This window comes from Coptis chinensis, chromosome 3, assembly GCF_015680905.1.
Source record: "Coptis chinensis isolate HL-2020 chromosome 3, ASM1568090v1, whole genome shotgun sequence".
NCBI lineage: Eukaryota > Viridiplantae > Streptophyta > Magnoliopsida > Ranunculales > Ranunculaceae > Coptis > Coptis chinensis.
The window spans coordinates 101,167,240-101,228,597 of record NC_141458.1 but is presented as its reverse complement, the minus strand read 5'-3'; the positions used below and the strand labels follow the sequence as shown (position 1 = coordinate 101,228,597).

Genomic DNA, 61,358 nt, shown 5'->3' with positions numbered 1-61,358 from the left:
TGCCATGAATGACCTGGGTATTCATTGAATGTGCCATGAATGACCAGATTACAGTGGACTGCCCTAAAGAGGAACTAAGGTATTCGCCTTGCGGGTTAGTTGTATTCCTTGAGTGTACGGGAATGTAGGATTGGGTATTCCTTGAATGTGCAGGAATAACCCAGGGCATTCATTGAATGTGCCATGAATGGCCCGTTAGTGATATGATAGGTATTCCTTGAATGTGGCGGGAATGACCTAAGGTATTCATTGAATGTGCCATGAATGACCTGAGTTTTTGTGCCCAAAGAGGCTGTGAAATATGTGTATGAAAGCCCAGAGATGGCTATGATATTGTGGTATTTGGTGGGAGAGAGGCACACAGAAATGTGTGATTTGGCAAATGTGTGGAGTGCAAATCGTGGAGTAGGTACTAAAGGGTGGGTGTATAAGAAAAGTAATTGATTAAGTGATAAGAGAAATTTATTTGATTATGCGAGTGTGTTTGGGCTTACTTTTGAATACATAGAGGATATCTACATCTGTTATATACAAAGTCTAACTTTCTTTTGCAGGAGGGTAGGACTTAATAATATTTTGTGTATGGACGCGGTCCTACTCTTATACAGCGGCAGATATCGGTAAGTGTAATTCAATTATTTAGATATAAAAAGGAGTTACTAGAATGAGTAGTAAGATGGGAGTTAATAAAATGGAAGTTTTGCTTGGGAAGAAACTATGCCGTTTGAGATGACGGAACTACTTGTCTTCCAAGCTGAGAATGATTAGGTTATGATAGATTTAAAGTGTTAGTGAGATAAGTAAGGTTTTGAAATGTTTATATGTAGTTAGTCTACTTATACCAGCAAATTCCATTTTTGCTGACCCATGTTTGCTTTATTTTGGCAACGTGGGTGTGTTCTTGGGAACATAGGTGGAAGGCAGTGGAACCGCGGCGTGTGATTGGGATTCGTGCCTGAAGCGGTCCGTTAGTTTTCTTTTAGGTTTGATTTTCTTGGTTGGAAGAATGTAATAACGTAGTTTACTTTTTCATGGCATGAGGACATGGTAGTGATGAATTTTATTTGGAGAGTTTGTTTGATGTTTTATTTGGAAGGATGTTATCTTAATAAAGAGATTGCGGATAATTGTTGGGATTATTGTTATTTAAGTTGTTTCTTTTATGACATGGCTATTAGGGTTTGTATGTGTAGTATTCTCCGTCATAGTCTGGGTTTTTAAACAAGTGAATCTAGTGATGTTTGAGATAATTATATTTCAAATATTCACTTTGTTATTGTTTAGAATTTTGGGCTGTGACAACTGCAGAGCTCGCCGGACCACCACTCACCTCCTAACAGTTCGGTTTCGCTCCCTACCAAAAACCCAATCTAACTATACCAACAAATCGCGATTCCCCCACTCTTCCAAATCGCGATATTGACGGCCATTAACGTTTCTTCAAGCTTCAATCGCCCCTCTCCAGCACCCGCTCAAACATTAAATACCAACCTCAATCACCCAAACCAAACATCAATTCAATACCCAACACTTCACCACAACAACCAAACATCATCAATCATAACCACAACCGTAAGGATTCCAGTTCAAACTAATATACATGACGACTCTGGCTTGCGCCACCATTAACAAGCATAATGCTTCGACAGTTCCATCACACAGAGTTTCAACAGTTTCAATATGCAGCATGGTTCGAGAATAAACAAAACAAAACAGAATATAAAACTTGTATTCTCGACAGAAATCTAGTATAGTGCAGTATAGGTTGTAAGTCACCAAAAAATCCAATAGTTCAGTAAAAGGTAAAATATATACTCACCGATATAGAACTTATTTGCTCCTCCTGTTATCAGCAAGATCTCCAGCAAGAAACTTCTCTCTTTCCTCTCTGTGAAACTCTTTTTTCTGTAAAATTCTCTGTTTTTACAAACCCTCTTTTTCTTCTCTGTTTTTAAAACACCCCTGAAATAGGGAAGAGGGTTTATCCTATAAACCCAAGTCTCCTATTTCCAATAACACTTATCCTATTTTATTTTATTTATTAAATCTAATGTTAATACTAATTATATATACTGAAAATAACAAATAAGAAAAACAGGGTGTTATATATATCTTTCACCAAAACTTAAGAACACAACATGCAAAGATACAAAGTAAATGCAAATTGAGGAGAATGCCATATATGTAAACATGTTATGATCCTAGGTGGACTATTCTTGAAACAAAAGATGTTCATAATGCTAATATGCATTTGGAGAAAACTATAAATCACTTACAATATCTTTCATGAGTGATTTTTGTTTATGGTAGAACATAAGAAGTTTTATAAGTCTAGAGCATGCACTCACTCATTTGTAGTATGGGTGCGCAAGAAAAAAAAAGGATTCAGTCTACCATAAACAATTTTTTTTCTTCGATAATTCAAAACATCAACAATTGAAAGGGTGATTCAAATAACCAATCAAATAAAATAGGTACGTAGTTGATTTCAAGCAAGTTTTATTGTGTTGGGATCATAGGAATTAGGAAAGTAGTAGAATTCAGTTCAAAGAAGAAAAATAACAAAAAAAAAAATTAATTCTCTACGTGAACTATAAACTAGCAGTTTTTGCGTTAAGACGAGAAGGGGTTTTTTCTAGATCATTGCACTCTCTCATTTGTATTATGGGTGCGCGAGAAAAAAACATCAACATTTTTTTTTTACCGAAAATTATATTCATTAACAATTGAAACGGTCAATGCATGGGATATTCAAATGACCAATCAAATAGGTAGTTTATTTCAAGCAAGTCATATAGGCAAATAGCAGGAATCGAACATCATATCATTCAAACGTAAGGGAGGTTATTATTGCATTCTATGACAACTCAAATATCATAAAGGGGGTTTACAACAGGAACTATTAAGAATTACATGACTCTCTTAGAGCATTGAGTGTTATAAATGTTATTGAACACGTATATGAGTTCATTTAAGAGTATATTGTGTTTGAATTGGGGTTTGGCATACAAAGAGAGATGACATATCAAGCTGCAAACCATTGCAAATCACAAGAATAAGCATAATGTTTTTTGTTTGGCACACAACTACATACCTAATGATGGAAACAACATTAAAGTTTTTTAAGCACTTGCAGTTACGTATAAGATTAAATATAAAGAATACGAAGAAATATAGGCTTTTCCTAATACGGTTTTTTGTTACAAAAATATTGATCAAACGTTCCAGTTTTAATAGGCAATATATTTAAAAGATCCGGAGCGTATACCTGGGTCCAAAAACTAGTTTCATACTAAAGTCGAAAATAGGTACAATTACATGTATGTGATTTGGGACTTTGGATCTATTAAGTATTAACGAAATACGTAAAGCGGATTTGGATTTTAGCACAGTAAATTGTGAGTTAAGTGTCATTGTTTTTGCAGGGGTTGCACGGGGCAGGTCCTGAAACAGAGGTGCTAATGAGTTTGTAAGTTTTAATAGGTTTTCCAACGTCTTGCTTTTAAGGGCTAACGCGAATATTTTTTTAGCCTACCCAACGCCACCACTACCCCCACCCCATTTCTTCTCTCTCTGGAACTCAACAAGAAGTGAACAAGAAGCAGAGAGAGAGAAAAAAACAAAAAGCAAGTCTCAGTAACTCAGTGTCTCTCTTCTTAGATCTGCTTCTAAGTGTTAACTTTTTTTTCTTCTTCTCTAAGCTGCATTTTCTTCTCAGGTATGAATGGTTTTGTAGGTTGTTTTATTCTCATCTTACACTTCTCGTTTGTTTTTCTCTCTCTGTTTTTTTTGTCGGTGTTTTAGAATGAAAATGCAAACATAGATTATTGAAGAAGAGATTTCTTATTTGTTTTCATTTTATCTTATTGTAAATGAAAAGTTTCTAGAGTAATGCACAAGAATACGTGAAGTGTTGTTTGTGTTCATGTGAACAAGTACCATTACTTCTGACATTTTTGTCCTCACAGGATCAGACTTTTTTTTTTTACTGCCTCCAGTCTCTCACTGTTCTTAATAGTGCATTTTCTTGGAAAAAAAAAATTGCCTGTCTAATTTTGTTTTGTTTTTGTTCTTGTTCTCCCCAACAATTAAGGGGGATTGATAAGTGAATATTTGGAGGGGATTTATCCTTAACTTCCTTGCACTAATTGAAAATTTTAAAGCTTACAATGACTTTACTTTTGTGCAGATGATTTGAAGGTCATTTCTGATAATAGATCCAATTTGAGTGACTTAATATTCTCTGACAAGATCTTTGAATTTATTTTTACAATTGACATTTTTGCATCACCAATGTTTTACATGCTTGCACACTTTCCTGAAATAGGTTGGGAATCTGGTTGTTGGAAAATTCATAACGCATTTGTTAGCGACTTTGGGATTTCCGGACGCAAGAAAATTTATCTCGTCCGAAACAAGTGTCTTGACAAGAAGTTTAGATTAACGAATTATTCCTACGGTGAATTTTCTTAGGAGTTTAGTTCATACAGATAGAAAACTTTGGGTTCGTTCTTAGGAAGGGGAGTCGGGTGCTCTATGAGGCAGAAAGGGTAATGGTACCAAACATCGCAATCCTGAGACACAATGGTGTGCCAGAATCCAATATATCAAAGTCCACATTGGCGTACCCTCAAGCTATGTCTCATAAATCTGACCGTTTTAACTATTTGGTATTAGAACTCAAGAAAATGGGTTTTAGTCCCTCAAGTAAATCGTTCAGAGAAGCGGAAGATGCTTTCTTGAAGAAATATGTGATCAAGCATCATGACAAGATACCTGAATTGTGTGAGGCATACCAAAGAGAGATGAGTACTCAAGGTGTCGTCGATATTGGGTCCACGGATGGATGTAAGACGGGGACACTGTAGAATGTTTGCTTCATCCTTATAGAATAATTAACTTCTTGTGAAATATGGTACTTTTTTGCATAAACATGTTTCTCTGCCTGTATTATATATGTTTTCTACTAGCCGACGTGCACGATCATTACTCGTGTTTACATGCAACATTTAGAGTTATATTTAGTGTTTTCTCTAGAATAATTTAGATGTGTCTGACGGCTGTGTTAAGCTTTGTGGAACTTGGGTTTGGCCGTATTGGTTCTATAGTTTTTGCAATTTAGAGGATCTTCCCTCCTTTGCAACTTAAAACAATATGAAATTGCCCAGACTAATTGGTTTAATTCAAAGCTGTGTTTGTTCTATTCATATCTTAGATCAGAAATGGAATCTGTTGGACTTCTCAAAGTTAAAAAGTTTTAACTTTTCGCTAAATTGAGCTAATCAGACTAAGCAAAGCCATATGTTGAAATAGAAGTTGAAATTTGAAGGTCATACTAACGTTTAGCATCACGTTAATATCCTCAAAGCCATTGTCACCAAGTTCGGAAAAAAACGCGTTTAAAACCCGAGATATTGGCAATGCGTCTGGTTCCAGTTTAAAACCCAGGTTTTTCAAAAAAACCGGTTTTAAACGTTTTAAACTTAAAAAACGTTTAAAAACCGAGATTTTGAAAATCTCCCGTTTAAACCTTTTATTTATTTTATTTATTTTTTCTAAAAGAAAACACGAAAAAAAAAAAAAAAAAAGGGTTTTGGAGTTTACCTTTTTGAAGAGTGGGCGTTAGATTGACTTATTGAGACAGTTTTATTTTGTTTTAGACTATTAATAATTAATTATAAATTTTAAAGTTATTAACTTATTTGTATAACTTGATTATGCCATTATGGTTGGTAATTAGTAGTATCTTATTTAGAGTCGTGTTTTGGTACTGAATCTAAAACTTCTATTATTTGGATGAGTAATGATAATTTGATACTTTCATGTATTTGAATTTTCTTTCATTTGTATTATTTTTATTTTTATTTTATGTGTCAATTCTTTTTTCCACTCTTATAAAAAAATCAAATTCTTTATCCATTATATTATTTATCATCGGTTTTTACCGTTTCATTTATGTATTGTACGTATTATACGTTTTAAACCTGTTTTACCGTTTTAAACCCGTTTTTTATGCCCCACGTTTTTTTTTTTTTTTTTTTTTTTTTCCCGAGACGTTCCGTTTAAAACACGAACTAAGTTTTTTTCAAATAGACACTACAAGAAAGTAGACTTTTAGCCATGGCCCAAATCCGTGGGCAAAGAGCTTTAGCCACGGCTATTAACTGACGCAAGTCCGTGGGGTTTTGACTTGTCGGTAAAAGTTTAGCTACAGCCCAAGACCGTGGGTAGATGCGACGGTCCATGTGACAGCTCAAGCCGAGAAAGCCGTAGCAATTGCCATAGCTTGTGACCGTGACATAAGCCGTAGCAAGTTCCACTGAGGATGGCCGTTGGATAAGCCGTAGCATTCAGATTTTGTGAGGGAGGAAAGCCGTGGCATAGGCCGTGGCAAAAGTAAATTTGCTACGCACAATTTTGTACTTTAGCTACAGATAGTGGCCATAGCTAAAATGTTTCAGATTTTAAAATAAAAATAAAAATATATATAATTATTGTTTTATCCTTAACATTCAAACAGTAGACTTCACATTATTCGGAATCCACTCCACAAAGTAAAACAAGTTCTTGTTCTGCACATTAATCATTTGTTCATCGACTTAACTTCCTTAGTACTCATTTTCCCACGGAACGTCGCAGATACATTCAAGTACCTCCCATGTCGTGGATCAGCAGCACACATCATGTTCTTCACATCCCACATTTGTTGAGTAAGCTCCGGCATAGTCAAAGCCCTATATTGTTGAGAACCACGTGAAGTAAGTGGAACAAAACCCACCATAAAAAAAGTGAAGATGCGGAAACGGGTTTAGATTAACAACAATCTTCCTTAAATCAAAGTTCAACTGTCCCGGGAACCTCAAACAACACGTCACACCAGACATAGTAGAAGATATCAAATGATTCAAATCTCCAACTGTAAATAAACAAATCGAACCAAGAATAAATTTCTAACCTTTAAAACTACTAAATAAACAAAACACAACATGTTTAAAAAAATGCTTACAACTAGGAGTAGTGAGTTAAAGAGCCTCATTATCAAGAACCATACACTCATCAACATTCTCAACCAACTGATGAGCAGACAACGTCGCAATATAAGGTTCAGTGACAGTATCAGACACTTTCGGAAAAGGAAATACCGAAAAAGTAAGCTTCATTCTATCATGATACTCTTCTCTAATTTTCGATATCAATAATGTCCCCATCCCAGATCTAGTCCCTCCTCCCAATGAGATAGTATGGAACCCCATGCACCTAAAAATGTGAAGTGAAATTGTCACAGCCCGAATTTCTAAACAATTAAAAAAAATGAATATTTGAAATATAAATATCTCAAACATCACTCGGTTCAATTGTCTAAAAACCCAGGCTATGACGGGGGATACAACACATGTCAAAACCTAAAACCCACATCATAAAAGAATCTTAACAACAAAAATAATCTCCAAAAATTCTCTTTATTACTTTATAAAAAGTCTATCTTCCGTCCCAATAAAACATCAAACCACTTTAAGAATAATAGGTCTTCAACATCGTATTTTCATGTCATATGAAAAGAAAACTACGTTATTACATATTTCCAAAAGATCAGACCTAATAAAAATAAACTCCCGGATTGCTCCAGATCAAATCCAAATCAAACGCCGCGGTTCCACTGCCTTCCACCTATGTTCCCAAGAACACACCCACATTGCCAAAACAAAACAAACATGGGTCAGCAAAATGGAATTTGCTGGTATGAGTAGACTAACCACATAAAACCATTATCATACTTTAATTATTCAAACAATCACTTTATATTATCCCATAACTTAATCATTCACAGCTTGGAAGACAGGTAGTTCCGTCATTTTAACCGGCATAATTTCATCCCAAGCAAGACTTCCATTATATAACTCATTATAATAACTCGTTTTAATATCTAAACCATTGAATTAAAACTTACCGATATCCACTGCTGTATAAGGGTAGGACCGCGTCCCTACACAAAATGTTATTAAGTCCTACCCTTCTGCAAAAGAAAGTTATAACTTCTATATAACATATGTATATATTATATTAGGTATTCAAAAGTAAGCCCAAACACACTCGCATAATCAAATTAATACCACTAACCCGCAAGGCGAATACCTTAGTTCCTCTCTAGGGCAGTCCAAACAATCTGGTCATTCATGGCACATTCAATGAATACCCGGGTCATTCATGACACATTCAATGAATACCCATATATAACGCTAACGGGCCATTTATGGTACATTCAATAAATGCCCACCTAACATATGACATAATCAATCATAAAACTCAAATCCAAAACTTGAGGCGTGGAGAGTTCTAAAAGAGTGCGGTAAATTTGTTTACGCATTATTAAACTTTATTGCATATATTATTTTAGAGAACGGAGGAGTATCTTGATTCATGTATTTTTGATTTACGCGTTATTAATTTCATGGATGTATAAGTGTCATAACGTTGTATATAAAACTGAAATATCACATAGTATTTAATACACATACCCACGTATATATAAAAGTCTTAGCCTAAAGCCAAGCATGCTAATAGCCCTAGACCTATCCTAATAGACTGAATCATAATCCGAGTTGAAAGTCAAAATGGGTCAACTGGTCAAAGTCAACTCTGGTCAACAGTCAACTCTAGTCAACAGTCAACTCTAGTCAAAACCCCAAAGACTAAGGCCCAAAGGGCTTAGTCTTTCACAGGCCCAATCTAACATAACTTTAGCCCAAACTGAAATGTCAAAATTCAAAACACTTAAGCCCAAAACTAAGTTCGCCTTCAAGCACAAGCCCAGCCCAAACCAAAGAAAATTAGAAACTGGCCCAACACTCTACTTAATCTGGCCCAAAACAACTTTTAAACTAAAAGAGCCCCAAACAAAACACCCTAAGGCCCAAAGAACCAAACTAAGGTCCAAGGCCCAACAGAACAAACTTTTCGGCCCAAGGCCCAACTGACCAAACAGTGTCATCTTCTTCACCCCACCAGCCACCACCGGCTTGAATTCCGGCCACCACTCGTCCACCCATCAAACCGATTTTACTCCCCATAACAAACCCAACAACATTAATGAAAACAAAAAGCCCAAATCATTCAATCTAAACATCACCAAAACTAGATCTGGAAGAAATTTCGGCCTCCATTAATGGCTTCTCCAAGCTCCACTCGACAGCACACACACACAACCAATAACTACTCATCAAACTCCCAACCCACAACCAAAATAGTTCAAACAAATGTAATAGGATTTCGTTCATGTTCAGGCGATTCTCGTCGCCATTAACGCACCTTCTTCGAGCTAGAAATGGCTCCTCCACAACCGATTCTACACCCACATCATTCCCATATACCCCGACAGTTCGACCACCCATCTCTAAACTCCCGACAATCCACCAAAGCAAAACAACAAAAAAAAAAAACGAATACTGGGGTTTTCGCTGCCACCATTGACGCTTCCTGTCGAAGCTCCCAACAGTTCTATCAGATGGATCGACACCCCCACCCGGATCACAAAGAAATATAATCCTAAAAGTTCAAATAACAAAACTGGACGATTTCTTGCTGTTGGACTCGCGTCGCCGCCATTGACGACTTCCGAGTTCCAACAGTTCCAATACCGATTTCAGAGATTCAACAGTTCAAATCAAATCTAAACATATCGACAGAACTAAAAATTATAAAAAAACTGGTTGGAAACACTCGACAGTAAAATATGTAAATATTAAACAGACGAAAATCATAGTTTTAGTAGTGGTGAGAGATAAACTCTACTCACCTGTAGCGCTCTCCGATTATCATACCAGGAAAAACCTTCCTTTCCTTCCTTCAGTAAAACTCCAATTTTTTTTCTAAAACCCTCGCTGTGTTTTTTTCCCAAAAACTCTACGTGAGAAAACTCCCCGAAAAACAAGGACAACACTTATCCATTTACCTGCGGGCTTTTATCCGTATCTGATAGTTATCTATATTCAGTTTAACCTATTATTATTATTATTATTATTATTAGGAAAATAAAATAATAAAACATGGGGTGTTATAGAAATGGTAAAGATTAGATACCAGACATCATGCTGCAATTGTAGTAACTATAATCCCCACCATCTAGACATAGTGTGGGACTCGGGAGAAAGTATGGTGGAACATACTGGAAGAAAATTTTATGGATGGGAGGAATGTTATACATATTACCGTAAAAAAAACCTTCTAAAAACAGCTTCAAATAGAGCTTAAATTCTCCCGTGTGTTCTTTCCTAGATAAAGGAGATCGGTGGTGTCATTTGAGCCGAGATGTTAAGGAGGTTCTACAACGTACCATGATGTTAACCGAATAAAAATAAATAAGTATAGAGCTACCATAATTTTTTTCTATTTTCTTATTGGTAGATCCACAATACTACCAGATAAGGAAATTGAAATACAGGTGAAAGAGAAAGTGAGAATGAATTAACAGAGCAGGAATTGGACATACCAATCGATCACAGGCATCGTGCAAAGTCTTAGTCTTGGTTGCAACAACCTGATGTGAAGCTGCAGTTGATTGAAGAAATGAAGCGTTTCATCCACCTGCACACAAAAAAAAACAATAGGGCCAGTGAGCATATAGATAAACATAAATGTTTGGATATATTAATTACCTGATGAAGTTGACGCAAATTTGCCCGACCTGCTAAAAGCAGTAGCAAAATCAGTGTAAATCTATTTAAACTTTACAGAGAAACTAACGTGTACTGCACATGACATCACGATCACCTCCAGACCCATCTGTTTACTCAATCTGCAAACAAGAATCCCTAAATCAATCATTAAGCATAACCTACAACCTACAACCTACAACCTACAACCCATACGTAAACGCTGATTTCAGATCAAGAAAGAGGCATTGTAATTGCATGGAAATAAGAAGAAAGGTATAGGTTTCTGACCAAAAGTAAGGTGTGGGGTTTCAGGAGCGAATTTCAGCTAATGCTAATACAAATGGGCTTGCTTTCTTTTAAAAAAAATACATATAGCAGTATCAATCAACTGAGAGATCAATTGCCTACAGGATATAACAAAAGCTCGGTAAATTACTCAGGTCAAAGAAGATAAACAAGCAGCACATAAACATCACTGAAACTACACTTATAACAATTCCTAATACTTAAGCAACTCTATGACCAAAAAGCATTAAAATTCTGCAACAACTCTATGACCTACAAACGTAATTGTTGAAACAAACATAATTAAGTTCATGAAATTTTATTTTGGTTTGTAATTAAGACATACTCAACAAATTAAAATATAACAATGTTGGCTTTCTTTCAAACAAGCACATAGCTTTCTTTCAATCAACTCATGTGCATCTTCCAAAATCAGTCCACTTAAGTAGTTAGAATAGATTCCTAAAATTAGTTAACGTATCGAGGAAGTTAAGAACAATCAACACAAGGCATCCTTCTCTCGGACATTTTTCTTAGAAATGTACATATGGTATTCAAGCCTAATGGTTTGCTTCTATGTCCCTGAACCATATAGAGTAGCTAGCATTCAAACACTTGCTTCTAGTATTAAACTATTTGTACTTCATTCTCATCTGTCTTGACCAACTTCAAATATCCACTCAACAAATATTTCACCCTTCTCACAATATTTTATGACAATAAATTAACTTTTCCTTAACTTAGTATGAGCAACCCAACCAACTAAAAATTTCACCTTTTACTGATCTCAAGCTTTAATCAAGTCCTTAAGATCAACCCTCCTACCATGTGTGAACCCATCAACTCATCAATGAAACCTCCCTTCAAAGTCTCCTTTTCAATTGTTATTTTAGGCTTTAATTTAATGGGGAGCAAGACAAGGAAATTTAATGGGAAGCAACTTAAAGAATTTCAAACAATATGCTAAACTGAAACAAATTGTGGCCGTATAAACAATAGTTATGACCTAGCATATGAAATTCAACACATCACACATCCATACCTCAAAATCTTTCAACTTTATAATGGGGTAATAAATACTGTCTTACTCAAAACTCAAAAAGCAACATATAAGACCAAAGGAAAAAAAAAGAGGTTATGCTAGTACCTTAGCAGCACCAGTACTGTTGGGAATGATGTTAAATGATGCAGCCCTTCCACCTTTCTAGTCTTTGATTGATGGGCCATCAACAATCTTCTGTGTGGCTGCACAATAGAAGAAATTAATTAAAAAAATGATTTAAAGATTTTTCCCTCAATGTAAGAAAAATCAACTGAAAATGAAAAAAAAAAAACCTAACCAGTAATAGAGTGAACAGTGGTCATAAGGCCCTCAACAATGCCAAACTTGTCATTGATGACCTGTTCAACATGACGAACAATGAGAAAAACAACCTCTACACAAAAGATATAAAGTAGATCAACCAATCCAATTGATGCAAAACATATCAATTTGAAAACTTTGGAAAGGGGAGCAAGACAACTGGTAGTGCAGCTAGCATTTGAGACAATGTCGATGTCAGATTTGTATTCGTTCTCATTGACACCCATAACAAACATATGAGCATCTTTGCTTGGGGCAGAAATGATAACCTATTTTTCACCACCCAGATCACCAAGACATCCAAAACAAAGACAATATATATATATATATATATACTCAACCACAAATGAAGGTATGAAAGTTATATTCTCAACTCCTTATCTTAAAATGAACCAGTAAAATGCCAATCATTTCTAACCTTCAAGTTGGCAGCTGCCTTGTCCTTGTCTGTGAACACACCAGTCGACTCAACAACGAATTCAGCTCCAGTCTCCCCCCAAATGATCTCCTCATGGTTTCTTTATTTAAACCAGAACAAATTTAGAAGGCAAAAAGGTAAATCAGAACGATAGTTATAATAGCAAAGTAGCAAACCTAATAAATTTTGCTGGTCAAATCAAAATGCATTTTGAAAGGTTTTGTTCTGTCTTAGAAAATGATCCCTCACAAAAACTTATAAATACACCAGATCATTGTCGCTTGCTTTCGGTGACGCTTCTTTAATTCTTCTATTATCTCAGCGACAGACTTATCTGGGCTGAATGATGAAACTATCTGAGGCAATAACAACTTCAGTTGGGACTCGGATTCAGGCGTGATGTTGTGGTCTCCGAGTATTGTCTCGACATCATTGTGCGGGTCATCAGAACTATTTCGATAATGGATATACAAACCAAAATCACATTCAAGAGGCTGGCAATAATTTTACTGAAGAGGAAAAGACTCCCAAATGTTTAAATTGTGAAGTAAACTTTCACATGTATCAATTGACAGAACATGCAACTAATATCAGGACCTAGAAGGCAATCCATTAAAACTCCCCCAACATGACCAAACTAATGCAACTGAGTAAACTCGTTGGAACATAAAAACTTTTATTTAGCAAAGATTTGCATAATCCCATGGGAAGGGAGAGGACGAAAATCCGATATTTTCATGTTCAATTTCACACACACATTAAGAATCAATCAAGCATCATGGAAGAAAATAATTGACATGCACATCAACTATACTTTGCAAAAGACACAAATAATGAATAGTTTAGGTATACAGGGCTCATACGTAACTACAAAACTTAGTTTTTTTACCAATTAAAGTATAACTTACAAAAACAAATATCATGTCATGAACTGAAAGCTGATTCAATACATACAAGGTAAGAGATTGAAGGGTTTCCCTCAGCGAAACTAGCTTCCCAGATGGCACATGATGGTCCCGAGACCATTATAAAGGGCATCAACAGGTGAAGAAATCCTTTTCCCAGTCATTCCAAGATAGGCACTTGAAGCAAAATTAGTAATTTAAGCCAAATAATAGCATAAACAGATAAAAGCAGGAATTGATGTAGAAACAAATGTAGATTTATTCAAAGTAAACTATACAAAAGAGTGGCACTCTTTGATGGAGCAAAATATTAAACCACAAAAAAAAAAGGACATTTAGATAATATGGTAATCTTAATGTGTAGGAATCCAAGTATATCTAATCTTTCTCTTGAACCTAAGGGGATCATTCAAGCGCTAGAAGAACAATCAAGGAATGGAAACAACATGAGATGAATTCCTAGAGACAGACCGATGAAGAGAATCAGTTAACTAGCACCAAACTAAAGAATAGGCTCAATGACAATACTGACAATTTAAGTTTTTACTAAGATGTTTTCACTGGTCATGCTAAAGATCATAAAAGGACTACAGAAGATCCTAGTCTTTATATCATGTTCAGAAGTGCCGTTCTCAGCGCCTCCATAGAGGGCATGGTTGCTCAAATTTGCAGTTATCTCTTTCAAACTAAATGCACACGACTCCCAATACTGAAGTGTCTGAAAGTAAGAGAATAGGCCAAAACCACAGTAGTCTAGACATACCTTGGAAACTATATCGGAAAGGTGTGCATACTCATCCGATCTCAGCTGATCAATCTTCTCAGAGGGCTGGAACTTTGGGTACATAGTAAGATACTTATTGAACGACTCAAGGAGGTCATGAATGGAAGCTTCAGAATAAAAAAATACGGTCTGCAGCAAGTGCGGTAGCTTGAAGAAACTCCTTTTGGGCGTAAAGTCGTGCAAGCGATCTTGACTTCCCCAAACTCCCATCCTCATTGCAAACAAATTCAAAATCAATGTTAGTGGATTTAACCAAAGACCCATTTTCAGATGCTTCTTCAAGTGCCTCTCTTAGCTTGTTGACTTGCAATTTACGGAGAATATGTAACAACGAAAAAAAACACCCTTTACTCAATTTCCATCCAAAACAAAAAAAAAGGAGAAACTTTTAATAAAATAAACCCTTGTAAACATTACCTTTAATGTATGGTGAGAGAGATTGTGAGAGAAGCGGTAGTGATGAACTGTTAGAGAGGTGGTGGTGGGGGACGAACTGATAGGGAAGAAGATGAGAGAGATGGTGGTAGAGGCGGTGGAAGCTAGAGGTGAGATTAGTTTCTAACTATTTCTGAATATTTTGAGTGTTTGTGGGTTGGAAATTTTGGAGCAATTTTGGATCTACGCCAGCGCAGTATAATCGTGGGAGAGAATAGATAGTGTCAAGATCTGATCCAACGGTCCAAACCGTGGGAACACCTACGCGTTCTGACCGTGGAGAAAGATTGCAAAATACTGTCAAGCCAAGCTACAACAACTATTACAATACGAACAGAGAGCAACTGTGGCTAATTATTTGATAGCGTTGGTCCGTGGCAAACGTTCCGGGTTGTCTGTGGCAAAAGCCCCATTTTCTTGTAGTGACACTGTTTTAAACCCGTACCGTACTTGGTGACAATGCTCAAAACCAAGCGCTCAGCTCCCAACTCCGATCCTTCAGTGAGGGCATTTATCAGACGTAGCAAGTGCCAACAGATTCCTGGTTGTTGGAATGGTGGGATACCTACTCAGGAGGGGAAGAGGTGGGATTAGAAAGAGGTAGAGGCGGTGTCTTTCAAAGTTCTACTACAATATGAAGGGGTAAGTGGCTGGGAAGATTGTTGTGCCAAATCTCTTTAGGTTTCAACAACTACTGCACACTGATTGGTACAGTGCGGCGAAATGGTAGGGGTGAGTTTCTTCAGCTGCTTGTTCTTCCTAAAAGCGAACAAAACTCTCTGCTTTCCGGCTGGTACTAATAGAGAGGGATGGGCAACTATCGGATCTAAGCTTTTGAACTTGCTTGAGTCTGAATTCTCGGCTCGAGCGTTAACCGAAAACCGTAGTCATGGAGTGACTCGACCCAATCCTGAAGTTGGTCCTGGAGATACTTCTGTAGTTCTGTGTATGGTCAGGGCAGTTTAACATAATGCTCTTGGGTAGCTGGGAAGCCTAGAATCATAGTGAGGTCCAATAATACCGTCTTGAACTCTTTGTGGTGGTCCTTGGCTGTTGTGTGTTCCCCAAAAGGAGGATTACCAAACTCGGGGTGGGTGGAATGGAATGTGGGTCTCAGTTTTTGGTCATATTGATTTGAGATTAGTGGAGGGGGGTCATACACTCATGCTCTTTCAATAAGAGAAAGAGGCGGACAAGATTACGTTTAGGCGGTGGAATCCTGAGATCGGAGGCATTTCCCAAGAAACTTTGAAGTCCAAAGAGGTCTGTTTGAGTTTCATTGGTGTTCCCTTGCATCTCAGAACTAAAGAGATTTCCCTATCCCTAACCCAACCGTGTGGTAGTTGTGGAAATTGATGAAAACACTGAATAGTTGTGTTAAGTGTTAAGAAGGTTAAGGCAAAAGCCAAGGTAGATGACCTGGGTGTTGTCCCCTGATCGATCAACTTGGAGGAGAGAGGGTATGTTTTCCCAGTGTGGGTGGAGGTGGAACTAGACGGAGAAGAAGCGGAGGAGAATCTTAGCTGACCGGAGATGGTGGGTAATTAAGATGACGAGGTTCCAACTTCCGAGTAATGTGGGAGATGATGAGCTGCACCAAGAACAATATGACAGTTGTCAATCCAATAGTCCACATGTCAATCTTTTGGATGACACATCAAACTTTAGTCGACCGCTTGGCTTTGGAAATTTTGAGGTGGGACTGTGGGAGGCAGAATTTGAATTTTGAATCTCTTCTAGTTGGTGGAGGGGTTGTCGATGATGTAGCTGACACATCTGACCTTAGCAGACTTCCTGGTTTTGGAAGTTGTGAGATAGGTGCAATAGCCAATAGAATTATGAATGTTGAACCTCATCTAGATAGTGGGGCAAGCTTTGTAAAGGTGGGTTTTGGTTTTCCTTGTTGATTGAGTGAGGTGAGGGAAGAGAGTTGAGATTTTTTGGAGGGACCGAGTTCGCTTGTGAGCGAGCTGCCTACGTATCCTCTTTTGGTTTTCCTTTTCTGGGGGAGAGAGGAATCAGGTCCGACGTAGTTCAAACAGGTGGTATTTATAGGCTTAAGGAAATGTTAATCCGGAAGACACGTGTGTCTCTTGTACACGTGTAAGGTGGAGATCGTGAATGAGTGTTGGGCTGGTTATATTATAAGACGTGTGCTGATTGGGTGTTGGCGCGGTCACCCCTATTTCCCGGTGGTGGGAAGTACAAGCAAGATTTTGGTAATGATTACCCCTGGTGGTGACCTTATCCGAGGCGTTCTGTCTATAGCCATGTGCTCGTACCGAGACATCTTTGTTCATACCACCTACCTGAAAGGAGCTACTCACAGATCGGTCTTGGAGGTCGATGCATTGAGTTCGCTGCACCTACGTGTTCTCGAGGGAGCTGCTCACAGTTCGGTCTTGGAGGTCGATGTCCTGAGTTCGCTTACGTTGCACGCGTGCATGATAGGATATCGCTCCCCTACACCGCCCCCTCTCAGTAGAGTGTTTATGCCACATGAAACGTTCTGCTGAGAGAAAAAAATGGAAGAACGTGTGGAACGTGAGCGAGCTGTGGTGGACGATTCGACCAGGACGGCGCAACTTTTGAAGTCATGTAACATGATGATTTGGCGGGAAAGGGAAGTTGTGTCGTAATATGCACGTGACAGAATCGTAGCAGTTGTGGAAAAAACGTGTCGCTGCATTATACGGAACTGCTGAAAAGACAGTACCTTGGAACACGTGTGCGGGCTAGAGCCTAGGCTGTAATCATAACTTCTTGGTAACTGAACGGGCGGTTTATACAAAATCAAATTTGGGACATCGAAAAGGTATTGCGTGTTTTCTTCTTCCGCAAAAACGCAAGCTAGGGTTCCTCAGGTGAGTGCTTCTGCTGCTATTACCTTTCCATTTTCAATTTGCTTTCCTCTCTGTCCAGTGCGCTTTGTTAAGTAGGTAGGTCATCGTAAGGTTATAGGGTTTAAGCTTGAGTAATTGATAGAAAAGACTGGCTATAATGTCTGATTCTGATGATACTCGATCAGAGGAGGTCCGGGAGATATCCTTGAGTTGCAGAGAGTATGAGGATGAAGAAGCAGTGAGTGTTGGCATTGAGGTTGATTTGGATGAAGAGGATAGGGTAGATGAGGGTAATACCCGATCTAGGTCAGAAGGTGGCGTAGCCAGTACGTCAGGTCGAGGGGAGATGTTATCATCAAGCGATGTGCCCCTTAGAAGTGTAAACCGTCGTGCTGCCAACTCGTTCCCCGAACTGAGGACAGCGTATGGGATTAATGTCCCCGACCTGGAGATATACGAACCACGGTTGAGTGAAAATGTTCGTAGTGAGGAGTACAACCCGCCGAATGGTGGAATAATAATCTGTGAGGGCCAGCTAAGAGCGCATATGCAAATACCGTTCTCGAAATTGGTATGTGACTTCTTGGCCCATTGTTGGAAGTCTCCTTGTCAGTTCATTGGGAACACCTGGCAATTGTTTAAGGTGTTTGACCTGTTGAACGCGAGTAGGGAGTACGACATAGGGGTATCCGACATAGTTGAGCATTATGTTGTAAGGCGATCTGGTAATTTGAACTTTAGCTTGCAAACCATGACGACTCGTTCTGCTGTGATCGATGGTGTAAGCAACGAGGCCTGGACAAAGAGGTCGTTGCTGCTAGTTGGCAACTACTGTGCGAACGGGTGTAGATTGCGAACTAAGATTTGTAACATATCCGGTGGGTAGGAATATTTTTCTGTTGGTGTTTTATTTAACAATTGATAGCTGTTCTAACAAGCTCTTGTTTTGCTTTGGCTGTAGAGTTTTCTGTGAAGAAGCGAACTGATCGTGGGGAGATAGAGAGGTTCGCGCGGCTGACTCATGAAGAAAAGCAAGCGAAGTTGCCTGAAGTTGCACACTTCTTTGTGGAGAAGGGTGGGCCTGCGATCTGGGAAAAAAGGAAGGCGCAAAAAGACCGAGCTCGAGGTCAGACAAGGGAAGAAGTGATGGAGACGCGAACGAGTGACTTAGTAACGCGAGAAGAGAGGCAACGGGTTACGGGCGGTCGCGAGGCGACTGCTAGAGGTGGTGCCTCTCGTATTTGGAGGATCGAAGCTTCCATACCGAAGGAGGTTCGATCGATCGCTGTGGAGTTGGAAACGGTGGTTTTCAATCCTCGGCGAGGAGCAGTCGAGGAGAAGAGGCGCGCTGACGCCGGAGCAAACGCATTGTCGAAGTTACGAAAGTAGCGCGACACGCTCTTAGGAGAACTCCCCGCCCGGGCGGTTCGATGGTGGCCCCACCGGGGCTATGGTTTCGCGAATGGAGCGCGACTGAAAGCAAGTCATGGACTTGGCCACATTCGGGCGGGTTCTAGTGCCCACGGGCGTGAACCCAATCCGGCGAAGCGAAAAAGCTCAGCGTAAAGGCGAAGTGGAAAGGTCATTATGGTGGTGGCGACCTACCCTGGGGCGGTTTGTGTTCCCCGATGAGCATGGGGCGAAACGAACCGTGGAAGCCGGTGATTGTAGCCGGATCGAGTAAGATATCGGGTTGCCTGTTAGAACAGATAGCTCTGGATGGCAACCGCAAGGAGCTGGATGAGAAAGGGCTGGCTGATAACCTGAGACGAATAGAAATTGCACAATGATTGGTACGCGTGTCTATCTTCATTTGATGTAATTGTCTTCGTATAGACGCTGTTGTTTTGTGGCTATTAACCATGCGTGTGTATTTGCAACTGGTAAGTGGGTTTCAGAAATTGAAGGAGATTGCCCAGTTCGCGGAGGCAGATAGAGAAATGGTGGTGAAGTCATGTTCGATGAGTGAAGAACGTCCGTGAGGCCTCGAAGATGGAACGCGAGGAACCGGAAGATCTCAAGAAAGCTCATCAAAGCTACCGAAGTTTGGCCAAGATGTTGAAAGACACCGGGAAGCCAAGAGTCGAGGCAAAAACTACTGAGGAGTCAAGAGAACGCCCCGGCAAATAATCGTGGAAATTGTTAGGTTGAATGATTATGCCTTACATTGCAAGAAGGTTGCTCAGGACGCTACCAAAGCCTATGATGTTCTGGATGCAGACTTCGTTGAACTGGAGGCGAACTACAACGCTTTGAAGACAAATAATGTACGCTGTACATCGCATATCGGGGTAGAACAGGTGTTGGGAGGAATGAGTAGTGCTCCTGCTGCTTCAGAGGTCGTGCCTGCGATTGGGATACCGCAAACTGATGCCGCTGCGTCTGATGTGCTGATGAGTTTAGACTTGGATGGAGTTTCTGTAATAGTGACTGGGAGGGAGGCTGAGATTGATGAATCACTCGTGCCCGGAGGGTTAATTGTTGAGCCCAGAGATGGCGAGTTGTAAATTTGTGATGTTAAGCTGTCAGCTTATAGGCTGTGATACAATAGAGCTGGTTTCCTGGGATAACCTGGGCAGTTCGTCTTTTTATTTGTATGCGTCAGTACGATGAATGACCTGGTGCTCCATTCCATGTTAGGGTACTCATGTGAGAATGAATATTGTTTAGCCGGGTTGGATTTCCTGAGTAGTCTCAGCAACCTGGCTAACTTATTATGTTTCTATCTTGCTAAGACAGATCGTTGATTGTGTGTATGCCACGCTTGTCGCTTGTTCCCCTATTATGTGTGAACTGCTTGCTTAACTATAGTTATGTGTGATCACGCTGCGTATAACAAAGAATGGCAGGTACGTTGTAGTGACAACTTCTCTGCGCCTGGCTGGTAAGTTTGCATGAGCGTCTTGTTGTTAAATTACCTGCAGCTCTTAGGTGGTACTCGTAATGAGGCCACCAGGTCGCTGGCCTCGGATTTGTGAAGCAGGTCGAATCGTGTCGTGTTCAGTGTTACTAACGGCAGTGTTCCCTCGCGTGCATGACACGTGGAGGGATACGAGTGGTTCAAAGAAGATAATGATGGCAGGCAGATGGCGTTTGGCGTCTCAAGGTAATTATGAGGCGCTTAGGAAAAGACGTTTCCTATTGAATAAAAACGGCTCATCGAATATCAAAACAAGTATTTGCTTGTTTTCGTGCCAAAGCTTCAGTCTGTCTTCTTGCTCTGCTCGTTTGCTGTGCATCTCCTCCATTGCTGCTTATTCAGGTATGTTCATTCTCTTCTGTGAGTATTCTTTCGTTGAGAAAAGTTTGGGATAAAACTGTAGCTCATGTGACAGTACGTTTGTTTCCTAGGTTTTATCATGGCGAGATGTCATCCATACGCGAGGGGAAAGGACAGCATGAGGGAAACTTCTCCGCTGATAATGGAAAGGATGGAGTTTGAGCCTCACGTGCATGGTGATCGCGGGAAGAGGAAAGCTACTGCTGTAGAGGCAAAGGGTCATAAACGACCTAGGAGGGCTGGACGGGCGTCTGGGCGGCATTGTTTAAATTTAGGTCGCCGCAGCCGGTTAAAGCGACCGGATCGTCACGCTGCGGAGTGTAGCGACCTGAGGCAAGGTCGTCCAATCGCTGGTGAGAGTTCGTCCCCGCGCTGTGGTGATGTGGGGAGCGAGTTCTACTACATGGGGAAGACTGGGAAGAAGCGTATGGTGAAACGCTCAGACTGTAGCTTCCACTCGGCGCCCATAGCGACCAGCGTTCTGAAGGGATCGTACTGGATGGCGACAAGGCAGAGGTGAAGGATGAGGACATGGAGACATTGCTGGGGACGATGGATATGGCCGCTTGTTTGGTAAGTTCATGATGCACTAGGTTGTTATGTCGGTTACCAAGGTAAACTGATTCTTGGAATTCGTTCGTGCAGTTTCTTGCAGGATATGATAAGTTGAAAGAAGTTGTACAAAACACCGAGGCTGATGATAACCCTCACGTCGAGCTGGGGTGTATGCGAGCTGCGTGGGGGGCTGACAAGAGAAAGCTGGAGGTGATGACTACCAAGTACCAGAACGCTACGGCTGAGAATGCTGCGTTAGTGACTGACGTGACGGAGTTAGAAAGGGAATTAGCTGTGGTGACTGCTTATGCTAAGAAATGTCAGAAGGTGGCGCGCAAAGCGAAGAAGGCATATACTGAAGCATGTATCGCCTACGCCGCTCTGGATGAGAAGTACGATGCACTGAAGAAAACGATTGCGAATGATAAACAAGGGCATGAGATGCGTGTGACGTTGAGGTCGGCTCGGCATACTGCTTCGACTAGCGCAGCGCCAGAAGATAAGCATGTCATAAGTGAGATTTGATAAGGTGATCTTGATTTGGCTCTGTCAGCCCTGAGTTGTAAGTTATGTTTACATTTCCCTCTCTTATCAGAGTTTAACAATAGAGTTGTGTTTTCGGGCTTGCCTCGAAAGCGATTCGCCTTTTCCCCCGCAGAGAATTGGTTTCCACGAAAGTGGCAGTTCGCTACTTGGTTAATTTGTGTAATGATTACCGATCTGGATTTTCTGGGTAATCCCAGCAGATCAGTGGATGTAGTTGTTGTTACGAATGGTCATATAATTTTATTGGTGATGTTCCGTATGCATGTTGCCGTGTACTTGTGTGTAACTAGCGTTCTGCGGAGGATTCTAGAAATATGCGTCCCGCCTTGTGGTCAACCCTAGAAATATAGGTCGTCGTCGTGACAGGAATTGGAGAGGCTATGTAGCCTGTGAGCTCCGGAGAGCTGTCTGCTCACGGAGAGCGTTTTCGTTTAGTCGATCCTAGAAATATAGGTCCTCGACGTAACAAGAATTGGAGAGGCGATGTAGCCTGTGAGCTCCAGAGAGCTGTTTGCTCACGGAGAGCGTTCTCGTGTAGTCGATCCTAGAAATATAGGTCCTCGACGTAACAAGAATTGGAGAGGCGATGTAGCCTGTGAGCTCCGCAGAGATGTTTGCTCCGCGGAGAGAGTTCTCGTAGTCGATCCTAGAAATATAGGTCCTCGGCGTAACAAGAATTGGAGAGGCGATGTAGCCCGTGAGCTCCAGAGAGCTGTTTGCTCCGCGGAGGCGTTCTCGTAGTCGATCCTAGAAATATAGGTCCTCGGCGTAACAAGAATTGGAGAGGCGATAGCACTGTGAGCTCCAGAGCTGTTTGCTCACGGAGAGAGCTCTGTGTAGTCGATCCTAGAAATATAGGTCCTCGACGTAACAAGAATTGGAGAGGCGATGTAGCCTGTGAGCTCCAGAGAGCTGTTTGCTCACGGAGAGCGTTCTCGTGTAGTCGATCCTAGAAATATAGGTCCTCGACGTAACAAGAATTTGAGAGGCGATGTAGCCTGTGAGCTCCAGAGAGCTATTTGCTCACGGAGAGCGTTCTCGTTTATGAGAGTTTATGGCGCGTTAAGCGTGAAAGTATACTGGTCGTTCATCAGATGTGAGCTGTAGGACGTTTTGATGCCGATAAATGGAATAACTTATACTAGGTAGCATAAAAATTTAACCTTACATTTACAATGCTTAAAAGAAAATCTACAACAACAAAGGTTTTATTGATAAAATCTTTTCAGCAGATAGGCATTCCATGGGCGAGGTAACAATTTCCCTTCTTGAGTTTTTATCCAGTACGCTCCATTGCCGACAACACATTCTACGATGTACGGTCCTTCCCAATTAGGGGCTAGCTTGGAGTCGTCTTGCGTCTTTTTTAGCACTAGATCGCCAGGTTGGAAAGATCGAGGATGCACTCGTTTATTGTAGGAGTTCTTCAGGGTTTGTTGATAAGATGCGACTCGGATTGTGGCTAAGTCACGCCCGTTCTTGAAAGCAAATCGACCTCTCGTGCTAAAGACGTAATCATTGTGTCCGGTCTCAACGAGCTCGGACCGAGTCGTAGTGACTGTCAGTTCGGTGGGAATGACAGCTTCTGTGCCATAACACAAGGAAAATGGAGATTCGCCAGTACTGGACCGAGCTGTGGTGCGATGAGCCCACAGGATGTTTTCCAATTGGTTTGGCCATTGGCTCTTGTTCTTTTCAATCTTTTTCTTCAAATTTTCTAAGATGGCCTTGTTGCTAGCTTCCGCTTGACCATTACTCTGAGCGTACTGTGGAGTAGAAAATGCATGAACTATCTTCCACTTTGCGAGAAATTCTTTAACGGTTCAGCCTCTGAATTGGGGTCCATTGTCCATGACGAGTGTATGTGGCAACCCAAATCTGGTGATGATATGAGTCTAGATGAAATTTCGGACATGCAATTCTTTGACATGTGCTAAAGGAATGGCCTCGACCCACTTGGTGAAATAGTCGGTTGCCGCTAAGACGAACCGAAAACCAGTGCTTTTCTGGGGGACGAATGGTCCCATAATGTCCATGCCCCACATGTGAAATGGCCATGGGCTTGCTATATTGATCAGCTCGCGTGCGGGCTGAATGATGTTGTGGTCGAACGTTTGACATTTTAAGCACTTGAGAACGTATGCTTTGGCGTCGGTCTGCATACGGGGCCAGAAGTAGCCTTGGGAAATTGCTTTGTGGGCTAAAGAGCGACCTCCGGCATGGTTTCCACATTCTCCCTCATGGATTTCGGCAAATATCAATTGTCCCTGTTCTGGAGTAATACATCGCAAATGCGGTCCACCAGCAGATTTCCTAAATAACTTATCATGTAACACGCAATAACGACGCGCTTTGATATTGGATTTGTCTGGCTTTGGCACGCTCTCCAGGGAGCGTGCCCTGTTGGATGTAGTCCATGATGGGCTGCATCCAGGTCTGGCGCAGCTGATCGTCAGGGAGAGGGAACAGATTGGTTATAACTAGGGCATGTTCGACCTGGTATCCAGGTCGATCGACGACCTCAATGAGGAGTTGTCGTGGAGCACAACTCGGTGTTTGAGTGGCTAGGTAAGCTAGGCTGTCTACGTGACGATTCTCATCACGCAAAAAATTATGTACGGTAGCTTTCTTAAAAGAAGGTAACAAATGATGAACGACCTGAAGATATTTCGGAAGGTTACCTTCCTGAGTAGTGTACTCCTTAGCAATCTGGCGAACGACCAGTTGCGAGTCACTAAAAACTTGGAGCTCTTGCACACCGAGCTGTAGCGCCATATGAAGGCCCATGATCAGCGCTTCGTATTCTGCCTCGTTATTAGAAGATGCGAAGTCGAGTCGAACTGATTTTTCGACCATAACTCCTTCGGGAGACACTAAAACGACCCCGATGTCACTCCCTCCGGGGTTGCTAAAGCCATCTACAAAGAGGGACCAGACTGATTTGACACGCTCTTTGACAACGGCGAACTCCAGGTCGGGTTCCCAGTGTGGGTCTTTAACAGGGAAATCGGCGAGGAAATCGACAACGACTTGACCCTTCTGAGAGATGCGAGGTACAAACTCCATGTGGTGTTCACCGAGCTCCTCGCCCATACGGCCATACGAGTAGTTTTGTTTTCTTTGTGGAGGAGTTTCTTCAGTGGAAGGTCGGTCAGTACGTTGATCGGATGGGCTTGAAAGTACGGCCTGAATTTCCTTGCCGAATACACCAAAGCAAGTACGGCTCGTTCAAGGAAAGAATAGTTCTTCTCAGCTGGCATGAGCGTCTTACTTGTGAAGTATATTGGCTTTTCTGAGTTGTTCTCCTCTTTGAAGAGAACCGAACTGATCGCGAAATCTGATACTGCCAGGTATAGCCCCAGTGTCTCTCCATCTACTGGTGTGGTTAAGACGGGAGGCGTGGTGAGGTATTTTTGAGAGTGGCGAATGCGTGATGGCATTGGTCGTTCCATGAGAACTGCTCGCCTTTCTTGAGGAGTTGTAGGAACGGACGACACTTGTCTGACGCTCTGGATATGAATCGATTAAGTGCAACAACCATGCCTGACAACTTCTGTATCTGCTTCTTGGTCTGTGGATCAGGCATGTCTAAGAACGCTCTGATTTGGTCAGGATTTGCTTCGATCCCGCGTTGTGACACTTGATAACCGAGAAACTTACCAGAGGACGCTCCAAAGAGGCATTTCTCTGGGTTCAACTTCATTCGAGCGCGGCGCAATCTGGAGAAGGCTTGCTCAAGGTGAGTAATATGGTTGACTGCTTTTTTGCTCTTGACGACCATGTCGTCGATGTAAACTTCCATGGTTTCTCCTAACATGTCTTGGAACATGTCAGTTACGAGACGCTGATATGTCGCTCCAGCGTTCTTAAGGCCGAACGGGAGGACGTTATAACAATAAATTCCTTGTTCAGTAATGAATGAGGTCTTCTCTTGATCTTCCTCCGCGAGTGGGATTTGATTGTATCCGCTATATGCATCCATAAAGGAAAGCAGTTCATGTTCGCAAGTCTGATCGACCAGTCGGTCAATGCGTGGTAGGGGAAAACTATCTTTCGGTGTTTCTTTATTGACATTCGTGAAATCGACGCATAGGCAAACTGTTCCATTCTTTTTGGGGACCGCCACGATGTTAGCGACCCAATCGGGGTAGTCCACCTTTCTGATGAACCCGACTTGCTTGAGTTTGTCGACTTCATCATTAATGGCTTTTTGAAAATGCAGAGATAATCAACGAGGCCGCTGGCGAATTGGCTTAGCATTAGGACGTACATTTAATCAATGACACGCTACATTAGGATCTATACCGGGCACATCAATATACGACCAAGCAAAATATCTTTATTCATAGCCAGAAAGTTTACAAGTTGAGCCTTGAGTGTAGGGTCAAGGTTTGCCCCTACATATACAAACTTGGGGTCACTATCAGTTCCTAAGTTTACTCGCTCTCTGTCGACCTGTTGAGATGCTGACTTAGGCGGCGACGCTTCTTCGCGTGGTGGCACTTCAACGACCTGAGGGAGAGTGCATTTGTGCGTCCGAACTGGATCGGCAGCTGTGGTGACGAGAACAGGAACTGGAATAGTTTCTGTGGTCATACTCGGAGGGGCTGGAGTGACCGCCGGCAGGAAGACTTGTGATGTAACACGTGCCTGTGAATCCATTTGGTTGCTAACGGGTGTGACAACAATAGCAGAGAGGTCTTCTGGGGGCGTGACTGCGGCATTAATACCAACTAAGGCGACTTTGGGCATCCGTTCTGATGAAACGGCAACGGCTGGATTGACCTCTGGAGTGTAAGTGGATGACTTCCTCTTCTTACTGGAGCCCCCAGCGTGTTGTTTTGATGCGTTGGCTCTGACCTCTGCAACCAGGTCGTTGGCCATTGTATAACTGATGGGTTCACTACCTGTGTGGAGTGGTGTACTGTCGGTCTTTCCTGCTGACAAGATTTGGTTACAATGATATGCTTCCAGTTGATTGCTTCTCAGCTCCATCATCCCTCCTCGGGGCGGAAGCGGAGAACTTGATGCAACGTCGATGGTACAACTTGCATTTGGTGGATCCATCGTCGACCTAAGATGGCATTATAGGACGGCGATGTCCAGGACGTTGAAGCCAGATGCGGTGACTTTGTCCTCTTTAGATCCCAATCGATCTTTGGAAGGATGATATCACCGGTAGGTCGGCTCTGGAACCAGTGAACCCATAAAGGGGGGCAATCGGGTCTATCAGAACTGACTTGGGTAAACTCATTTCTTGGAGAGTGTGGTAAAATAAAACGTCGCAGGAACTCCCCGGGTCGATCAAGACGCGCTTGACGGTCCAGTCGCTGATCTTGACGTGGACGACTAATGCATCATTGTGAGGAAGACAGACCTTGTTGAGGTCGGTCTCTGTGAAAATGATATCTCCTGAATGGCGACCTGAGTGGCGTGGAGCATGTGCTGCTTGGGAAGTAAAGTGATATACTTCTTGAAGAGCGCCAACACGACGTCTTTTCTCTCTAGATGAAGTAACTGAATCATCGGGGAAAGTAATCATGTGAATTGTTCGGGCATTGTCACGATCGGAGGAGTGTTGTCTTCGCTCGTGACGAGAACGATCTTGGGGACGACCTCTATTGTGGGGGCGAACTTGAAAGTCTTGATGGTGACGGCGATGTGGAGATCGACTACGTCCTCGGCGAGGTGGAGAGTGACTGCGCACTCGGCGAGGTGGGGATCGACTGTGCACTCAGTGAGCCATGAGCTTATGACGCAAATCACCGTCAGAAATGTTGGTGCAATGTTTAATGTGACCAGCTTCGACAAGATCTTTAAGATAGTGCTTAAGCCCCTAGCATGCATTGGTTTCATGACATTTGGCTTTGTGGAATGCGCAATATGGCTTGTCAGGTCGATCTACTGGCTGCTTCACATCGGGGCGGAAGTACGAGGCTCGCTGGATCTTGTCTAGGATGTAACTAGGAGAGCGTGTCAAGACAGTGAACTTTCTATTGTTATCTTGTCGGGTTCTTGCCTTTGGTGCCCGCGACCTGGATCGCGGTTTGGCACACGGGGACTTATCAGAGATCGCTGCTACCTTTTGGTTTTCGGCTAACCCATTGAACTGCAAACTTTCTTGCAACTTGATATACTTGTCAACCCGAGCGTACAGTTCGGATAGCGTTTCGGGGCGTTCCTTCATCAGCGATCTGGAGAGGTCGGTATTGCGCACTCGACAGGCGTTTGAAAATGCCAGTGTGGCAAAAGACTATTTCAGTCCGCTTTCCATACACCTGTTATGGTCTTGAACCGCCCTAAGAATTGGCGAATGGTCTCGTCTAAGAATTGGCGAATGGTCTCGTCTTCTCTGAATGATATCTGAAATAGCGAATCAAGATCTGCCTTTTTACGCCTGTTATGCACGTATTGGCTGGCAAACAGGTCGGTAAGCTGCTCAAAAGTTTTAATAGAATCAGGCTCGAGAGAGAAGAACCAATCAAGTGCGCCATCCTTGAGGCTGGCCGGAAATAATCGACAGTGAAGATGATCATACTCAGAAGAACTATAGAGGGCCAAACTTTGAATGTATCGAGCCACATGTTGACCGGGACAGGTGCTGCCATCATACATGGGGAAACGTGGCTGGATAAAATCTCGAGGAGAAGATTTACTGAGAACGTCAGCACTGAACGGGGACGCGCGGTATGTCTTGAGCATCTTTTGCACAATGTGGGTGGCATCTTTTTTTACTGCACTCTGGTATATCCTGTGTGATAATTCGTTAATCTGCTGATTAACCTCATTGATGTCGTTTTCAGCAACATTACCGACTTGTTGCTGTTGATAAGTGTCAACTTGGGCCCGTAAAGTAGCATTTTCTTGCCGGAGCAAAGAAATGCTTTCGTTTGTTACACCTAGTTGTTCGGCAAGGTGTTGAACCTGAGCTTCGAGGCTGACCATGCTTCGTGGGCTTGAGAATTGCAAATTTTTAGATTAGGGTAACGTGATTTCTCAAGTAATCGAAACCACAAACGGCGCCAATGTAAAGGTGGGTTTTGGTTTTCCTTGTTGATTGAGTGAGGTGAGGGAAGAGAGTTGAGATTTTTTGGAGGGACCGGAGTTCGCCAGGCGAGTGAAGCCTACGATCCTCTTTTGGTTTTCCTTTTCTGGGGGAGAGAGGAATCAGGTCCGATGTAGTTCAAACAGGTGATATTTATAGGCTTAAGGAAATGTTAATCCGGAAGACACGTGTGTCTCTTGTACACGTGTAAGGTGGAGATCGTGAATGAGTGTTGGGCTGGTTATATTATAAGACGTGTGCTGATTGGGTGTTGGCGCGGTCACCCCTATTTCCCGGTGGTGGGAAGTACAAGCAAGATTTTGGTAATGATTACCCCTGGTGGTGACCTTATCCGAGGCGTTCTGTCTATAGTCATGTGCTCGTACCGAGACATCTTTCTTCGTACCACCTACCTGAAAGGAGCTACTCACAGATCGGTCTTGGAGGTCGATGCACTGAGTTCGCTGCACCTGCGTGTTCTCGAGGGAGCTGCTCACAGTTCGGTCTTGGAGGTCGATGTCCTGAGTTCGCTTATGTTGCACGCGTGCATGGTAGGATATCGCTCCCCTACAAGCTTTGTGACAGCAGAGATAGTTATACCTTCTCCATCTCGTATTGATCAGCAGGGAGACAACGTTGGTGGGAACCCTTGTCGTGAGAATATATGTGACCACAACTTGAATTTGAATGTACGTGGTTCACACCACCCTACACCCTCAATCGTTCTCTCTTTTCTCTCCACACCCAAATATCAATTTTTTTCTCTCCCCACCCCCAAATCCACTTATTTTTTGCTAGATCCGCTTCCGGTGAGCAATGAAGAAGAAAAAGAAAAAGAAAGACTCCTCCTTTTCTCTTTTTCTTTAATGTTCTTTAGTTTAAAATCCCAGATCTATTGTTCTAACAGTTTTTTGAGAGATTTTGAAAAGAGTTTTGCTCACACAACTCTTCTCCTTTTGGATCTCTCATATGTTTTGAATAGCTTTGGCTTTTGGTTGTTTAGATTTGGTACTCTTTGCAGCAGTTTGAAGTCAACTCCCAAGAGTTTGATTTTTCATTTTCGTCATTGGAAGCAAGTTGTGTATGGGTTGTGTTTGCTGAGTTACCCCTATCATTTCCTATTGTTCAAATCTCGGGTTTCGTCTCCTCCACTCCTAACGCGATGGTGTATAGATACCTTGGTAAGGATTAATGTCAGGCCACTACTGCGCCGTAGTAGTGCACTTGGTGGGACACTTCCTTTTGGAAGTGTTAATCTGACGATTTGGACCTTCAGGTCTTGGTTTGTGACCTTTGGGTCTTTGTTTCGGAAAATATGGGTTGGAGTTTTGTGCATTGGAGGGATGAGAGTGTTGATTGCAAGGTGGATACAGATAATGCATTTCAACCCTGATGGTGGCGGATTGGAGATGATGCTTTTAGGAGAAGTTTACTTGGGTTCACTTTTAATGTACTTGTTATGTTATTTGTTCCCTGTAATCTGCTGGCTTATTTGCTTGTTGTATTTGTTGTACTAGTTCATGAATAAAAAGTTTGTTTTATCAAAAAAAAAAAAAAAAAATGTACGTGGTTCTACTTTGACTTGTGGGAATCAGATAATGGACAAAAGCTTATGTACGTGGGTTACACGCTAGAGATTTAAGGGACAAACTAGCTTTCAAACCCGTCCTACGAACGGGTACCGTTATATTAAATTATTCAAAAAAATATTTGAACTATGTATATAAATCTATTTATGAGATATGAATATTACATTGGTCACTCATCCAAATTTCTTACAACATGAAAATCACACTCCATAAAATAATAATAATAATAATAATAATAACAACGCACTTTTATAAAAACCCTTCGAGTTCTTTTTGTTGTTTAATAATAGAAGTTTGATAAAAAAAAATTTGTGAGAATGCCCAATGAGGCGAAATTCATATTGAATATACTTGAATAACAAGTCATTCCCAATTATATACTTGTTGAGACATTTCCGCTACACATAAAACAACAATGTTTTGAGGTTAGTTCAATGTATTAGCATTTAATTTCTGATTTTCCGTTAAATATTTTTTGAGATCAGTTCATTGCATTTGTATCCAGTTTTGATTTTCTGTTAATTCATTTTTGAGGTTAGTTCAATGCAATTACATCCAGTTTCTGATTTCCTATTTTTCAATTTTTGTTAATTATTCTTTGAGGTTAGTTCCATAAATTTGCAGTTAGTTTTGGATTGCGTATTAATAACTCTATGAGGTTAAATCAATGTATTTGCATTCAATTTCTTATTTCAAGTTAATTATTATTTGAGTTTAATGCTAAGGGAGTTTGAACCTTGGGTAGGAGCAAAAGGTTATTGTGTAATAGCCACTCGGGTTGTAATACTGATTGTGTAATAAGGGAGTAGCTTATATATATTATAGTCTTTTAATATATGTTTCAACCCACTGGTTGGACCATTAACCCACTGGTTGGACCGTTAACCCATTGACCCGGTCCTCTTACCGGGTTGAGGTCCGGGTTGGGTTTGATAACATTGGTAATTTGATCTATTGCCGAAATTTTGGTTCGATATATTGAGGTAAAAAGAAAAATCTTACTAGAGATATCAGGACATATCGGTCAAAATATATCGGAAGTATCGATATCAGGCCCTTGCCATCAGGCCATCAGGGTTTTGGGTGAACAAAAGGCTGCTACTGCTCTTTACTAATCTGTAAGTTCCAACTAATAGATTATTTTCTCTACAATGTTTAATCATTTTGTTTGTCGAAATCTTATAACTAGAGTCAGAACTGTTCGAAATTCAAGAATCAGTACCACGACCCGTTGTTGAATTGTTATTATTTGCTTTTTCCAAACCCAGCACCCACCAGATTCATCTCTAGTAGGGCAGGGATCGGGTCGGATATTGCTATATCCGAATCTGAATCCGAATAGTTTCATAATATCCGAATCCGAATCCGAATCCGAACCCGATTATATCCGAAATTTAATATCCGAACCCGACCCGAACCCGACCAAACCCGATCGGATAACACTAAAAATTCAAAAAAAGCCTAAAAATTATATCCGAACCCGAACCGACATACTCGAACCCGACCCGATTACATAAACGGATATAAAAATCAACCTGAACCCGATGCATTCGGTAATCGGGTGGGGTCGAATTCGGGTCTACCCGATCCGATTCCCTGCCCTAATCTCTAGTCTCAGTCCAAAACCAAATGTCGCCGTGGATTACCTTATAAACTCATGTGGCTTAACCCCAGAATCAGCTCTCAAAGTTTCCAAACACATTGTGCTCGATAAATCCACAACAACTAGACCCGACTCAGTTTTGACTCTCTTCAAAACCCATGGCTTTACTGATGCCCACATTTCCAAAATCATCACAACCGAACCTAGACTTCTCCTAGCTTCTCCTGAGAATAGGTTAATACCAAAGCTTGAATATTACAATAGCATTGGAATTTCAGGACCCAATCTGGGTAAACTCATCTCTAAGGACATACGTTTCTTGGCGAGAAGCTTAGAGAAGTATATAGTCCCTTCCATCAATTTCCTTAGAAGCTTTGTTCCCACTGATGTTGGCATTGCCGTCATTCTTAATCGATTAAAGTGGTCCACTGGTATACAACGCAAAATGGCACATAACATTGCACTCCTGCTAGATCATGGTATTCCCAAATCACATATCTCAATGTTGATGGTGGCAAACCCCCAAACTCTATGTTCTGAACTCCACAAGCTTAATGAAGTCGTGTTACAACTCAAGAAAATGGGTTTTAGTCCTTCAAGTAAGATGTTCACTATTGGATTCCGTGTGCTTATTGGGTTTAAGAAGTCTACATGGGACGCAAAATTGGAGGTTTATAAGAGTTTTGGCTGGTCAGAGGATGAGGTTCTTTGTGTGTTCAAGAAGCAACCCCTCATTATGGCTGCTTCAGTGAAGAAGATCAATGCAGCACTGGATTTTTTCATGAATACCCTTAATTGGACTACAGATGATTTTTCCAGGAACCCATTATCTATCACTTTCAGCTTGGAAAAGAGACTCATTCCTAGATGCTATGTTCTTCTGATTCTTTTCTCAAAGGGTCTGATAAGTAGGAATTGTATTGGCCGAGCATTAAGAGTAGCTGAAGAGGTGTTCTTGACAAAGTACGTCATCAAGTTTCATCACGTGGAACCCAAACTCTTGGAGGGGTACCGAAGTGAGATGGGTACGCAAGGTTCGAAGACTTCTTCCAAACAAGGATCTGAGATTGAGGAATTATAGATTGTTACTTCAAAGTAGGTGATGAAATGCAGATACTTTTTAAGTTTGATTAGTTCTATAAACATGTGCCTCTATATGTATTTCTATCATCTCATGTTTCTAAGAAGTGAGTTTCAAAATTTAATCACCTGGAACTGATTTTCACAACCATGTTCCCCATCTTAAACTGGAGTGTTATCTGGGAATTATATTTGGTGCATAGATCCAGTAATCACTCTGAAATATTTCCTTTATCATTTGTTCTGCTTGGTAATTAGTTCATAACTTCATATATGGGGATAAGGTGTGGGTAGGAAGTCTTCATAATGTTCTCACTCGTACAAGATGTTTAGATGCCTTTCTGCCTTTTGTTTCTCTGCATGTGTTTATTATTTTCTAATTTTCATCAGTCCTCATTTCTTTCACTCAATCACAAAACAACGAATTCTTCTCCTCTTCCATATTTTACATCCTAAGCTGTAGCTATATGTCCTTTGAACTAGCCTTTTACCTGATTGTTACAAGGAATTATCAATGTTCCTTAAATTTCATTTCTTTGTTTGCAGAAGTGTTTTAATAAATGTTAGAGATTCACTAACTATTACCAAATTGAATTTGTTGCAGAACCCACCTCTCATTAATGTGGATTATCCCCAGAATCAGCTCTCAAAGCTTCCGAAAATATTGTACTTTAAATTCACTAGTAAACCTGACTTAGTCATCTCCCTCTTCAAATCTCATGGTATAATTCAATCCCACATTTCAACACTTATTATAAAACTCCCCTTAGTGCTCTTATCCGATCCTAAAATTTAGCGACCTTGGGATTTCTGGACGCAATCTGGGAAAATTTATCTCGTCCGAAACAAGTGTCTTGACAAGAAGTTTAGATTAACAAATTATTCCTACGGTGAATTTAGGGCGCCAGCTATAGTTCAGTAATGATGTCAATAATTTTTTCTTTGCCTAATTGGTTCTACTAGCTGAAGAATCTAAAAACCTTGATCACTCGTTCAACTCATTCCAAGGTCCAATTCCTACAACTTTTGGGGCTATTGCTTGAAGGAATTAGCCCTCACTTCCAATCATCTGAATGGATCCATTCCCACATCTCTCAGAGAATTGTCAGTGGTCTAATTCTTTCAACACTTGGTATACTTTCTTTACTAATTAAAGTGCTAGATCTCAGCTATAACTAACTGATCAGTGGAATTCCCAATTCTTTTGGGAGACTATCAAACTTGGCACAACTAGATCTCAGTTGGAATAAGCTAAGTGGTCAGATTCCCACGCAGTTTGGAACACTGTCAAATATGAGACAACTAGATCTCAGTAGCAATCAACTGAATGGGACCGTCCCTGAAAGTCTAGGACAACTCATAGCGTTAGCAGGGTTTGATTTATCAAACAATTTACTCGAAGGTGTTGTATATGTGCTGCACTTGGAAAAACTCTCCGAACTGGAATTGTTATTCTTGAGCCTAAACTCTCTCTTTGAATATTACATCCCGTTTAGGATACCTCCTTTTCAACTCAAAGCGATTGGAATGAGTTCTTGTGGAGTAGGACCTCAATTTCCAGAGTGGCTTCAAACACAAAAGCATTTGACTACATTGATTATGTCAAATGCAAGTATCTCAGACTCGATCCCAAGTTGGTTTCAGAACCTTTCATCCACTCTGTCCTACATAGATCTCTCCAGTAACCAAATTCATGGTGAGGTGCCTAACTTTATAAGATGCAGCTGATATATCTCAATGTCTGAAAAAACCATTTGTCTGGAAATCTCCCTGAATGTTTAGGTCCGTCACAAGGATTGTCGGTGATAAACTTGTAATCCAACAAATTATCTGGAACCATTCCAGGTTCTATTGGTGAACTATCATCACAACACTACGCTTAAGCAACAATTTTTTTCATGGACAGCTATCTTCGGCTTTACAGTACTGCACAAGTTTGTCTATTCTTGACCTTAGTGAGAACTCACTGTTTGGGAAGATTCCTACCTGGATTGGAGGAGAACTATCATCTCTGAAGATTTTGAGGTTAAGATCGAACATGTTAAATGGTAGTATTCCTCCAGATATAATTGACCTTGCACGTAATAATCTATCTGGAATCATCCCACAATGTATTGGAAATTTTAGTGGCATGCTTGTTGTCAAACAGAAGTTTTTAAGGAGGCGAAGAATTCAGGGGATACACCAACAAATTGAATCAGGTACTCAAAGGTAGAGAATTTGAGTATAACAACTTACTAACACTTCTAGTCAACATATTGACCTATCAAGTAATAATTTGGTTGGTCGTATTCCCGAAGAGCTGACAAGGCTTTCTGGATTGATTGGTTTGAATCTATCTGAAAATCACTTGAAGGGAACAACCCCAGAAGATCGGACAGATGAAGACATTATTGGATTCACTTGATTTCTCCGTAAACACTCTTTCGGGAACAATTCCACAAAGCATTTCGTTGTTGTCGAGTCTAAGTCACCTCAACTTATGATACAACAAGTGAATAAATTCGATGGCAATGTGAAACACTTTATTGATGATTCGGAGAGGAGTAAACAATCTATAGAAAAACATATAATAACAATTTATTGATAGTACTTGCGAAGGTGCTGCGCGTTCCATGGTTTGACAAGAACGTCCCTATCAATAGTGCATAGATATTAAAAACCAATTCGACCAAACTTATTGATGATGTCCCAGTTGGTCCCAAGCTTGCCGTTGGGCTCTGGGATCTCTCGCAAAACTAGATCTCCTGTTCTTAAGGATCGAATTCGGACTCTCTTGTCGTATGATCTCTTCATAATTTGCTGGTTAGCAGCTAAGCAAAGTGCGACACCTTCACTTTTCATCTAGGAGATCCATTTCTCTGCATAACAACTCCTCATTATCGTCCGTGTGCATAAAATCTGACGTCTGAGTGGGAGCTACCAGCCTTAAGGTATGACAGCTTGATTCCGGTTCCGTAGGTCGGGTCGAAAAAATGGATTCACCAAATGACCGTATGGGTGTAGTTCAAGATGCCCATAGGACCTTAGGCGCTTCCTCAACCCATAAACCTTTCGGGTCGTCGTCTAATTTATGCTTCATGTTATCCAAGATGACCCTGTTAGAGGCTTCAGCCTAGCCATTGCCTTGTGGGTACCTTGGAGTTGAGAACAGATGGATAATGTGAAACTCCTCACAGAGTTCAGCGACCAATCCTCCAGCGAACTGTTGCCCATTATCTGAGATGATAACTTTGGATATGCCGAATTTGCAGACAATGTTGTTCCAAATGAACTTTCTGACATCATGTTCTCAAATGAAGACAAGGGGAACTGCTTCTATCCACTTGGTGAAGTAATCCGTTGCAACTAGTAGGAATCGGACATTACCAGGAGCAGGTGGTAGAGGTCCTACGATGTCAGTTCCCCACTGTGCAAATGGCCATAGACTGGCCAATGGGTGCAGTTTTGTTGCTGGAGGATGGATTAGTGAAGCATATCGTTGACATTTTTTACATTTGCGGGCAAAAACCTGTGCATCTTTTTACATATAAGGCCAAAAGTACCCTTGCCTTAGGATCTTGAGAGCTAGTATTCTGCCCCGAGCATAGTTGCCACAAATTTCTTCATAAACTTCTCGCATAACCTGTTCAGCGAGGTATGGGGAGAGACATCTAAGATGAGGTCCCAAAAAAGACTTCTTGCACAGATCGTCTCCAACGAGGGTGAATCTTTGTATCTTTGCAAGCAGACGCCTTGCTACGTTCTTATCTTCAGGGAGTGTTCCGTCTTTGAGGTAGGACTTATATGAATCCATCCAACTTGGACTAATGGGTGGAACAACACAAACTGTTGTGACTGGGATCTGAATGCTAGATTTCTCCTGGAAATTTATAGGGATGGAATATGACTCACTGTTACCCAGCATTAAGGCAACATATGCCAAATCATCTGCGTGTCAATTTTCAGATCGAGGCAGCTGATAGAACTGAATGCTCTCAAAGTTTTCTTGGAGACCACTTACCAGTTCTAGGTATTTGGCCATTCGTTCGTCCCTGGCCTCATATCCTCCATTAACTTGGAACACAACTAGCTATGAGTCACTAAAAACTATGAGGTGTGTTAGGCCCAGGTTTAGGGCCATTATGAGGCCAGCAAGTGTCGCCTCATACTCTGCCTCATTGTTAGAGGCGTTCCAACCCAATCGGATGGATTTCTCCAACCGCATATTGTCGAGAGTAACTAACACAGCTCCAACTCCTGCACCTCAGTCATTTGAAGATCCATCCACAAACAACCGCCATCCGGACCTCGACTCCCATGGGTCGGGACGGGAGTTTGGAGATTCAGGTAGGATGTCATCATCAAAATTGGGAGTGGTTGAATCGTACCCAGTGTAGGTCATTGGGAAATCTCCCAAGAATTCTGCTAGTGCCTGCCCCTTCTCTGAGATTCAGGGGACGTAAATAATATAATATTCTGACAGTTGCACAGACCATTGAGCTAGCGTTCTTGACCTGTTTGGTCGTTCCAGAACTGATTGCAGTTGGTACTCTATGATCACTCTGATTGTGTGGGACTGGAAGTACGGTCATAATTTCTCTGCGGCAAAAACAAGTGCTAAAACGACTCTTTCGAGTTTAGGGTACCTTGTTTCTACTGGTAGGAGCGTCCGACTCAAGAAATAGACATATTTTTCAACCTTCTTTCCATCCACGCGTATCAGTATCCACGCATATCAGTACTGAACTGATGCCGTAGTCAGATGAACAGAGATAAAGACCCAGGACTTCTCCCTCACCAGGCTTTGAACGTATTAGAGGTGCCCCCAGGTATGTTTTGAGTTGATCGAATGCCTTTTGGCACTCTTCTGTCCATGCAAAGGAGGTGTTCTTTCGTAGTAACTGAAAGATGGGCTTACAGTTATCTGAACTCTTGGAGATGAACTTGTTTAGAGCTGCTAACCTACCTGTAACTTTTTGAACCTCTTTCATGTTTTTAGGTGAGGGCATTTCTATGAGCGCTCGGATCTGATATGGGTTCGCCTCAATCCTTCTCTTAGTTACCAGGTACCCTAAAAGCTTTCCTGATGATACAACAAAAGCACATTTTGCAGGGTTGAGCTTCATGCGATATTATCAAAGAACGTCAAATGCACGTTTCAAGTGGGAGAGATGGTCATTTCAGACTCTTGATCAAGAGGTTGTCCACATACACTTCCACAATGTCGCCTATTAAACCTTCGAACATCTTGTTTACCAAACACTGGTATATGGCTAGAAACACTAGAGTTTGATTTTTCGCTGTGTTGGCTTACAACTTCAATTGTTGAAAAGATCCTAAATGCAATTATACTAGAAAGCAATAAAACTAAACTAATTATGATGCAACTAAACTAAGAATGAAATAAAAAGAATGAAGATTTGACTAACCTAGATGGTAGATCTTGTCTTCGAGATGTCCTTCAAGCTTCTCTCTTTCTCAAAAGGATGGATAATGCGGCTAAAATTACCTTAAGATCCGAACTTCTAATCTTGAAAGAAAATGTTAAACATAAACAACTTAAAACGCGGTAGCAATTTCCTTTACACTTCCTTTTTTTTTTTTTTGGTATATGGATGATGTAGATAGATGATGGTCGTTGAACAAAAAGAAGCGTGTATCAAAACCTAATTATCCCTCAATAAGTAAAGGATGAGTAGGGTATCGTTCCACTTCTAAGTGTATGTTTGTATGAAGGACAGGACTGGAAAGGGGGTTTGAGGGATTAAAAACTATGATTATAGATATTGTAGATTCTAATGCTAAACTAAACTAAACTAACTAAACTTATACTAAAGCTAAGAATTGGAAATAAGGAGAGAATATGAGAGAGATAGATTCAAGAGATTCAAATCCACCAATGCTTTTGATTCAATGATCTTTTGCTTCATGTTGTTCTCCCAAGTAGACAACAATCGGGCAATCGAAATGGAAGTCTGATGCCTTTTGGGTGAAACATCGTTAAACAATTAACTCTACTTAAGGTTGTTCCTATGTTCATGTTACTAGTATCTTATTTCCTTTTATGTGAGCTTGGGCAGCTATTCAATGAATCACCATCTAAGGCAAACACAAGGAATACTTCCCTTACTCTAAAACACTACACAATTAGAAGAAAAGTAGAGAATAATAAGTATAATATTCAATTACAATAAATAAAACTCTATTCTAGCATTATATTCAATTGCAATAAATAAAAGCATATTACTAGCAAATATTCAATTGCAATAAATAAAACCCTAAACTAGCATGATATTCAATTGTAATAAATAAAACCTTTAATCTATACTTCCATCCCCTCGGTGTGGGCAATGAAACTAATAACTAAAAACATAAAGAACTAACCTGATTGAAGAATCATTAAACCTTAAGAATCATTAAACCTTCATCTCCTCCCCCTTGAAGGAGAAGATTAGCCTTCCATATAGAAGGAAGAACACGAAGAATCGAGAAGAAGAAGAGTTGAAGAACATAAAACTAGAAAGACTAATTTATTAAGACTCTGCCTTCAAGTTCCTCGAGACAAGAATATAAGTGAATTGGCCAATTACATGAGGCACTTAGGTCCTCTATTTATAGGGGTTACAATGAGCTCTAGAAGCATTCCAAACCGTCATTTGTTTCCTAATACAAATAGACTTCTTCGAGTCCAACTTCATGTCCAAAACCGAGAAGGAATTGGCTACATGTCGATTCATGCATCCGACTCATTATCCATGCGTCTCGGACTCAATCAATGCGTTATGGACTCACGATCTATGCATCCCAGACGCGAGCATTGAGTCCAGACTCATGATCCATGAGTCTCAGACTCAGAAGTCTATTTTCCCTCTTTTGCTCCATCCTTCTATCCTCTTTTGCGGGCTTTGGTCCAAGCAACGAATCTTTTGGCCTTGGGCTTCCAAATAGGCTTTAAAATAGGTCCAAGTTGCATCTTTAATAGCTCCAATTCCTTGGCCTTCTCCATGATTGTCCACGGGCCTCCCATGTGATCCTTAATGCTCCGAATTGCTCCGTTTTACCCCATTTTATCTAATATTCTACAAAACTCACTTTTTCACCTGTAGAATCTTAAAACACAACTTACAAACACTATTAGTCCACTAAGATGGCTAAACAAGAGGCATAATCGAGGGTTAAATAGCACTTTTTAAGCACTTATCATAACTCCCAACTAACCTTTTGCTAGTCTCTTAGCAAATAAGATAAAAAAATAGATAAGTGATCAAAATCACATCCTAATAACAAAAATAAAATCCTAACTCATTTTCGCAGGTATCGCGATTGCATTTACCATATGCAACAAGGCTTTAAACATTTAAGTTCCCCAAAAAGGACGAGTTATAGTCTCGTGAGGGTTTTCAGGTGATATACCCACAAAATCAATCAATAGCATGTTCAAGAATGATAGTATTTTTCAGAGAGAGAAATTCCTTACCCACTTAGTGCTTACTCCAATAGACACTCTCCATTGCTGATTACAATGCTGCAAAGACTCATAGATTATGATGGGAGATAGTAAAAATTGACAAAAAGTCTTAATCAAGGCTTATATTTGTACTTAGTCAATCTCCTATACTCTCCTATCCAAGAAACGGAATCCCTAGTTTACCATAGGTAGATAATCTCGACTTTCAATCCTCACCGGTCATACTTTCAGGAAAGAATCTCTCAGAAGATGGTATACTATTTTACCTCATGTATGTGGGGAAAAGAATAATGCATACGAACATCCCACATACTACCTTGAAAAACAAACTTCTGAATAAAAGTAGTCTCATGGAAAGAATGTCAATCACATATGAAGTGTCGGGTCCTTCACTTTAGCATCCTTTCACCTATTCTAGACTTCGTACCATACTGTAGTGATAAGTCATGGGTTGTAACTTGGCTTGGGTATTGGTTTATGAAGGAAAGGTAAAAAGGATTCTAAGGTTGTTTATGAAAAACACTAAGGGTTTTGCTTCTTTCTTTGGAAGATTACTTCAAATTCTGTATTGCAGAGAAAATCCGTCCTTTGTCTTAGCTTTTCCATCCATTCTGTTCAACTTTTTTTTTTTACTCATTGGTATATCCTTGATTAGTACTGGATATGCTTGTTTTCCACTAGCTTCTTTCACTTTGAACAGAATGATGGTCTTCATTGTATCTCTCTGATATTTCCTTGTAATCTTCCTTTTGTGGTCTTTCTTCCTCGTGCCCCTCGTATTCTCAGAAACATATGGGTATGGCTGATAAAGATTTTGGCTATACTCCTTGTCTGGAGTTGGGTAAAGGGTAGAGGGTTTTATGAAAGAAAATGTTTTATTATATGGCGCAAAAGGGTTTAACATGATGGTCCTACTAGGTGGGGTAAAGGCTGAATGGTTTACTACTTGACTTATCAGTATGATACTCTGTTTCGAATAGACTACAAGACCTAATGGCTATCTCCCCAGTTGATGTCACTTCGTGATTAACCAAATCAAGAAAATAATGAGACTATATTACAACGACATAAAGAACTGAAAGATGTTGAGTCACTAAGACTCGGATTTTTCGTAAGAACTCTCCAAAGAATGGGCATAAAGCTCAAGTCTCACGGGCTAAGTCTAAAAATTCTACTTCTAATTTACTAGGGGTTTAAATCTCTCTTATAGCAAAAGTACACAAAACTGACCAAGTACTATGGTGGTTCCTTGATAAAGAATTCTATCAATAAGAACTATATCCGAGCATAATAAATAGTCTAAGTGGTAATGAAATCAATAATATCAACTATCTATCAAACTCAACACTAAGCAGTATAGAATATATATCCTAGACTCATCATTAAAATTCATTTTTCTCATGCTACTGATATAGAAACAAAAATATTTTCATTTTTGAAAACTAATTTTCGAAATTCATTTCTCAAGTACACCCTCCCCCTACTTATGCATGCATTGACCTCAATGTATAAAGAAGTAAATGAAATAGATGAGAAAAAGATAGGATATTATCATTGATGCCGAATTTTTAGGTCTTTTTACGTTAGATCCTCAAGACGTAATGTATTATCAATTTGGAGTGAGGAGATCAGATTTTCTTACCCAAATCTGACGAATGTTTGGAGGACGAGGAGGTCTCATCTTGTGGGTTGTTAAAAATACTCCTTGATATGCTGGAAAGATTGTTGGTGAAGTTGCTTCTCTACCTTGAACTATTTCAGGTCTGATGATTGTGTGATAGGCCTTGTGGTTCCCCTGTGTAGAAGGTTGATGAAAATCTCTCTTTCTAACAGGACAATAGTATCGATGTGCCCTTTACCACCACAAAGTGATGATAATGGATGTCCGGGCTGACTACGCCAGGGGGGGCGTAGGATCGGTTCACATACTTCTCTCGTTCAGACAATAATGGTGTAGAAGAGGCTTCAACAGTGCAATTCTTCTTATCAATATGGTCCACTTTCTGCTTCAAAAGACTCATTTCAGTTTCTATATTCTGTTGTTTTTCCAAAACTTCTTTAAGCTGATTCTCTAGTAACTGATTTTTCTTGGCAGAAGTCTGTTGTTCATCCTGAAATGTAGAGTTCATCTTCTCAAGGTATGATACTCTCTCTGTCAATTTTCCATTATGCTCACTTAAATCCTGAATTTTCTGCAGAGATTCTAAGAACATGGCTAGCAACGCCTTTGTGGTGGGGTTCTCAGGTCCATCACAGTTTTCTGTAGATTGAGCACTCTCAATTGTATCTTCAAATGGGGAGGATTCTTGTATCATGCTATCAAGGAAGTACACCTCTCCACCTTCGGTGTCATCACAATCCTTATACAACAGGTGAAAGATATTTATGTCCATGGACATCTTACCAAAGTTTATCTTCATTTCACCATTGTGACAATTTATCAAAGCTTTTGCGGTAGCGAGGAAAGGTCGGCCTAGAATAATTGGAATTTTATCAAAGGTCTCCTTGGTGTCTATTACAATGAAATCCACTGGATAGTAGAAATCAGCTACTTGAACAAGAACATCCTCAAATATGCCTCTGGGAATCTTGGTAGAGCGGTCAGCTAACTTTAATTTGACTTGCGTAGGCTTTAGGTTCTCCAGGCCCAACGCTTGGTACACATGATATGGCAAGAGATTAACACTAGCACCAAGGTCTAAGAGAGCATTACCCGTGAATTTTTCTCCTATCCTGCATGATATTGTAGAACTTCCTAGATCTTTGAGCTTGACTGGAGCTTGCTGATGGATAATAGATGTTGTTTGTCTAGCTAGAAATGCTCGCTTTGGAACATGAGTACTTCTCTTTATGTTGCATGCATCCTTCAAGAATTTGGCATATGATGGCAACTGCTTGATCGCTTGGAAAAGGGGATATTGATGTTATCTTTCTCAAATGCCTCCTTCATCTCTAAAAAAATTGCTTGTCCTTTTGCTTTGAGCAAAAAATAGGAAAAAGGTGCCTTTGGTACAAACACATCGACGTATAATGCGCTCTTCTTCTTTCTCTTTGGCATTCTTGCATATCTTGTCTTGGTTGTCTTAACAAATAGGAGTTGAAAGGATTTCTCCCACTTCCTTTCGAACTTCATTTGAAATCTTGACCGATTGCTCTGTAGCAATGTCATCATGAGAAGGTAAGTCAATCTTGTTGTCAATCTTCAATCCTGATCTGACAGTAGTAACTGAGGTAACATGATCATGGAGGTGATCAATACTAGAAGTTGTCCAAATGTGGCATACATCTTCACTCTTCAATATTGGTTCCAATAAGCTAGGTTGAGTGGCTTGTGTCTTTACAGACAAAGCAGTAGTGAGTTTGTCGACCTTAGCCTCTAGAGACTCCATTCTAGAACATTGACTTGCCTGAGATTGCTTTGGAGATTGAAATGGCGTGCAATAAGCTCTAGAACACTTTCAAACTTCTGATTTTTCTGTGATAGCAAAGTAATTGCATTCTCCAGGTTGGCAGGTGTGGCATAATTTCTCCTAGGATCAGGCACTAACTCTCCACTTGTATTGGAATTCTCCTGAGAGTATAACTGTTGTTGAGGAACCAACTGTGAAGCTTGACTTGTCTGTGGAATATAACTTTGATCTTGTGAACCTGGGGGTCCATCGTTCTGTCTCCAATAATTGCCTTGAAAGTTATTACCACCTTGGTTGGGCCTCTGAAATGAGTTAATATTGTACTCTCCAACTGATGCATGTTGATAGTAACTAGGACATTCTAGAGTTGCAAGAGAAGTGTCTGAATAGACTTCGCAGTATTGGCTAGCTTGCATGATTGGGAGAGATTTAGCTTGAGACTTGTTGATCTTGGAGGGATTCATGGAGAACTGGTTGAATTTCTTACTCAAAGTTTCAATGCTGGTGGCCAGGCTGGCCAATGTAGACTTCAGTTCTTGATCTGATTGTTCATGTGTTTGGTAACCAAATTGCTTTGGCTCCCCCTCCATGCTAGCAACATCCTCGTTGCTAGTAGTCCACTGTTGTGTTTCTTCAGCTAAATTCTCGAGAAAGTTGTAAGCTTCCTCTCCATCCATTGATGTAAACTTGCCTTTGTGCATTGACTGTATCATCTGCTTGTTCATCATCGAGAGTCCTCGATAGAAAAAATGAGCAAGTGTGCTCTTATCATAACCATGATGTGGACATGAGACTAGCAGATTATTAAATTTCTCCCAGCTTTGATGATATTCTTCAGTCATTTTTCCTTTGAAATTGCTAATGGCTTGCTGCATGGCATCTGTCTTCTGGGGTGGGTAGAACTTGTTCATAAACTTTGTTCTCAACTTCTCCCAATTATCTATTGAATTGATCGGCTGTGCAGTTAACCATTCGGAGGCTTTACCTTCGAGTGAGAGCGGAAAAAGAATCAACTTGATACTCTCATCTTTGATATTACGGTTCTTGAAAGTTCGGGGATGATAGAAATTTGTTCATGTGAACATATGGTGAACATTATCTCGAACCATTAAACTTTGGAAGCATAGAGATTACTGATGCTTTAAGTTCAAACTGGTTAGATTCTGTCTCTTGAAAAACAATACTGCTTGGTGGGTCTCCAATGATTGGTGAATAGAAATCACTCAGCTTCTTCCTCTGCTGTGCTTGCATGGGTGGGATAGCTTAAGGATTATTGGTGTCCATAACACCTCCATCATTGCGTGCGGCCATTGTTTAAATCTCATCTAGTATTCTTGTGAGTCAGTTGTTAAACCTTGTTTACTGTTGTGTTCTTACCGGACGATGATATGGACGACGGTGCATACACTAGAAAATGCTATGCGAAAATGACGAAAAACTATCCTACTATGCTTGAATGCAATTAAACTAATATGCAACTATTCTAAATTATACTAATATGCAAAACTACTTTTCTTCAACTGGGTTGGGCTTTGCAGGTAGTATCTCGCCCGTTGTCTAAAGCTGTCTCTTCTAGGGTTATGGTGAATCACTTGGATTGCTTAAGTACCACGCCCCACGCGATAGTAGTCCGTTTGTCAAGATTCAGACAAGAAACACTAGAGTTTGATTTTTCGCTGTGTTGGCTTACAACTTCAATTGTTGAAAAGATCCTAAATGCAATTATACTAGAAAGCAATAAAACTAAACTAATTATGATGCAACTAAACTAAGAATGAAGATTCGACTAACCTGGATGGTAGATCTTGTCTTCAAGATGTCCTTCAAGCTTCTCTCTTTCTCAAAAGGATGGATAATGCGGCTAAAATTACCTTAAGATCCAAACTTCTAATCTTGAAAGAAAATGTTAAACATAAACAACTTAAAACGGCAGCGGCGCCATTTACACTTCCTCTTTTTTTTTTGTAGATGGTATATGGATGATGTAGATAGATGATGGTCGTTGAACAAAAAGAAGCGTGTATCAAAACCTAATTATCCCTCAATAAGTAAAGGATGAGTATGGTATCGTTCCACTTTTAAGTGTATGTTTATATGAAGGACAGGACTGGAAAGGGGGTTTGAGGGATTAAAAACTATGATTATAGATATTGTAGATTCTAATGCTAAACTAAACTAAACTAACTAAACTTATACTAAAGCTAAGAATTGGAAATAAGGAGAGAATATGAGAGAGATAGATTCAAGAGATTCAAATCCACCAATGCTTCTGATTCAATGATCTTTTGCTTCATGTTGTTCTCCCAAGTAGACTACAATCGGCAATCGAAGTGCCGATGCCTTTTGGGTGAAACATCGTTCAACAATTAACTCTACTTAAGGTTGTTCCTATGTTCATGTTACTAGTATCTTCTTTCCTTTTATGTGAGCTTGGGCAGCTATTCAATGAATCACCATCTAAGGCAAACACAAGGAATACTTCCCTTACTCTAAAACACTACACAATTAGAAGAAAAGTAGAGAATAATAGTATAATATTCAATTACAATAAATAAAACTCTATTCTAGCATTATATTCAATTGCAATAAATAAAAGCATATTACTAGCAAATATTCAATTGCAATAAATAAAACCCTAAACTAGCATGATATTCAATTGTAATAAATAAAAACCTTAATCTATACTTCCATCCCCTGGTGTGGGCAATAAAACTAATAACTAAAAATATAAAGAACTAACCTGATTGAAGAACACCATAAACCAGAAGAATCATTAAACCTTAAGCACCGGCTTCATCTCCTCCCTTGAAGGAGAAGATTAGCCTTCCATATAGAAGGAAGAACACGAAGAACGAGAAGAAGAAGAGTTGAAGAACATAAAACTAGAAAGACTAATTTATTAAGACTCTCTGCCTCAAGTTCTGGAGACAAGAATATAAGTGAATTGGCCAATTACATGAGGCACTTAGGTCCTCTATTTATAGGGGTTACAATGAGCTCTAGAAGCATTCCAAACCGTCATTTGTTTCCTAATACAAATAGACTTCTTTCAGAGTCCAACTTCATGTCCAAAACTGAGAAGGAATTGGCTACAATGTCGATTCATGCGTCAGGACTCATTATCCATGCGTCTCAGACTCAATCAATGCGTCTGGACTCACGATCTATGCGTCCCAGACGCGAGCATTGAGTCCAGACTCATGATCCATGAGTCTCAGACTCAGAAGTCTATTTTCCCTCTTTTGCTCCATCCTTCTATCCTCTTTTGCGGGCTTTGGTCCAAGCAACGAATCTTTTGGCCTTGGGCTTCCAAATAGGCTTTAAAATAGGTCCAAATTGCATCTTTAATAGCTCCAATTCCTTGGCCTTCTTCATGATTGTCCACGGGCCTCCCATGTGATCCTTAATGCTCCGAATTGTTCCGTTTTACCCCATTTTCTCTAATATTCTACAAAACTCACTTTTTTACCTGTAGAATCTTAAAACACAACTTACAAACACTATTAGTCCACTAAGATAGCTAAACAAGAGGCATAATCGAGGGTTAAATAGCACTTTTTGAGCACTTATCAGAGGGTCATATAAAAATCATGCTGGAATAGATAACACCACCCCCAAACAATTTGGGAAGGTGGGATCAATATTAAACAACCACGCACAATGAAAATAGCCGCATTATATTAAAATTTTCATTCGAAGTACATTTCACTACAAAATTCAAATTACGGAAATAAAACTTACATTAAAATAAATGACAATAATGAAACTACAAATAAAAATAGAAATATCAAACGATACTATCCCTAACCACTCCGGTACTGGTAGCGGAGGGCACACGCTCAGGAGATGGCTCCTGAGCTCCCGATGGGCCAGCACCATTCGTCTTTCGGCGACGACGGTCGTGCCTCGATGGTGTGTCCTCAAAAGGAGAATCCCCGTGAGGTGGGAATCGTCTGCATGTTCCGCCTCGAATCGGGCCGAGCTTCTAGCTCGGCCCTCATCTATTCCCACCTCTCATCCTCTCTCTCGGGTGCGGATCTCGGTTATGGTGGATAGTTGCCCGTCGAAGTCCGGAGGTCTTCGCAGATAGTGTTGAGCAAACGCGTGCCACGATGAATCCGCAGCCATGCGTTACGCATCGACCAAAGACTCTCCAAGGCATCCGCATCAAAACAAGTCAAGTCCTCCTCATCCTCCGAGGCATTCTAATTTCCCCCATCCTCCTCGGCATTCTCATTTCCACCATCCTCCTCGTCCTCTACCCTATACTCAGGCAACCTCCAAACTCGTTGGACACACTTCTTATAGATGCGAGGATTTCGGTGTAGGGTGATGTAAGACCTATCAGACGCCTGAGCTGCTCTAAACTTCAGCATGATCTTGGTTATCAACACAGGGAGAGGTGCAACAGACTTCCCTACTCCCCTAATCATGCTAAGCAAAAACTTCAAGATACTGTAACTTCGTTATTCGCTCCCCGGAGTATCCATAAAATGTGGAGGCGTTCGGACCGATGTCGCCGACTTTCTCCTTCCCAGGCGCGTTCCGCCAATCCACCGAAATGGAGCCGGTGGTTGGTTCGAGGATGCTGGCGAACACAATGCGATCTCGCATTGTAGTTCCTTCGATAACTCGCCACGTTCATCAATGGCTCTACCCCATTATATTGGGACTCCTGCAACGTGACATCGGATGGATTCTAGGCGGAATGCCTAGAATCTCACCAACAACCCATGGTTACTTCCTTCCTCCTCTTAGCCACCATAACAAAAATTCTAGTCCCTCCACCTCCTTCGTGTTGTAAAACCGTCGAACTAAGTCTTCGTGGTAGAAGGCTTCAATGAAAGTACCACAGCTATTCCAGTCTCTCTTGATCATTTTAACACCGTAAAAACGGTAGCGAAGTGGTCGCCAGTAAATGCTTGCTTCGGCAAGATTCAACGTTGTTGAGCCATTTTAGTGTTTGGAATGTAGTGGGGGTTTAAAAGGAATGTGGTGTTAGAATTTGAGTCGACCGACTGGAGCAAACAGTGGTGGTGGCGCAGTGGTGGCGCGACAGCTTGAATTTGTAAATTTTCGTGGGTTTTTGGTGATGTAAATTGGTGGATTTGGTGGTGGTTTGGTTTTAGAGGAGATTTGAATTGGATTTTTGATGGTTGGCGTGGGTTAATTTGGTTTCTTTTTATTATTATTATTATTATTATTATTTTTTTTAGGTTTGGAGCTTGGGTGGTCGTTAATGGCGATTTTTAAGGATGAACGCGACTGTTGGGGCAAAGGTAAGGGCGCGGGTGCGCTGCCGGTGCGCACGGGTTGGGCCCAAGCCCAATTCGAAAATTTTGAATTTTCTGATTTTTCGCGAAACTTCAAACTAAAATTACCGCTTTGTTACCGGTCCGATTTCTGCGAATGAGATATGGAAATGATCAGGAGAGAATTTCCAATCCAATGATCCATAAAATACTCTATTCCGACCGTGGATGACATATAAGATAGCCTCGAAGTGCGTGCATGTCGTACGTTATGCGAACGATTGAACTCTAAATTCATAGATTATGTCAACCCGAATCGGAATACAATTAAACGGCCTAAGCAACTCTAATGAGACATAAAACATTCTAGGACGGAAACACGAACACCCCCCCCAAAACAAATTTTTTACAACAAAGTTTAGAAAATTTGTTTTTTTAACAGTGGGTCTTTTAAAGTCAGATTCCCGAGACTTCCTAGATTACTATGTTTATTATTTAATTTTTTTTTTTTTTTACTTTTATAAGGAAAAACAATAAGCAAGAAGGACATAATTCACCCCATAGAGAAACATGACTCAAAAATCCGAGAAAACATGCAAGAGTGGAAAACGTGAATTATGTTAAACGTGGGCTTAGGATCCGGTACTTACAGCCACACACTCCATAGGGAGGGCCCGGTTACCTTACTGGTGCACTCACCAATGTACAGAAATGAAAGAAAATGCACCAAACACAAAAGTTGAGTCGTTTATAGTCGATACTTTCGATTTTTTTCTAAACATATGTATGAACATGCAGTTTATCATATATCAACAACCGAAATAGTTGAGGATCATTCCATAAATAAATATCACAGAAAACATATCCAAACACAATCAAGCACAAAGATTTCCTATGACGCAACCTAGTATGCACCTTCTTTTTCATTTTTGAACGAGAGGGTGTCCTAGTGAATAAGTGTGGAAAAGTGAATGGTTGTGGAAGATATGGTGGATATGGATAAGTTGTAGAAGGAAAACATGTAAACAATGAGGATGTGGGTTTAGCACAAAACTCATTCATGGTGTAGGTAGGGACTGTCTCAAGTCTGAAAATGAAGGTGTCAAATGGTTTGTCCTTCTGAAGTATTTGTTTACTAGGTGGATTTAAAAAATTATGAAGCCGGGGAGAAACAAAAAGGATCGAAAGCAAAACTCGAGATTCCTTTGAAAGGGTGGAAGGAGGGGAGTTGAGGTGGATTTTGTGCAAAGTAGTTCTTGATAGGGTGAATCATCACCTGCTCTAAGAAACTCATCGAATTCCTCATCTAGATTGGGCATATCCACGTTACTATGATAGTCCTCTATATCTTTGAGAAAGTCATCTATGTCATCCTCATCCGTAATATGTGTATCGACTAGTGTAGGGATGAAAATGTTGGAGTCTGAACTTCCAAAGGAAAGAAATTTGGGCATATGATTATCAGAGAACGTGTTGTTGAAATAATCTCGAGCAAAGCTCTTGATCATGCTAACCTCTCCATCCATAGACGAATCGGGTAAATGTGTCTTTGTTTTAAAAACATTTACTTCAACAGCAAGATGGCCAAAAGACATGGACATTGAACCATCACGGCAATTAATGAGCGCATTGGCAGTTGCCAGGAAAGGACGCCCTAAGATGATCGGGACAGAGTCGTTAGCGACTTCTATATCGAGGATTACAAAATCAACCGGATAGTAGAAATCCTGAACTTTTACCAGCACATTTTCGACCACACCCTTAGGATACTTAATAGACCGATCCGCTAATTGCAACGTCAATTTAGTGGGTTGCATCTCCTCTAGACCTATTTGTTTATACAAATAAAACGGGAGTAAGTTAACACTAGCCCCCAGGTCTAATAACGCGGTCGTCGTATAGGAATCTTTTAAGGTGCATTGTACAGTAGGACGACCAGGGTCCTTGTACTTAACAATTCCATTATGTTCAGATAGAGTTGGAAATTGTTATGTTAAAAAGGCGTCTTTTGGTATATTTGTCTTACGCCTAGTAGTACACAACTCCTTAAGAAACTTAGCATGATGTGGTAGCTTTTTAATAGCTTCGAGGAAAGGAAGGTTTATAGTTAGATTCTTGAAAACGTCCCTAATCTCCTCATAATTTGTATCCCTAGTTAACATGGCTAATTTTTGTGGAAACGGTGGTTTCTGTCTATATTTAGCAATGGTATCACCGGATGTTTAACCGTGGCTTTCTGTTTCTTAGGTTGTGTTGTAACTAGTACCTCTACAATGGTAGGCTCTTGGTTTCTATTTCGTATCTAGTAAAATAGCGGGTGTAGGGTTATCTTGGTGGGGTAACTATAGGCATAGTTACTTTGTTATCAACCACTCTGCCAGAACAGAGAGTGGTGATGACATTTAGCTCACCTACATTTTCATATTCATTATTAGTATTATCGGTTACCTCAAAGGCTATGTTTGTTGTTTTAGGATTAGGTATTGCGTGACCTGGAAACACACCTTTGGGTTGGGCTTTATCTTGGGCTAACTGTTGGGTTAAATTATTTACGGATTGTAGAAGCTGTTGGTTAGATTGAGCCATGGTTTGGAAAAGTTTTTGGCTCACTTGTATGAATGTGTCAAGACGATCCGGTTGTGTGGGTGTAGTAGTCACGGGTGGTGTGACTGGAACTATTTCACGTGAATTATTTATGGGTGGATTTTGATAATTATTATTTACCGGAACGATACCTCTATTAGCATTATAATTATTATAACTACCTTGACCTTGTGCTTGTCCTTGTCGAGGTTGCACTTGGTTGTTATAATTATTAAAATTACCCTGACCCCTGTCCTTGTCGTGGTGGAGCTTGGTTAAAACTGTGCGTTGGCCTAACATATTGATTATTGTACCCTGGAGGTGTGACATGTTGGTTATTTCTCCAACCGAAGTTGGGATTTTGTCTCCAAGGGGCGTTAGGTTCACTATTAATGGAACAAGCCTGTTCATAGGTTATAGGACAGTGGAAGTCGGGATGCTTTCGGGGCTCCAAATGAAACTACATGGATTTGAATTTACATTCATGACGGGGATAGGCTTTTGTTGAGCGAAAATGGCCTCTACTTTTTTAGTGAGTGATTCGATTAGAGTTTTAAGCTCGGGATGGAGTGTTTAATTTCAAACATACCGGCGGCCTTAACTGTATTTGATGAACTAGCGGAGCGGTGGATATCGCCACTACCCCCAGTTTGTTATTTAGCTTTAGTTTGATCCTCTAAAATTTATAAGCCCCGAGGCTCCTTTGCTTAAGAAACTACCCCCATTCATTATGTCTAGGACTTCTTTATGGTGGTGTAGAAGTCCTTTGAAAAAGGCACGAACTAACGTGTCTTTCGCTAAGTTATGATGTGGACACTCTAAACTACCCCCATTCATTATGTCTAGGACTTCTTTATGGTGGTGTAGAAGTCCTTTGAAAAAGGCACGAACTAACGTGTCTTTCGGTAAGTTATGATGTGGACACTCTATAAGGAGATCGGTGAAACGATTCCAAGCCTCTGAAAATGATTCATGAGGATTTTGTCGAAAGAAATGAATCTTGGAAAGCATCTCATCCGTCTTTAGGGGTGGGTAAAAATGTTCCATAAATAGCTGAACAAGTTTAGCCCACGAGTCCACAGAATTAGGCGCTTGGGCAGTTAACCAAGACGCCGCCTTATCGGCTAAGGTGAAAGGGAATACCCTTAGTTTAATTTGTTCCGCTCCAACCGTAGGATGGTGGAATGTTGTTAGGACTTGTTCAATCCTCGCATAATGCCGATAAGGTTTTTCATGGTCTAATCCATGAAAAACGGGTAACAAATTAAAATATTTGGGGATTCGAAATCCCCACCGGGGTCCGCTAGAACGATGCAAGATTTGGGGCTATCGCTCAAGGCTTTGTAGAAGTCAGAGAGAGGAGTCTCTTTGTCTTCAGGCATTATATCAGGTTGTGTGTGTGAAATAGTAGCTAGAGGTGTAGTGGGTGGTATACTAGATAGACTTGTTTGTTGACGTTGTTGTGTAATTATGTTCGGTGTTTTTGTTCGGCCAGACCTTAATCTCATACAAGGCTAAGACCAAACTTAGCTAAACACATCAACACTCCAAACAATTATGATATACTAGTATAAACCTCTAACAGGATATGGGAGGTGTGGAAGAAAGGAATACCTGATTGCGTCCTTGCTTCGCTTATGAATAGCGTCTTGTTTACACGTGTTCAGTGTATATAACAAGTTAGAACACTGAAAAACTTGAAAAATCAAAGTTCGAATCAAAACTGTAGAATTCCGGAAAAATCTAGCTTAGGGCGCGGGTGCGCTCGCTTAGGGCGCAGTCTCGCTCCGTGTAACTTCAACTTACAGTGATTTAGGGCGGGTCGCGCTCCACATGGGGGCGGTCATTGCCAAGTTGTTACTGATCTTTTGCTAGCAGTGCGCTCGTCGAGCCTTGAGTGCGCCTTACTTTTTTTTCAGAACTTTTCAACGCTGAATCGGAAAACCACAGTATGAATCAAACAAGGGTGGGTGGGTGAAATGAGACTTTAAGAAAAGTACTTATACTACGAAAACAATGCGAAAGTGAAACTAAGATGGCAGCGGCGCCATTTGATAAACATAAAAAATGGTTGTTTTACCTACGAAATGAACGATAAAACTCAAAACGTAAGTAAAACTAAAACTATCTTACGTGCCTATATTTTATCAAAGATTTCTACTCTCAATCCTATGAGATATAGTGGAGTAGATGATTCGTTCCACTCCTAGTCCTTTCGCATGGTAATGTTCTCTACGTATAAGTAATCTTAACTCTAAAGTCTAATGAGAGATTTACGAAATGGCAACTAGACTACGATGCAAGTACCCACAAGATGCAACTAGTCGACTATTAGAACAACTATGGGAATGCTACGTCGATTATATGATAAGGAGTTAGAGGGGGATTGATTCCACCTTAACTCGACTTAATCCTATTAACCATTTAATCGTCAGAATCCGAATTGAATCGCCCTTAAGAACAATTGGTTATTCCTAATCCCTAATTACACATGGCATTTCTACCAATTCATAACTAGCATGTGAACGATTAAACCTATTCTCATGGTGAACTAATCGTTTCTAGAGTGGAAAGGAAATTACGACGACTCTATGATAATCGGAATCAAGCTTTCATCAAGGCTTCTCAACCCCCTCAAATGGAGATTTAGCCGAGAATCATTACGCAATCATTTCCGATTAAATTAAAACTAAATATAATATAAAGAATTGAAATTTACTAATCTAAATTAAACAATAATTAAAATCTAATTAATAACTAAGAATTGAATAACAAGTAATAAATGAAATTAGATCTAACAATTGTAAATGACAAGAATCGAAATTGACAAACTAGCTATTTTATTTATCAAACTAATTAAGAACAATGATTCTAAGAGTTTAATCTAAAACAAGAATTGGATTTGAAACTAAACTTAATTAAAAACAATTAAATCTAGATCTAGAAGCTATTCTAATGGCTACTTTCTATTCTAAGCTACTTTTATTTTCTAACCTCCCTATCTACCATTAACAAAGAGTTAAGCTTTGGTTTTATACTTTCAGATCCAAAAATCGTGCATGGGCTTGGAGCCATGTTTTGGGCAAGAGAATCAGGCCCAAAACCCAATTCTTTCAGTCCAAAAAGGCATCTTCAGCTGAAGTTGATTTCAACAAACTTTTCATCCACTTCTGCTCCTCTGATTGGGTCAAGGCTTAGACCATTGGAAAGCTCTTGCCGATCCGGTCGTTTTGACATAAGGTAGGCCCAATTCCGAGGTCTGAGTCCAAAGATACGCCTTCGAAGTTCTCACGACTTTGTGTGTCTTTGTTTGCCCAAGCGTCAACTTTTCAGCTTTTGACCATGCTTTAGAAAGGCTTTGTCTTCTTGAATCTTGGCCTTTAATCACGGAACTCCTTAGTAACCGACCTTTGCTCCTTTATCTCGCTAAAGTGGTACATTTCTGCACATAATGGACTTTGAAGCCTGAAATGCATAAAAACACGTAATTAGTGTTAACTCTTAATTATTACTCACATAATTAGTCTAAAAGTATGATGGTTAAGGGGTTAAAACTACAGTTTTGGGCTCTTATCACTTATCAAGGAGTATTTTTGACAACCCACAAGGTGAGACCTCCTCGTCCTCCAAACATTCGTCAGATTTGGGTAAGAAAATCTGATCTCCTCACTCCAAATTGATAATGCATGATATATAGTCTTAGGGATCTGACTTAAAAAGACGTAAAAAAAAATATTGGTAAAAGGAAATGTTCTTATTTTTGGGAATTAATTTTGATATTCGGCATCAATGGCAACATCTTCCCTTTTTCTCATTCATTTCATTTACTTAATTTCTATACATTGAGTACAATGCATATGTTAAGGTGGGGGAGGGTGTACTTGAGAAATGAATTTCAAAAATTAGTTTTCAAAAACAAAAATATTTTTGTTTCTATATCAGTAGCATGAGAAAAATGAATTTTAATGATGAGTCTGGGATATAGATTCTATACTGCTTAGTGTTGAGTTTGATAGATAGTTGATATTATTGATTTCATTACCGCTTAGACTATTTATTATACTCGGACATAGTTCTTGTTGATAGAATTTTTTATCAAGGCACCACCATAGTACTTGGTCAGTTTTGTGTACGTTTGTTAGAAGAGAGATGTAATCCCTAATAAACTGGAAGCAGATTTTTTTTAGACTTAACCCGTGAGACTTGAGCTTTATACCCATTATTTAGAAAGTCTTACAAAAAGTCCGAGTCTTAGTGACTCAACATCTTTCAGTTCTTTATGTCATTATAATATAGTCTCATTATTCGTTGATTTGGTTAATCACGAAGTGACATCAACTGGGGAGATAGCCATTAGGTCTTGTAGTCTATTCAAAACAGAGTATCATACTGATAAGTGAAGTACTGAACCCATTCAACCTTTATCCGACCTAGTAGGACCATCATGTTAAACCCTTTTGAGCCTTACAATAAGCCATTTTCTTTCATAAAACCCTTTACCCTTTACCCAACTCCAGACAAGGAGTATAGCCAAAATCTTTATCAGCCATACCCATATGTTTCTGAGAATACGAGGGGCACAAAGAGGAAGAAATAACATAAAATGAAGATTACAAGGAAATACCAGAGAGATACAATGAAGACCATAATTCTGTTCTAAGTGATAGAAGGTAGTGGAAAATAAGCATATCCAGTACTAATTAAGGATATACCACTGAGCTAAAAAAAAAAAAAAAAAAAAAAAAAAAAAAAAAAATGAATGGATGGAAAAGCTAAGACAAAGGAAGAATTTTCTCTGCAATATAGGATTTGAAGAAATCTTCCAAAGAATGAAGTAAAACCCTTAGTGTTTTAGAAACAACCTTTGAATCCTTTTTATCTTTCCTTCATAAACCAATACCTAAGCCAAGTTACAACCCATGACTTATCACTACAGTATGGTACGAAGTCTAGAATAGGTGAGAGGATGCTAAAGTGAAGGACCCAACACTTCAAATGTGATTGACATTCTTTCCTTGAGACTACTTTCATCCAGAAGTCCATTTTTCAAGGTAGTATGTGGGATGTTCGTATTCATTATTCTTTTCCCCACATACATGAGGTAAAATAGTAGACCATCTTCTGAGAGATTCTTTTATGAGAGTATGACCGGTGATGATTGAAAGTCGAGATTATATGTCTAAAGGTAAACTAGGGATTTCGTTTCTTGGATAAGAGAGTATAGGAGATTGACTAAGTACACACATAAGCCTTGATTGAGAATTTTGTCAATTTTTACTATCTCCCATCATAATCTATGAGTCTTTGCAGCAATGTAGTTAGCAATGGAAACCGTCTGTTGGAGTAAGCACTAAGTGGGTAAGGAATTTCTCTCTCTGAACAATACTATCATTCTTGAACATGCTATTGATTAATTTTGTGGGTATATCACCTGAAAACCCTCACGATACTATAACTCGTCCTTTTTGGGGAACTTAAAGGTTTAAAGTCTTGTTGCATATGGTAAATGCAATCGCGATGCCTGCAAAAATGAGTTAGGATTTTATTTTTGTTATTAGGATGTGATTTTGATCACTTATCTATTTTTTATCTTATTTGCTAAGAGACTATCAAAAGGCTAGTTGGGAGTTGTGATAAGTGCTCAAAAAGTACAATTTAACCCTCGATTATGCCTCTTGTTTAGCCATCTTAGTGGACTAATAGTGTTTGTAAGTTATGTTTTATGATTCTACAGGTGAAAGAGAGTTTTGTGGAATACTAGAGAAAAAGGGGTAAAACAGAGCAATTTAGAGCATTAAGGATCACATGGGAAGCCCGTGGACAATCATGGAGAAGGCCAAGGAATTGAAGCTATTAAAGATGCGACTTTGACCTATTTTAAAGCCTATTTGGAAGCCCAAGGCAAAAGAATTCGTTGCTTGGACCAAAGCCTGTAAAGAGGATAGAAGGATAGAGCAGAAGAGACAAAATAGACTTTCGCGTCTGGGACGCATGGATCGTGCATCCAGACGCATTGCCCGCGTCTGGGACGCATGGATAGTGAGTCCAGATGCATTGCTCGCGTTTGAGACGCATGGATAGTGCGTCCTGACGCATGAAACGACATTGTAGCCAATTCCTTCTCAGTTTTGGAGACGAAGTTGGACTCTGAAAAAAGTCTATTTCTCTACTTTTCTTCTAGTTGTGTATTGTTTTAGAGTAAGGGAAGTATTTATTATGTTTGCCTTAGATGGTGATTCATTGAATAGCTACCCAAGCTCACATAAAAGGAAAGAATATACTAGTAACATAAAACTTAGGAACAACCTTGAGTAGAGTTATTTGTTAATGATGTTTTGTCTAAGAGGGCATTGGCACTCGCTCGATTGCCTAATTGTAGTCTACTTGTGAGAACAACCATGAAGCAGAAGGTCATAGATCAAAAGTATTGGTGGATTATAATCTCTTGAATTTCCTCTCTTAGATTCTCAATAGTTTAGTTAGTTTAGTTTAGTTAAGCAATTTACAATATCTATAATCATAGTTTTTAATCTCTCAAACCCTTTCCAGTCTTGTCCTTCATATAAACATACACTTAAAAGTGGAACAATACCCTACTCATCCTTTACTTATTGAGGGATAATTAGGTTTTGATACGCTTCTATTTTGTTCAATGACCATCATCCATCTACATCATCTATTTATATCATCCACATCCCATACACCATCTATACACACAAAAATAAGAAGGTCACCAAACAGGGAGGCTTTGAACTCCTGACACATGACATGGTCATATCTCTCATATTGCCCTATAGTGGCACGATACCTGAACACGTGATCCACCGGATCTGACTTGTCACTAAAAACACTGAACTTCGGCTGTCTGTACCCACGGGGATATGGCTTCCTCATCACCCTTGATGCAAAAAGAGATCTGCCTGCCCCCATGATGGCAGATTGAACAAGGGAGTTTTGTATTTTTCTCCCCTTGCCTGTCATATGATGCATCTAACGGATCAAGTCATTCTTCTTAGTTTATCATGCACTTTCTTTGGTAGAAAGTTTCCTATTCTGAGTTCATTTTCGGTGTCTAGGGTCGACATTACGATTCGGTCAGTGGACTCTGGCTCTGAGGCTGTTCCTGAGTCCTCATCTGAGTTTCTGTATTCTGACTCAGATAGCTCGCGCCGAACTGGGTCCCCATGCCTTGGGATCCTAGTACGAGCGCCTTCCGGAGGGTCGTCATCATCGAGATCGATGAGTGGCTCATTTCTGGTGTCAGACTGATATAAGTGCCTTAGCAACTATAATTCTCACTCTAGGTTTCTCCTTTGCTATTCCAGAGCCTGCACCGCCTAAACAGAATTTGGGTTCGTGAGGACAACATTTTCACCATTTTGACACTCTTCCTGAGCGTTATTTTTGGGACCTGCTCCGAGAACAACTGGTCCATCGGTACTAGTCATAGGTCCTTGGGGGGGATCATTCACATCTTAACGATCGACATTCTCACCCCCTTCATGCATCTCATGCACGTCTTCTTTGATGGCGACGTTGCGCGTGGTAGCGCCACCCTTTATTTTCTTTGCTCCTGTCATCATAACAGTAAGAGTTTTTAGAATAAATCAATCATTTGCAACGAATATTTACCTGCTTTCGTCCCCACAGACGGCGCCAAAAGATGTAGGGGAAATTCCGAGTATCCCCCTGATCTTCCTCTGTGCCTTGTGATATGGAATCCTTTGCTGAATAGAGAAGGAATGAGATGATGGTGAGTTCAGGGTGAACTGTCTGACGGCTACCTACGTATAACCTTTGTTTTATCAGAGAATCAAACCCTATTTTGCATAGTTCCTAAGAGCGAATCCCTATGGTTTATATAGGAAGGGTGACGAGAGTCCTAGGGTTTGGGTTGTCCTCATCGCTTGTGAATTCCCTTCCATCTTTGGACTCTGCCTTCCTATTAGGATTCCTCTTCTTATGGAAGTCTGAATCTAGACCATATATTATGAGAGGTAAGTTTCCTTGTTGATCATAATGTCCCATCGTGTATGGGAAGATTATATCTAAAAGGTAACTCCTAAGATATGTCGTCACGATTCTTTCCTTATCATCAAAGATCGCCATCTTTAGTTTCCTTCTGTTCAGGAACTGTCTATATCAGTTCCTAACGATTTGGCTAATTGTTATGCTTGAAGGCAGTCGGTCATGTGCCTGGCACATATCCACTAAACAGTAGTGTTAAGCACGAGATTACTTATTCACAGAACTGATCCGATGGTCCTCGTCTCATTCTGGACATCTATACTCTTAGGTTATTTCCAACACACGTGTTATCTATTCATTGACGGTAAATCCCCCCTACACTCGCATTGCTCATTGTTTTCTTGATGATGTCTTTGATTTGTTGTTCCGTAAATGCTACTCCTACGACTTCTTGACTTTCAACTTGAGGAGTAACTTCACTATGTTGCATCTCACGGTGTGGTCGCCCCCAGTTGTTGCTTACTTATAGATTTTGCTAGTGCCTTGGACTGCGGGATCTATGTTGATAAGAGCCCAAAACTATAGTTTTAACCCCTTAATAATATTAAATTTAGACAAATTATGTGTATAATAAATAAGAGTTAGTATTGTTTACGTATTTTTGTGTATTTCAGGTATTCGAGTTAAATATGTGAAGAAATATATCACTTTTGTAAGAGAAAGGAGCAAAGGTTGGTTGCTAAGAAGTTCTATGATTAAAACCCAATTTTCAAGGAGAAAAAGCCTTTTTAAAGCCCGGTCAAAGCTGAAAAGTCAAAATCAACGCGGGCAGAAATAGAGTAGAAAAGTCAATAGAACTTCCGCAGGCCGTATCTTTCGACTCAGACCTTGGAATTGGGCCTATTATATGTCGAAATGACCGGCTCAGAAAGATATTTCTAATGGACTTAAGTAATTAGGTTTTGGGCTTAATTTAATGGCCTAAAGCATAGCTCCAAAGCCAATTGATAAGAGCCCAAAACTGTAGTTTTAAGCCCTTAACAATAATACTTTTAGACCAATTATGCGAGTAATAAATAAGAGTTAATGCTGATTACGTGCTTTTATGTATTTCAGGCATTGAAGTCAATTATGTGCAGAAATATGCCACTTTGGCGAGATAAAGGAGCAAGGGTTGGTTGCTAAGAAGTTCTGTGATTAAAGGCCAAAATTCAAGGAGAAAAAGCCTTTGTAAAGCCCGGTCAAAAGCTGAAAAGTCAAAGTCAACGCGGGCAGAAACAACACACAAAAGTTAGTAGAACTTCCGAAGACC

General features: G+C 40.3%; 2 protein-coding genes and 2 long non-coding RNA genes across 6 annotated transcripts; 2 read left to right on the top strand and 2 right to left on the bottom strand.

Moving 5' to 3' along the window:
• Window positions 1–7,441: 7,441 nt before the first annotated feature.
• On the bottom strand, window positions 7,442–12,960 carry LOC147512200 (uncharacterized). Of its 2 annotated transcripts, none has more exons than XR_015214779.1 (6): window positions 12,719–12,960; window positions 12,278–12,338; window positions 12,085–12,182; window positions 10,653–10,792; window positions 10,487–10,581; window positions 7,442–7,668 (listed from the first exon to the last, which is right to left on the bottom strand). It is a non-coding gene; the product is annotated as an uncharacterized LOC147512200 (long non-coding RNA). The 2 variants fall into 2 exon arrangements; XR_015214778.1 differs by having other exon boundaries at window positions 10,741–10,792.
• Window positions 12,961–13,015: 55 nt separating this feature from the next.
• Window positions 13,016–16,535, bottom strand: LOC147512199 (uncharacterized). 2 transcript variants are annotated; one of them, XR_015214777.1, is made up of 4 exons: window positions 14,825–16,535; window positions 14,387–14,710; window positions 13,673–13,800; window positions 13,016–13,168 (listed from the first exon to the last, which is right to left on the bottom strand). It is a non-coding gene; the product is annotated as an uncharacterized LOC147512199 (long non-coding RNA). The 2 variants fall into 2 exon arrangements; XR_015214776.1 differs by having other exon boundaries at window positions 14,387–16,529.
• A 16,213-nt stretch (window positions 16,536–32,748) lies between these two features.
• On the top strand, window positions 32,749–33,384 carry LOC147512198 (uncharacterized). The gene has a single exon (XM_086598681.1). The coding sequence runs from the start codon at window positions 32,749–32,751 to the stop codon at window positions 33,382–33,384; it is 636 nt and encodes a 211-aa protein (XP_086454807.1).
• Window positions 33,385–34,336: 952 nt separating this feature from the next.
• Window positions 34,337–35,869, top strand: LOC147512197 (receptor-like protein EIX2). Its single transcript, XM_086598680.1, has 3 exons — window positions 34,337–35,084; window positions 35,290–35,594; window positions 35,740–35,869. The coding sequence occupies exons 1-3, from the start codon at window positions 34,677–34,679 to the stop codon at window positions 35,867–35,869; spliced, it is 843 nt and encodes a 280-aa protein (XP_086454806.1). The 5' UTR covers window positions 34,337–34,676.
• Window positions 35,870–61,358: the final 25,489 nt, after the last annotated feature.

What these genes read in the sequence shown, in the direction of transcription:
- LOC147512198 (XM_086598681.1), top strand. Translation starts at nt 32,749, where the DNA reads ATGGCACATAACATTGCACTCCTGCTAGATCATGGTATTCCCAAATCA.
- LOC147512197 (XM_086598680.1), top strand. Translation starts at nt 34,677, where the DNA reads ATGAGACAACTAGATCTCAGTAGCAATCAACTGAATGGGACCGTCCCT. An exon ending in GTAACCAAATTCATGGTGAG is followed by an intron (nt 35,085 to 35,289) that starts GTGCCTAACTTT and finishes TTTCATGGACAG; the next exon opens with CTATCTTCGGCTTTACAGTA. An exon ending in ATTGAATCAGGTACTCAAAG is followed by an intron (nt 35,595 to 35,739) that starts GTAGAGAATTTG and finishes AATCACTTGAAG; the next exon opens with GGAACAACCCCAGAAGATCG.